A 72,089-nucleotide genomic window follows, 5' to 3' on the forward strand; every position below is an offset into this window, starting at 1 on the left:
ATTCCTGCCTCTCTATTACTTGGTGATCAATGATCCACAAGTAAGATAAATTACCCTCTCTCCGAAAAGAAAGCAAATAAAAAAAATAAAAAAAAAATCAACTTCTGTGCTGGATGTTACGCTGCCTATTGACATACACAGAAGTTTCCCCTGGGCTACAAGGGATTATTCTATTTTAATCAAAGAGCATACAAAGCATCCATCCCAGCTTTAAAACAGAACTGAGACACAGAATAATCAAATCATCTACCATCACAGGTAGATGAATTTGTGAACACAAGGAAAAAGCTGACTGAATTTCATTTCATGACAAAAGAAAACCTGAAAAAACCCTCAACTGCCAATAACATGTTAAAAAGTGATGATGTTTCTTACTATTAACCTGTCAAAAAATAAATGTAGTATATTTTCAAAACCTCTGTAAAACAAGCTTTATATTTTTATTTAGTCAAATACCTTAATAGGTCAACTCCCCTACTACCTATTAGCCTTTATCACTGCTGTTTTTACACGAAGTAAAACTTAAAAAGAAAATTGCCACCCTCTCAATATGCATCCACAGCAAGTATCATTGCTTCCCTTAATACAACTGCTGTCCAGAATGTCAAAGGAAGGTTTAGACTGCTGGTTTCACCCATCAGCTTTTTAACAGCAGAACGCAGAACGTTTGAACAAATATTCTAAATCATCAGCAAATGAATGAGAAAACAGCACCGACTGGTAGGTACATCCTAGCACATACACCTACTACGTGGCAATGGTTTGAACATCTCCTTGGGAGAACATGCAGTAGAATACGCTTTTTTTCTGTAGAAGGCTTATATGAGACAGATCAACCTCACTGTAGTAAGTTACCACTACATGAAAAGAACAATGTGGTTGAAAACCTTTTTAAAAGGTGACAGTTTTCTACCTAGATGGCCATGAAATTATTGATGGGTCTTCACAGCCACCAGTCGGAAAAATGCATTTGGAAGTCCACAGTGCATTGCAGCTGCTTTCTGCAGCAAAAACGCTTGTGCGTGCAGCAGGCAGCTCTGCACTGACACAGGCCTCTGCTTCACAGCAAAACTCCAGTTTGACAGAACAGCATTTCTCAGTCCAAATAACTGAGGAGCAAGACACCTAAGCTTTTCTGAAAAAAAAAAAATGCTAAAAAAATATTCATGGAGTAGGTTGTATTTATCATTTTGGAGCAGGAAGTCAATAACCAACATCTTCAGCATGAACACAGAACATTACAAATCAAAATATCAATGATAAGAAAACCCAACAGGTTTCAGTCATTTGGATTACGGATTATATCTCACAAATGCACAGACAAATCCTACTCATTAAAATACCAAATTCTTGGGAAAACAGGCTGGTTTGTTGAACACAAAACCTGAATGTAATACCTTTCTTTGTCTTATCACTTTTTACCGCCCCCCCTCCAGTCTGAAGCTCAGATATTTATGAACTTTGCTTGTAATTGTTACTGAAAAGTGTTTTGTCTCCAACGGCAATTGTGAAGAAATGAGCTTGAAATAGAAATGGCCTACGAAAACCTACTCAGTCACTATGGGATTTTATTTTTATATCCTTCACTTGCCTGCCTTGTTTTGTTGCAAAATTCTAAGATACTGCAAAGCCTACTCCGGCTCCTCTCCAGCTTCTAGGTCTGTCTTTTTACCCTTCTGCATTACAGCTAGTCTTTTAAATCCTGATCTTTACCATACCATTTTGTCTAGTTAATTAAAAACATCTGTTGCTGAGTCATCCTGCTATTAAAATGCCTAATCTTGAAGGAGTGCATTTGCCCAGGTATATTTTGAATTACACTGTATTACAACTAGCAAGAAAACTGGGAGTCATGAGGCCAACTACACTGTAAAAAGCAGCAGGACCACAATACACTCGATGTCTTCTATTTCTACATCAGCAGTATGATGTATTAACCATCAACAGTTCCATATGTAACTTAAGTATCTTGCAGGTTTAAGAAAATTATCTCGCTCCAAAGGTTGAAACAAAATAGTCATTCACACTCTTCCTACCAACCTGTAGCGTTGAGAGAGAAGCAGTGAAAATAACATCAAGAACTCAATGTGCAGGTTAAAACACTTGTATCACACCCACATTATTTCAGGGTAGCACCAAGGATCTCTGTGGCACCACTGATATTACTGTATTTTGCAACCACTTTGTCTTACAGTAGCTTTCAGAAAAAAAAAAAGGAGAAAGTAAATCTTATCATTCCAATCCTACAACTACTCAGTGTACACCTGATGCGAAGAAAAGCAGTAAGGAGATAAAGCATCTGATAAAAAAAAAGAGATAGGACATACTACTATAGTATTGAAAGCGGAGAACAAACCTGTAGTTTGTAGCAAGGAGATAGGATGGAAAAATTCTTTCATTTACTTAATTTCTCCTCAGTCTTTCCTCCTGTGATTTTAATTCCATCTTTCCTGTTATAGATGACAGCCTTAGACAACATATTTTCTAGTAACATCGAGAAGTAAGTTCTCTACTTACCTTCTAGGCACTTATTAAAGAGTAAGCTGCAATGGGGGTGAAGTACAGCTTTGGAAAGCTGTGCATTTGGGAAGGGCAGATAAAGATGAGAGAATGGGAGCACGTGTCACAGGTCAGCTCTGGCATGTGGAGAACAAATGCAGTTGACAGAACGTGATCTTTAGAAACCACTCAGGGAGATTTTGACATTAATTTATAGTACATTTCACTCTCTGTACACCTCTGTAAATCTCACCTCTGACAGTAAAAAAAACTTTCAATACCAACCTCTGAGCTTTGCAAATTGGGAACAAGGGAATTCCCTTTTCCCCAAAGCAACCATCTGCTAAGCAAGTGCCAATTTTTTTTTTTTCCTTAAACAGACAAGAGAGAATGGCCAATATATATTCAGCTGTTCCCAGTCAGAACATCGCATTAGAAGCACCTCCTTATTAAGTATACAAGTTACACAGCTTTATTGCTGTAGGCTGGGACTTTTTTCTTTCAAGTTATTGTTCAATATAGCTTTGTAAATATTTAAATTTATAGCTATCTTCAGAAATTTCATTAATTTATAAGCTTGAGTTTTGTTCTTGCATTTTAAATCTCTGACACTAGAAATTGGTGTGCTCCCCATCTGTTTAATCTCTCTCTTTAAACAAGCTCTTCTGTGCTTTTGGGGTTATTGACACTGACTGCAAAACACACACACACAAAAATCCCTTTAAGGTGTCAGGTCCTGAGAGATAATTGTTCAATCAGCTTACAGGCTAAGTGCACTTAAAAAAAAAAAGGAAGGAAAGAAACTAAGTTCTCCTATTGAGAAGTGAAATACAGAGAGGCTTGTGCATAGTCGCAAAAAAAAAAATCTGTTCCTATTTTATTGATCCCAGTTCTAATATCTCATCCAATGCCTCAAACACTTAACCATTTCCTTCCATATTCTATTTATGCCTACTGTTCAGGATTTGTCTACATGTAGATATTGTTATCAGGTGTAGGACTAGCTTTTCATAGCAATTTGTCAAAAGCATTGTTGGGAAGTATCCTTCAGCACAACTGTTCTTATGTAATAGATAAGAACACACAAACATTGGCTACATTTTTTTATTTCAAAATAAAAAGATACATTACTGTTGTAAAAGGGTAAAGCTACAGCTTTGCTTTACGCAAACGAGCAATGAAAGAAAACTCAAACGCATTCTTGTTTTAGGAAGCTTTCTAAAGCATATGCAAAACAAAAATAAATCCAAAATAAAATATATGCATGTAACAAGAATAAACTTTGGGAAAGACATTTGGAACCTAACATTAGAATTTATTTGGTCTTTCTAGAAGGCTAGCATGTTATGATGGCCATAGCTTACTCACTATAATGACAAATTACTGTTTTAAGTCTTTAACAATGGCAGCTATCTTCACTCTCTGCATGCTACCAGATACTGGAAAGTCTGCATTGCAGAAACCAAATTAGGTAAAGGCAGATCTCTGCATGGGGTTGTTATCTTAGTCTTAATTAAACTTCTACATCTGCCCTGTGCTACAGGGGACTGTAGCATGAAGCTCAATTAGGAGACACTACAAACGTCTAGGGCATCACGCAGCTCTCCCAGGGATATCACCACTCTAAACAGAAACCAAGTTGAATCATTACATAGGGATATGAAAAACTGATCTGGTTTGGTGTCTGGTTGGCCAAAAAACCCCAAGACATTTTATATCAACTTGGAACATCTCTGTTGGTTTTTCTACTGAAAATAAAAGAAGAAATGGGTGGTTGGATTTTTTTTCCCCCACAATATGCTGCCACTCTTTAAAGACTACATTACTTAATTAAAAGTGTATTCCAAAAAGAAAGAGAAAGTACATCTTCATTTCCATGAAAGGCTACAAGGCTACATACTTTTCAAGACTTCCCACCTCCTAACACTTTTGAGGCAAAATAGTTAAACATTGCTCCAAACTAGAAAATGGCTTCTTTCACTTTGAAGTAAAAGCTTTGGGGAACAAACTGAAGCGTCTTTTGAATGTACTGAGGAATTGCCTTCAGCTAGAGGCAAATGACACAAAACACATATGAAGGGATGTTTCAAAGTTAAATAATTTTATATATGAACCAAACTTAAGTTTATTGTAGGTCAAGGCATTATTTTTTGAGACAGTTTTGGATGCTTTAAATTTATGTTCAGCTTGAGACAACCGAATGAAACTTTCCTTTAATGAACTAAGTTTGATAGATGAATTGAGACATGCAGTCTGTTGTGGTTTTGGCACACTGTCCTGCCTCTCAACTTTAATGGCCACGAGATGAACCTCAGTGCATGAAAAGGAAAGCCTCCATTCTTAATTTAGAAACGTTGCAAAATGACATGGAAAACAGGAACTCATTGAAAAGTCCAAAAGAATCCTGTATTCTGTGGTAGCCCACAGTATCCTAAAACCAGAAACATTTAGGACATAGAAGACCAGCGATGCACACACAGGTGTCTTCCACATGCAATTTAAAGAGTGAAGAATCAAGAGATTGCAGGACTTCCATTCGAAGGAAGGCTCTCCAAATTAACATTAGATCACAATAGCAAGCAATGCAACTTTTCTAGTTTAAATTTATTAGAAACATTGTTTTGATTGCTAAGGCAGGGAGAGAGAAGTGCTGCTCCTAGAAAAAAAAACTCATTCACTTCCCAAGCAAGCCAACACAATCAAGACACTACATGAAACAGTGCTTTCCAAACAACTCATCTAGTAAGTTTACAGCATAACTTAGTTGAAAGCTGATCCAAGATGTCAGATTATGAGTAAAAGATATTCTGAGCAGAACTTTTGAAAATATAAATCTCTCAAAACTAAGAGAAACAATCAAGTGACACAATTTAAAAAGTTGCTTTCTTGGGCCAACTACCTTTTGGAAGAGAGCTGACAAATACATTTGTTCCAAAAGATCAGCCCCAGACAAATATTAGGAATATGTATAGGTAGATGTGGTTAGTCAGTCATTGAGGAATGTGAGTGGAAGAAATCTGCATTCTGAACCTTAGCCAGTATTTCCTCCTACAGAAAAGTTGTCCATTAAAAAACAAACAAAAAAAAACCCCAAACAACCAGTAAGATGAACACAGAAGCACACACATCAAATAGTGTGATGGCCAGTGGCAACTGAACTGCTTTGGTATTTATGATTAACACGTCCTTTTCTCCAACATTTGACTGAAAGGTTGTGCACACAGCATTAGATATCTGTTTGCAAAGTTTAGCACAGAAAAACAGACAAATTAAGTTTCTTTTGAAGTATTTTTCCATATTTATAGTTTTCCCACTTTGATACACCTTCCTGTACTTTTTATTTAAAAGTGTATATTTTAAAATAATATCAAACAATTCGAGCAATTGGATCTAAATCTCTACTGATAAGTAAAGTTATAAAAGGAAGTTCTGACAAAGTCAATGTAAAGATGCAACAAGAATAATGAATACACATTTCTATACAATTTATTTATACTTCAGCTGTGCTTTCTGTAAATAACTGTTTCAATTTCTCTGATGAAGTAAAGGAGAGAATAAATTGCTTTAGTCTTCACAGGTAATAGGAACATCCCCCTATCTAAAGCCTGTCTCTTAGAATTCAACATGAGTAAGAGAACTTCAGCATTATACATTAACATTTAAGCAGGAAATACAGACTACAAGACCATAGAATTAATCAAAACCTCTTTTAAATGGATGTACTTTAAAAAACAACTTCATATATTTAGTTCTCAAAGCAGCTGCCATTCCACATTTAAGTCTTATAAGTACCTGAACATTTTGATCACTGCACATGTGAGCTGGAGCTTAGATACCTTCCAGGCAAATAAAAAGTCATAGCCAGAAATCAGTAAAACACGGGAGCAAAAAGAGAAATAAAACTCTACATTCTCATATCGCACAATTCAAGTTTATTCCATTCATTCTTGCAACACAAACTTAAAAATACAGTATCACTTAGCATTCTGATGTCTATGAACCATGATAATGATGAACCTAACTGTGTCAAAACAGTTAACAATGGTGAAAAGAGGAAGTCAAATATCAAAATGCACAGAGCACTGATTTTCTTCTGTCACTGCGTAGAAAGATGATTGTTTATCCATTTACAAAATATAATTAAGACAGTTTCATTTTGAAATTTTGCATGCAACACTGCAAGTGCTTGACTTAGGACACTCCATTCTTACCAGCCTCTTCTACAAATAATTCAATGTTAAGTTCAAGGATAAAGTAACTATCATACTCCTTTTCCCAGTTGCTCCCCTTTAAGAAAAAGGAGCAGAGGGTATAAAAGCCAAAGTATACTTAAGGTTATAAATTATTCAGGCCAAATTTCAAAGGAAAAGGTTTAAGAACAGAATGGATTTCCAACTGTATGTGATTTCAGTCTGACAAAGTATTTAAATTCTGTTCATAGAATTTAAAATAATTTACAGTTTGGTATTTTTCATCTAGTTAGGACCTACTCAAAGATAGAGACAGCCACCCATTTTTTCCACAAAATAGCTAACAAGGGAACAAACGATCAAGCCCAGCTTCTAGACAATTACAAAAGCATAAGCTTTTATTATTACTTTTTTTTTTTTTTAAATCCTGGGTAAAATGATCTATCACCTCTCATGTAGTGCAAAAAGCAAAAAAAGTATTTCTTCTTTGAGCCAAACATTAAATGCTATCTTTTAACTATCTCAAAAGGCAGCTTGGGTATATATTACAGCCAAATTAACACTTGTCTCACTGAAGTTTATTTGCATTTTTTTTTCCTCAATTGAAGTAAGAAAAAATAAGGTGTCCACGTAATTGTAGAAAAAGGGAGGCAAAATTGCCTCAGTGAGTCACCAGAAGAGTTAGTACAAAGATGATGTTTCTTTACTATGATAATGCTCACTTAAATGAGAGTTGAAGGGAAGGGCAGGAAAGAATACAGAGGAAAAAAACCCACAAAAAAAACCCCAAAACCACTATGGCCAGACAGCTTGACACTAATCAACACAAAAAAACCTTGATCAAGTTTTCCACAAAAAAACAGACTGCAATTTCCTAGACTAGTTTAATAGCTAAATATTTAATAGCATAACACGGAGGCAAATTTATGTCAAAGATGGTTACTTTCATAGCTGAATAAAGAGTTAAACCTATAGTCTGTGTTCACACTATTACAATGACATGACAATCCAGCACTGATCAGAGATAAGATTAAAGAGTTCTCTTTAAATAGTCATTTAAAAGCGCTGTTCACCAGACATGCTTCTTCTTTTATCAGCACTCACCAACTGATTTATCATTGATTTCCAACCCTTCTGCTCTTCTTTGCAACCCATCTCGAAGAAGCAAAGAGTAATTGCACTGTACAGTTTATGGCCAGAGTTGATTGTTTTCTCCATCGCTTTTCTTATAGGATGTGTGCATGTAAATCGGTTTCTGCTCTGATTTTACAGTCTAAATGCAAGGCTTTTTATAGCTGAGACATTCAATCATAATATGCAACGCGATTCAAGTAAAACTAAGTCTCCATTAAATATGAGTGGTAGTCACCAGCCTACTTCTACATATCTTCTCAAATTCAACAGTGATATCAAAATAATACCGGCTACTTCTGTTTAAGAACTCAGCATGAGACATTATATACATTTGTTTTCTGTATTGTGTATGTTATCAAAGTTTGAAATCTGTATTCCAAGAAGAGGAAGATGTATAGTTTGTGGTATACACTTTTTTGTTATAAAACCTTTTATTCAATTTTGGGCGAATCAGCAGTCTAATGAAAATTTTCAAGATGAAAGCCAGAAGCTCAGACATTCCTGAGGACCATAAAATGTGACAGAAATCCCTACAACATTAAATAACTTCCATGAATCATCAAGGCTGTCATAGTACTGTCATACTTACTGGTATAGTAAGTCTCATCTAAAAGTTGATGGTTAATGTGGTATGGTTGCACTGGGAACTTTCAGATCAAGCCCCATGCCTTAATGAAATTCAAGAGGTTCATTCAGCCAACAATGAAACACCAGTTCAGAGATATGCACAATTAAAATTGTTTTTTGTCTTCTAGTAGTTAGAGCAAATTAAGACTTCTACTTGCACGTCTTCCTGTTCCTAACACCTGAACTTAGAAAGCTTACATGTATTTTAAAAGTTTACCAGAAAAGTTTAGCAACCACATTCACCTGATACGAATGTCTAAGTAGTTACTGCTCATTTTCCACATTTGACTTGATTATCCTTGGGTACCAAACAGCCTGTAGCTTTCACATGAGTCTATAAACTTTATGCTGACATGGTGAGTAAAGAAATACCATCTTACAATCCTTTTGGAAAAAACTACAGTGACATTTTGAACTCTCTCAAAAACAGTTGCTTAAAATGTCTGTCCTGGACTAGAACAAACATGTAAAAGAAAAACCTCAAATTCAAGCATCCAAAAGTACCTTAGCAGATATTCTGGAGCATAACACCACCATGCCTCAACCGATCTTTCCTGGTTTACTCGAGAGTCAGAAAAACATTAGTGTGACATCCAATTAGTCAATATAAAGAACAGCTCCAATAACTAGTATCAAAAGTCCTCAAAACTGCAACATAAGCTTTAGGCAGAAGAAGAAGAAAGCTATCCACTGAGAGAGAAGAGAAGAGAAAAAAGCAACCCAGCCACCTACGTTACTACACTTCAGATTATGGCAGACACTAATAGCATGGGACTATTGTCTCCTTCACAATTAGTTTCAGGTACATAGCACAGTACTTCCATCTAAAGGAATCTTTCAACAAAAATCTTAGTACTAACCTAGCAGGTTAACAAGCCAAAAATTCAAGATCATGGTCTGTCTCCCTTCTTCCATGTTCACTAGAAACGGGAAGAGATTGTGCACTGAAAAGAAGTCCTAGAGGGACACTGTTCATAGTAGTTTTCAACCCTCTCGAAACACACTATCTTCGATACAAGCCCCTAACTAGTCTGATTCATAAAGAATTTCCCTCCCCCCAAAGTATTTAGCCGAAGAAGCTGGAAGATGCAAAGAGTGACAGACAGGCAGCAGTGTGAGGCCACAGGAGAGACATTTAATATAATCAGTCCATCCGTCACTGAAGAAGAGTTTTGATTGCCTGGTTGTCAGTGGCTTCAAAGGCAGTTAGTCCATCTGGGCCTTTCACAGTCTTATCAGCACCCTGTAAAGACATTGAGAAGGATTGTCAATTCATAAAGCCGGGCTATATTAGTACGTCACAAGCGTTGCTTACCTTGGGTAAGTACATTGATTACATACAGCTTTTTAGTGCAGTGCATTGTTTTAATTTAGAAAGCAAACAGGCAAGACTTATGTACAAAACTATTATGCACACAGCTGATCTAAGTTTGAAACTTTACAAAAAAGTCACGTAGCGTTTGTCACGCAGCAAGCTGCAAAAATCAACAAATTATCAACTAATCTTCGACAGAAACAAAGATTTTTTGTTTGTTTGTTTCCAGCAACTACTCTTATGAATGTAAGAATTCAGTGTTACACACTTTATGAAATCTGTGGTTTAACAAGCTTCTTCACATGCTAAATTAGACAGGTAACATCCAGAAGAGCTTACTCACTAACAAATCATACTATTTTCTTCCTGTATCATAAAAGTCTACTTCCATCTAGGACTGGGCTTCTCTCCCCTTTTGAAAAAATCCCTATAGCTACCACAGAAAAAAAAACACCACAAAATCATTCCAAGTCCAAAACTGATAAAGCTTGTTTTGAATGAGCTATGCATACACCTAAAAGGCAACAAAACAGAATAGGGATGCAACAGCAAGATAGAGGATAACAGAAATGCACCAAGTAGACAAACTGCAGAATAGTAAGCACAAACACAGCATCAGCGCCAGAATTATGGAGCGATTAACTAGTCATGTTTGTTTTGAGCACTGCTTAGTCATATACATAAAAGGGAAAACCCAGACTAAATTGTAAATAGGGTAGTTAAACAAAGGGCTAAAAGTTACTAGACAGCACAGGACTGACTACAGATATAGAGAGAGATATTTCCTAAAAGTAAGATTAGATTCCAGAACAACTCTTCTTGAGAAGATACACAAGTCTCACTTTAAAATGTGTATTTGCTCAACCAAATGACAGCAAAACCCCTGTGGGCAAGACACACTTTGTCAACAGCATGTACTGCAGAGGTTTGTCTTTAGTTTATATCTAAACTCTCCGGAGAATAAGTACAAATCTCTTCCCAACTACATTACAAGGAAGGAAGCGCACGGATTAAACAGTTACTGTTAAGGACATCCAATAGTTTTCTAAGAACATATTGGGCCTAGAATTTCCAGAACTTCTTTACTGACAAAAGATTATACACATAAAACCCCACTAAACTTCCATACATAACAACATGTCTGTTCAAGACAACTCTCAGCCCACTAAACTTCCCATTAGATTGTTAGAAACAATTACAATGAACTGTATCTGATACTACTATGATTCACTGGCAGAATACTTTTCACAACATAGAATATTTCCCTCTTTGAAACCTCTACTCTCTACTTGTAAATATTCAGAGTGTGATTCTAAAAACATGGTTGTACAGTGGTTTCTAAGCCACCAGTGCCCATCTTGCAGTCCACTGGCCAAACTGATCCTGCTGGAGCTGTTCATCTTCCTTGCGGCCCCTAGAGACCCTCAGTGCAAGACATGAGCTGAACAGACTGTTTTGCTTGGTGGCAGTCAGCTGTGGGGCTTCTGCTATCAGTGAAATAGCCCAGGAAAACAAAATTGCCTTGAGAACTCCAGTAAAGAATTCAGAACGGGATACTTGCAATTGCAGTAACTCCTTCCGCGGCTCACTTTCTCTAGTACCTTTCAGGCAGCGGAATAAAGGCACGCATTTTGTGCATATGCAATGAATTCACTCCAGTGACAGCAATCATAACATTTACCTCTCTCCTGCCACTGTGTAACATCCTTGGCCCAAACAGTACACAGTACGCTGCAGTATCACTGTTCCATTGGGTATGAATGCAAGCTGAATCAGTCCGTTCCCAAGAAGTGACTAGTTGGTCATTGGGAACAGATATTTAGGCTGAAACCACTGAAACCCATTGTTTGGGAAACATTTGTTTTTCCCATAAAAAAACTCAAGAGATTTAACAGGTATTCGACAGTTATAAACATAGTTGTCCTGGGAGAAGAAAGGCAACCATGAAAGTAATAATGGTTGCTTTTGCAGATGTTGATTATTTTTACTGCTTAGATAGCACTCTTAGATTAGAACCCACGTGGAAATCAAAAGGGATTCTTTGATGTTAGCTCAGAAAACCTGAAGGAACTTAGACTTGAAGAAAAATGAAACTATGCAGTAACTGACCTGCCAGTTTTATCTTGAATTAGAATTTACAGAACTTATAAAACTCTCCATCAATGTATTGGCATTTAGGGTATAAAAGATATAACTTAACTGAAGTAACTTAAAGAGAACTTCTAGTTTACATATAGGACTGCTTTCCACCCTCAGGCACATTTGTACTTCTGAAAAGTTACAGACATACAAGACCTGAGTTTCTAAAACAGCTTTAGTGAATGTAGGGCAAGAGTTCATGACTACCTAAGGAGGACACAGTTTTAATAAATGAACAGAATGGCCCCTTAGCTCGGCAGAAAGATTCCTGCCTGCAATCAACAGAACGAGAAGGAAATAATAAAGTTCAGGTCAAGAGGACTTTAATTTTCAGAAGTATGACACTGCCTGGAAGCAAGTTTAATGAAAATTTCATAAAAGTACAATGATTCCACAGCATTCTCTACTTCCCCAATGTAAAAAGCTATTAACATTTCATGTTTGTGTTACTTTCTTTTCTTAAAATACACTCACACAAATATATATGAACTCTCTTTCTTTGGCAGGGTAATAACAAACAAGAATGTTTGCCCTCCTAAGCACCGGGCAAAGCACAAATGTTAAGCATGCTCTGAAGGCAGCACAGTGGCTACCGGGGTACAATTGCAGTTCAGAAAAAAAAAAAAACATGAAGGCAGAAGGTAAAGACAATGCAGAGCTGTCGCCGAACCCTGTGGAACCGGAACTGGGGGCACTTAATGAAGCTGGTAGAAGACTGGATTACACAGCAAGCAGCAAGCTTCCAGAACGAGTTGCCAGATGAAGTTACAGAGGCAGATGTCAGCTTGTTCAAAAATAATATGGATGAATTAATGGACAACAAATCTGTAAACACTCCTTAAAGGGAATAGATGTGTGTACCTCTAAAATCCCCTCATTCATAGTTGTTGTATTGGGGAACAATAAGTGAGCAGAAGTGAGATCAAATTGCATTAGATACTCTACAAAAGCTGAACAAATTATTGGGATTTGTCGCATCTTTCACAACTAACCTCATCCCCCATTAGAAGTGTTCAAAATTATTTAATTGTCTATTGTAACACGATACTGGTTTCTCCTACACTAAAACAAATCTTTTTACATTACAAAATCAAATATAAGAAAAGAAAAACATGGAAGAATTTGAATTTTGTATATCTTTCTGCTTTTCAAATAAGTATCCCTTAAACCCTCAGTCCTTGAAAAAATTAAAAGCAAACTGAAAGAAATACAGCAACTGATGTTGCTTCAGTCCAGCTCTTAGTATTCAACACTTTATCTGTTATTTTGTTTTGTTGAAGGCTAGTACATAACAGGAGCAAAATAAAACACTGGTATTTTGGAAGACAATTCAGTTCCATCTGCCAAAAGCCACTAAAAGTTCTTATCCTTCCTAATAGTAGAATATATTCCAGTATTATGTTATTTAACTTTATTAATAGTATTGAAAAGTCAGAAGCGAAAAAATGAACACAAGACATTTCTGCTTCATTTTGAGGTCACAACATGCTGCAAACTTTACTGTTTTAAATTAAAAAGGCTATTTTAATATGCCTCAAATTCCTAGAAAAATATTTTAAGATTATTAAAAAGGATTAAGTACTGTTGATGTAATAATAAGGCAACAGGCCCCACCTTTGAACTTTAAGCAGGAAGTGCTCTTTAAAGCTAATTACTTGCATGTATTATAGTAAGTCAGAGCAAAACAACATTTTCAACTGAAACTCAGATGCTGACAGAATAGTTTTAGGTATCACTCTGCAAACCTCCATAGGTCTACTCTTTAGGATGTCTACAGTATGATATTCCACACATTTCCATAAACTTGAAAGACATACTAAGAATTCGCAAAACTATTTCTAGGCTATATACTATATAAGCAAGGCTTGATACTTTAAAGAGGAAGGATTAGAAAAAAAGACCAGTTTTGTAGGAATAGGAAAAATGAATTCTTCAAAATATATGTTTTAAGGACACAGTATTTTGATATCTAGCCTGACCAAAAAAGTGTTTATTAGAAAAGCATGTCTCAACTCTGACCTAGAGAGTTTACACTATTTCTGGTAGCCATAACACTTTAAGATTTAACTCATTCTTCTTTAGTAAATTCACCCATCCCTTGTTGAGGGCAGTAAATCCATTACGCACTGTGTACTTCAGTACTTAAAGAATCTTTCTATTTCTGAGAATTAATATGACCCTGTCTTATTACTTACTGGTAATAAGAGGTTAATTAAGCTTTTTGGAGTATGATCTAGCACACACGTAGCACCTGTTTGTTAACCTAAACATTAAAATCTTGAGCCCAAATGGAAGGTAAAGTCTTTTCTAATGTACAGAAAAAATTCAAGTATAAAACCTCACAATTTTCTACCCCACTTTAGTATGTTTTACTGTTATAATGAATTGCTGATTTCAGACCAACACTGGAGCTTTACTCCCTATAGGTTTAGAAGGACTCATACTATTCGAACATTTTAAACATGCCAACAAAAACTTTGGTTTTGATCTTTAAGTTTAAATTACCACATTATCAATGGCTTGGTTTAGTTCATATTGGGCAGGCCTGATGCATCACAGATGACCACAACTGAGCTATGGTGAAATTAATTTAATGAATGCAATCTGTCAAAATCATGACAGTAATTGATTACAGCTAATCACTATGATTAAACTTTTGAAGTTTTCAGACTGCATCTAAATTTCTTATAGTGTAAAATAAATCAAACTGAGCATTGCTGATTCCAAAATTAAAACATCTGAACAAGGCATCAGGAAGTCCTCACTGAAACGCTAACTTCAGAAGAAAGTGTGTAACAAAGGACCTTTTGAGAAACCACCTTTGGAAGAGACAGTGTAACGTATCTACCCTTTAGTTATGTTAGGTGTTTATCAGTAATCCTATGTATGCACTGTCATTATGAAAGCAAAGTCATATAGGTATTTCACTTTGTTTTAAACAATGCAAGCTGTTTTGTTTATGCAAAATAACTGTATGTTGGTTATAAGTGTTTTTTTATATGTCTAAATTTGAATACCAACACAAGTTATGGTAATATGTAAAGCTACAGTTCAAACTACCTTAATCATAAAACCATAATTCAACAAGAAGTTTTCTGCTATGCTTCATGAATAGGAAAAAAAAAAATCTTGGGGATTAAATCTATGCAACGATCACAGTAGGTGAAAAACCCCAAAACCTAAAACATTGTCAACAACTTCAATGCTAAACAAAGGATTTGGCAAAGAGTAAAAGCACAGCATTATAGAGCTGTTTGCTTTATGAAGCTGCAAAATTACTGCTTAAACCTGCTGGAGTACTCATTTGCAACCACTAATGAATATTAAAATCACATTTCACACTCCCTGTAAAACCCACCAGGAAATGCCATCAAATGACTCTTCTTCACAGTACTTAATTCACCATTTTTGATGAATGTACTTTCCAAGGTCAAACCAAATGTTATGGGATTACCTGCCTTTCACAGAAGATCACACTTTAAATGCTTGCAGGGATTCTAAGAAGAAACTTAGAGCTAAATCACTTAGTTCAGGGAGCTCTTAATAGCCCTCCAGAGAGATGGATTTGAAAAGCTAGAATAAGTGTTGTAACACACACAGGATTAAGGAAGGAACTCTCCTACAGTTTTCGTATCACTCCTGTTTTAATATGTAGCCAAATGCTACAGGATCACCAGGTAGTTTCGAAAATGTTAGCTATGTCATAACTACTCGGAGCCATGGTTGACTCAAGACACAATTTAGTGTGTTCTTAGGGAGGTGGGAGGTAGTAGGAGGGAAGAGGCAGGAAATAAGATCGATGAAATCTAAACTTATCCAGAAGTAATCAGTTCCAGTTCCCTGAAACAGCACAAGAAAGGTAGCAGTGTGCTACACTATTTTGGCAGGCATAATATTCTAGACTTTCTTACTTCTACCAGTGAAACCCCTTCTCATTGAGCATGCAACTACAGCTCCTTTTTCAAGCATCTATTTCATTTCACTTCTCACCTACTTAAAAGTCTCATCCCACTTACAATTATAGCTGAATGTTACTTTCCATACAAAGGTCAAAACCACTGTTAACCCAATTTGTTATCTGGATTTTGCCCAGCCTATTTCTTCATAAATATATTTAGTATTTTTATTGTCATTGATAAAACGAAGCAATGAGAAGCTTTCTTTTCACAGGAAATGCATATATTTAATTACAAATACACTTCCCAGGCAATGAAACTGTGCATCCAAACGTCATCATTTCCTGTGAGCAGGTACTTCCAAACAGCAGCCTCCCAATATAAGCTTCTAGCCAAATTTAAATTTCCATAGATCTTGTACTGCACACCTAAGGAATATAGACTTGCATGGAAACAACAAAAGAAAAGTAATACAGCTGTGGCAAAAGTTATAGATAAAGGTTATCTAGCCCTTGCATAACTATTTTTTTTTCTTAGAAAAGAAATTGTAAGGATGCATTAATCCTTCAGATATGACAATATCCCAGGTACTTGTTGTCAAATGACAATAGCTGATGTTTCTTTAGCTTATCAATACTAAAAAAAAATAAAATCAGGCTTTCAAAATGATGATGACAAACAGGCTTGCAAAAATTTTCCTCATAGCTCGTAAAGAGTTAATATGAAGTACGTTAATGGGGAGAAGGACACCACTTGTGCCTTTGCAACTAACAGTGTAAGGCAAGTGTGGGTATAAGGGACACTACAGGGCTAAAGGGACTTCAGCTTCATCCCTTCCATCTGTTCTATGTCTCATTCTCAAACTTCAACTGAAATTCATCTATCCCCTACAAAAACAGTGGCACAACAGAGAAAGCCGAGCAAGCATTTAGTACACGGCAACAAGCAAACACCATCTGCCATTTACAAAGGAGTAACACAGAGACTGGGTGAGCAGTAAAACAGAGAAACTGAGTTCTATTGTACATCTACAAAAACTGCAATCAAACCCAGGAGACCATCGTCTGGAACACATAGGCCACACTGCAAAAGCACTGAAAAATTCCCAGGCAGCAACTGAAGTGAAAATGAAGATACCTCAGTTCTGTCTCTAGTGATTTGGCACCACCATTTCTCCAATTCCATAAAGTAACACAACAAACTAAATCCACAACAGAACTTTAATTTGAAGGCCTCAATTGACAGGAAACTGACTACAAAAATTAACTTGCGATAGGGATCAAATGAACAGGGTAAATTAAATGCCAGGCCTACTGCAAGGAAGCAGTAGGAATAGGCAGGTAACTGCAGGTAAGAGTATTGAAAGACTGAATAGAATCACCTGTTCTGCAGGCAACTAACCTTTCCATGAGGCTGCAGCCTAATGCTGATAGACAGTGTGCTCATCTCACACACTAGAGGGACAATATGGCCAGAAAGAATGCATACAAGCACTCCACTCCATGTGATTTAACTGCTGAAGACAACTCAAGTATCTGGCTGGACAGATTTAAATGTGACTGCACATTGGCTGTACGTTACAAAGCATCTAGTGGCAATGCCTGCTTAATTAGGTTGCCCCCCATCTCCACAGAACCTCAACAATCCTGACAAGGCTACTGATGAGGCTGGGGTGTTTTTTTTTTGGGTAAAGTCTTGCTAGATTCCTCACCCATTTCCAAATGCTGCCATACAAAATCCATTTTAGGAGACTGGTGATAGTGTAGTGACTCCTATACCATTGGAAGCTTTGTCTTGCCAAACTATAACCTCAAAAACTGCTTTAACACTAGAATATTTCAAATTGCCCAAGAAAAGGGCCATTTATACCATACTTCCATTCTGTTTCTTCAGAAAGAAGCATGTTAAATTATATCTCTCTACTACAGTTATGAACGGCCAAACCAGTTATTCAAGTCAAGAGTTAAGGTTGCTAGTAAGATCTTTCAGATTTTCAGAACAGAGCTTCTTCACATAATTTTTATATACATTCAAGCCCCTGAGAGCCACAAGATTTACATATAGAGTATGCAACCCAACACAACTCTCCCAGCAATGGTAATTTTATTCAGAAGCTGACAAAACCTAGCCACAGGTAATGCTTCGATAACAGTGGTGATACTACGACTTGAGAAACAATGTACAGTTCTATTCCAGAGACTAACATCAGCGTCATGAAAAGTTGAATATATTAAGAAACGGCAGGCACTTAAGTTGGCTGATGGAAGACCTTCAAGAACAAGTCAGTCATCTAGTACAACAGTGGTGTTCTTAGAAATTACTTCAAGACAACCTCTTGTGGTCCTTTCCAGACCTTCAAAACATTTAATCTGCATGTTAGATGTAGTCCAACCTGATTTATCTACACTTTTCCCCAACATATTCCTACAAATACACAGAATAAAGTAGAAAGTTCTACTTCTGAGACAGAGAGCTTGTCCAAGTTATCATCCCACTATGGTACAGTCAAACCAAACCAGTGCTCTGAAGAATTTAAGACATCTCTCTCCACTGCCTTCACGTAAAACTTCATATGTGGGCAGTTCCCCGAAAAAGCTTGCATCCTCAGAAGCTGTGAAACCATTTGATTCTGATGCACTGATAATCCCAGTGAACAAGAACTGGTTATCTGGTTGGGGCTATAGCAAGACTGGCTGGGAGCACTACTTGAAAGTTATAATTGGCTTTCTACTGTTTCTTAGAAGACATCAAAAGGACAAAGAGCTAGTAGTTTAGGACTAAGAGCAACATGTTTAGTTTTGTTCCTCCTGTAGTCACTCCAAGTGTAGTCTAACAGTTAAGTTTTCCATAAGGAAGGAAAATACAGTTAGTGTCACCTGCATGTCCAAAAATGCATATAATTAGCACAACAATTCTTGCTCTAATATAAGAAAAATCCAAATGGGTCCATCAGCTTTATAATTAATAACTGAGCTTCTGAGGGTGGAAAGGAGCACCATATGTCCAGACCTATGAAAGAACTACTTTTTAACTTCTTATTACAGTGTCCATTCTGAACTCTTCTGCTGAAAAGGGTGATAAGGAACAGAATTAGAATATTTCAAGTCATCCTAGCACCCTATGCTAACCTTGGAAATTTTCCCCCAACTTACCAGTAAAAGAGCAATGTATATGAAGGACACATCACACATCACATCCGGGGATCAGCCAAACTCCAATGGATTATTAAAAGCTTTGTAGCCCAGATGTCAAAACTACATGCCTAAAAAGCCCTAATCCTCAACTCTTTCTTTTTGTGACCTTAAATGTTCCAGCACATTTCAAATGCAGATCTGTGTAAAGCCATCACATGTGCTGGAACGTGTTCAAAGATCAATGAAGCTGGTGAAGGATCTAGAGAACAAGTCCCTGAGAGGAGCAGCTGAGCAAACTGGGACTGCTCAGCCTGGAGAAAAGGAGGCTGAGGGGAGACCTTATCGCTCTCTACAACTACCTGAAAGGACATTGTAGTGAAGTGGGTGTCAGTCTCTTCTCCCAAGTAAGAAGTGATAGGGCAATAGGAAACAGCCTCAAGTTGCACTAGGGGAGGTTTAGATTGGACATTAGGAAAAATTTCTTCACTTAAAGGGTTGTCAAGCACTGGAACAGGATGCCCAGGGAAGTGGTTGAGTCACCACCCTTGGAGGTATTTAAAAGTTGTGTAGATGTGGAGCTTAGGAATGCGGTTTAGTGGTAGACTTGGCGGTGTTAGGTTTACTGTTGGATTCTATGAACTTAAGAGTCTTTTCCAACCTAAATGATTCTATGATTCTGTCAGTTCAGCTGTATATGGGCTGTCAGTGATTTCCAGATAAACCACCAGCCTTCATTATTCCAAAAAGTAATTTTTATTTAGACAGTGTCATCACAGCATTCAATTTCCATGTGTGATAAGCATTAGCTAAGAACCCTGAAACAGTCCTTTCCGAGGAATAAAAAGAGTATCAACCTGTGCTTCCTCATAAGAAAGCCTTGTTGAAAGTTAGTTGAAATTCCATAAAACAAATTTCTGCTTTTTAAAGGGACAACAGCTGGTGTAATGGCTTCAACTATTAATACCATCTAAAAAATTCTATTAGTCATGTGACATGTACATTAAAAACTTTTGCAGAGACTGAACTGATAAGAGCCAGCGTAGGTCCCCCAGTACTTTTCAAGTTAAGCTCTTATGAGTGTAAACTGTTTCTAATAGGAGCTTAGAAGAAGCTTGGCTGTGTTTCACCATGCAACTGCATGATCACCAGTATCAACAAGAGAGCACAGGTTTGCAGCAGCCCAGGCTACTTTAGCTTAAGATCAAATGGCCACTTGAATCATTCAGTCAGTTTAAGACCTCAGAATCTTGACTCAGCATCTCTACCATTTATATGTATTCACTCTCCTCAAAGTGAATTATACCCAAATACTTTTAATGCTTTTACTGCTTTCAGTGGAAAATTGTTTAAAGAACGCTCTGCGGTCACACTACATGAAAGAGTAACTAGCTTCTATCAGATAAATGGATCTTCGTTAACTTTCTGTTACTGTAGAAAGTCCTAGAGGTCACCTTGACTAGACTAACCTTTTTCATATTTGGTACTTTAAGGTACATTTTTTGCATTTTATGTCCAATTAATGTCCGAAACATTTCTTGGAACACTCCTCTTCCTCTCAATAATTCAAGAGTCTCACATGAAAGGTTTATGAACATCCTCACAATTCACATACTTTAGAAGGCAGTACAGAATGTTCACTTAAAACAATTCGATTTCCAAATCAACTGCATCCAACAGAATTATTTATATTAAATCTAACCTTAGCAGGTGAAGAGGAACAAATTCTTATTCCTTACATAATTTTAACATGATCAAACTGCTAACTTTTTTTAAATTTGTGGTACGCAAACAGACTAAGGAGATATGCATCACTGTTCATTGGCTCTCAAAACTTGTGAAAGTAAAAATTCATTATTTTTGTTTTCCTGTTTAAAAATGTTAAGGTTATTGCCTTCTAGTCCAACAGCTTAACAGACATTCTATGACAAAGGCCATGTATGCAAGAGATCAACTAACAGAGTAAATGAAGCTAAAAGTAGGTATGCGTAAAATAATTAAGCTTCTTACCAGTAAGAAGCAGCGTAGCATTTACAAAAGCAACAAAGAACAGTTTGAAGCAAAATCTTCGATATATTGTTCCCTGGTTTGCATTTGCAGTTCCACTATTTACATACACAAGCATCAGACATTCAATATTTGTCCTGCATTTGGAATAATAAAGTACATCCCACTCCAAAAGTAACTAGGAAGAACGTTAAACAGTCAAAGTTACATAGTCAGTAATTATTAGAAATTTCAGTAACGGTTGAACTATCTGATCTCCCAGGTATCTGCTATCAAAGAACATATGAAATCAGACTATGTTACAAATGAGGTGTGACAACCCTCTAACAAGGTTCAAACAAGGGTCATAAGATAACTCTACTAAAAGAAAGATCTGCCTCAAACAGAGCGAGCTGATGAGCAAAGTCCCAGTTCATAAATATTTCACCCACTAGTCCATATGAATGGAAGCAAGCAGATGTAGTACAACATTCAGCTCTGCATGAAGAAATCTAAAAATAATACAAGCCTTCCCAAACTATCCAGTTGCAGAAACAGTTTTCTAGCATCATCTCCCAGTCCAAGTTCACTTTCTTACAACATTCTACACATCTTTATAAGATTGCCTCATGTTTACGACTGTTGAACTTAACCAATGCCGTTCAAATTGTACTGAGTATGGAGATCAATACATTCTCACAAGCTGTGTGAGAAACAGCTGGTTCAGGAAGGACCTTAATGCCCTCGCTGACAGAGGCTACAATGAATGCACAACCCTTACTAGTTGCCAGACAATTCATGTGCGAACTCAAGTTTTGAGGTATATTATTTATTATTTGAGCAACTTACTTGGAATGCAAAACACTTCAAAACAGAAATGGAAAGAAATACAACATGGGATAAAGGATACCTCTTTTTGTAATGTGCATATAATGATTCTAAATGAAAGCTCAGTCCTCACAACAAATTTAAGCAAGTTGGATGCACCATTTGAATGCTAAATTAACAGTCACAGCATTTCTTCACAGAAAGGCATAACTAACATTAGATAGGATCAGAGAAGTGAAGAAAAGTGAAACTCATGCAGCATTAAGGCAGTTCAGCAAAACTTTACCTTGGAAGTGGCATATTAAAACATTACACAGCATGAAACCCTTTGGCCAAAAGATTTAAGTGGGTTCATATACTGAAAATGCACTGTTAACCTCCCCTTTTCAAAGTAAGAGGTGCAACAAAAATGAACAGATATGAATGGAGAAAAGAAAAAAAACCAACATTGCTTGAATTAACTACTGGTTTGTAAAATGGATCACCTTTGTAATAGGAATCAAAGGGAGAACAGAAACAGATTAAGCTTATTCTCCCCAGGACAAAATTTACAAGCTTTACAACACAGAAAGCTTGTCTTCCTACTTTTACTTCCCCTCACTCTGCCAACCCAGATGGGTTTTCAGTCATCTGGCAAAAGCAGAGGGAAACCACACCTCTGAGCAACCTCACAGTGGAGATTCCATCACATGAAACACTCAAGCAGCTGCCAAAGCTAAATCCCACGTCTCCCTGTCTGCTGAAGGAATGCATTTTTTTTCCTTGCTTGATTTCCTGTTAATTGCTCTCTAGCTGGAGCTCACAGAACTCTTAGTAGTCACTATCACTTTTGCTACTCTGCAAAAGTCCTGGAACTTTCTCCTTCAACTATCTTCTCCATAAACCCTCGCTGGTTTAGCAACAAGAACAGCATTTGTTTGATGTTCTAAACTTATCTGCAGCACCATAATATTATTGAAAAAAAAAATCATAGTAGTATACTTTGCTAATAGATAACTTGTTCTAAACATTTGTATCTCACCTTTGACAGAAGCAATTTCACACAGGAAACATGGCCCTCATAGACTGCTGATAGGAGTGGTGTGATATTATGTTTGTCTGGAGCCTGTAAATTGAGACACAATTATTTGAAGCATAATTTCAAACAGCATTAAAAGGTTTCACTTTTTAATTTTGTTTTGTCAACAGTAGAGTGAAGGTAAGTATTAAAGAATATTATTGAGAAATGCATTCCTTCAGAATTTTTTTTACTCTCCTTTTTAAAAAGAAAAGTCATTGTTTAAAAAAAACAGTCAGGTAACAGCAAGCTATTTCTTGCATAAGACTCCTAGGTATCCCAAAGCTTGTCTATTTTTTTTTTTAAATTTTAGGCCAATGACAGAAATTGCAATGTTTCAGCTGACAGTTTTTGCCCAATTTAAAAACACTACTCCTAGATCTCCCATTTCTCAGCCAGTCTGTCTTCAGAAACCAGTTTTGGATGAAACACTGTTTAGGCTGTCTTCTCTAAACTATAGTCCTGGAAAGAATAAGAAATGGAGCAACTGAAATGCTGTTCTTTTTTCCTCCTCTCCAGTTAGGAGAACTCCTGAGGAAGAGACAATCTTTCCAGATACCAAGGAAAAAGTCCAAGGCATTTTGTTAAAGACTAAGGCCAAGACGCCTTATACATTAACTTCCAGACAAGTATGCTAAAGCACAGTGTTTGGGGTATATGGTTAAAGTATTTAGAAACTTCACTTCCTGGAGAACACTGCTATTTTGATGTGAAAAGGCTTGGCTGGGCTGTACTGGTACATCAAAATAGCCATGCATGTCAAGGTACAGCAAAATGACTAAGTTTGTACAAGAAAGAATGTCTCCAAAGAAAGAGACAAGTACACCAATTTAAACAAAGTTGATCCTCCACTGGCCAAGGATGCATTGCACTGTCTTCTGAAGCTCCTTCCAACAGATGTTAATATGTATTTCATGCAAACTTCATTTAGATGTGATTACTGGATTTATTTTTCTAATCATTGTAAAATTAAATTTAAACTTTATATAGCTGAAACCAATTTTTTCTAGTGTGTCCAAAAAGAATGAAAACATTTATTAAACATAATTTTAAGCTTCTAACCTCTAGGAGACCACCTCTCAAATATTTTCAAATGCATCAAATTGTTTAGTTTGATCTGAGTCTTTCAGTAACCATTTAAGCACTTACACCAACCCATTATGTGTGTATCAGCTAACAGAATAGAATGGTTTGTGTTGGAAGGGACATTAAAGATCATCTCGTTCCAACCCCCCTGCCATGGGCAAGGACACCTTCCCCTAGGCCACAACCTGGCCTCGAACACTTCCAGCAAGGGGGCAGCCACAGCTTCTCTGGGCAACCTGTTCCAGTGTCTCACCACCCTCATAGTAAAGAGCTTCTTCCTAAATCTCCCCTCTTTCAGTTTGAAACCATTACCCCTCGTCCCATCACTACACTCCCTGATCAAGAGTCCCTGCCCACCTTTCCTGTAGGCCCTCAGAAGGCCCAGATCAAACTAAGCAATTACGTATGTGTATGTGGGAGGAAGACCCTAACACCTGTTTGCAAATCGATGTACATACATTAATATCAGCTCCTTTCAATAGCAGAAATTCCAGAATCTCAAGCTGTCCGCAGTCTGCTGCATAGTGAAGAGGCTTCCTCCCACCTTCAAGTGTCCGGTTGACATCTTCACCCTTCAATGTAAACATAATCTAATAAGCAAAATTTTAGAGCTAAGACACCAAGAGCTTGAAGAAATCCAACACCTTCAAATACGCTGAAGAATGTTCCATCCAAAAACTTAAGTCATTGCCCAAGAAAAATGGAAATTAAGTTGCTCAACTTCCTTTCCCTCATCCATGCATTTCAGACTGCAAGACAACCTTGGTCCCTCCTTCCACACTGCACCTCAAGTGCACCAGGTAACTCATGATTAAATAAATAAAAAAACAACACCAAAACAAAACAGTAGAGCTTGTAAAAAAAATTTCTCACATTGGCCTATTTTGCTTCTCCTTCCCCCCAACCAGGAACCCAGTTATCCAAGTTACTTTACCTGCTCCTACACATAATGAAGTTTTTGCACACTGAGAAACCAGATACACAGAAGTCAGTCAGCATCATAGCAAGTGAGTACAGACCATCTGTAGTTTAAAACCCAATGATGAAACTGTCCACTCTGTTTTATAAATAGCACCTGCAAATTCTATATGACACAAAAGAGTCTGGAGACAGTCAACCAAATCGGGACACAGGAAGTTGTATTCTAATGCCACTCATACTAGTGGATTGAGACATCTCTTAAGGCGTAAACAAAATTTAATTTAGTGAGTGCCTAATCAGCTTTGTTTCTTCACCTTGGGTTGTGCAACTAAGGATAAACTGATTTGCTGCACTTCAGTAATGACGAGAAGTTACTGGAAACCAAATACTGACATGCTATGTCGTAAGTGACTTCTTATTCGTACGTGCAAACAATGTTAGTATTTGAGGGAGTGGCTAAATTTAGCATTATACCTCAAGCCCTGCATCTCCACAGAAAAACAACCAAAAGAATTTCAGCTGCAGCACCAATTCATACTTCTCTACAGAGCCCCTGCAGTTCCCTCACTTCTGCCCCAAATATCTAGAAAGTTCACAGAATAAAGGGCTCGACATGTATCTTCCAGACATCACCTCCCTTCTAAGAACAGAGAAAAAGATTGTCAGAAGAAATTCTTATTTGATGTTCTGTATTATCAGGGTTTTATACTACTGGCCAAATAACAAGATAACCTCAAAATTCTCCTCTCCTATCCACATAATGTTCAATTCTTCTCATAATATACCATGCCGAAAGTCAAAGCAACGCAACAGTGTTTGACTAAAGTACTGTACATTCTCTGGTCTCAAAGGTCAGGACCTCACACTATTGAAGGTCCTGGATTCAAAGCTACATGAAGTAGCAGCAAGTAGCACAATGAAAAAAAAAACTACCCTGTGCAACTGCTTTTACTAACTCTGAAAAACAGCTATGGCTTCTGAAGCATGTTAGACATCAGGAAAAAGATAGTTTTACTTTTACCTATGATTTTCAGAACAGCAACAAATTGTACTTCTAAACAAAGTCCACAGCTTTAGCTATGTGGACTATCAACACTGTACAATAGCTTATAACATAAAATTCTAATGTGACTAACTAAAGGTCTAACCCCTTGTTTACAGTAAAGTTATTGCAGATAGCCTTGTGATGTAACTTCTCTTCTGCTGAATTTCAGTACAAAACGTTGGTGGGAAAATGTTAACAACTGTTCCAATTTAAAAAAAAAATCCAGATCACAGTACACTAACAGCACACAAATTGCCACACTGATCTGAAAAAGCATATAAGGAAGCAGCACATACTTTGCTTATCCAGAAGTTAAGCTCTACCCGTATTCTTATTTGCACCTTGCCACTTCCCACCGATTTTAAAACAGCTGGCATTTATATAACACATTATGTTTGCAGATACACTAAGGATTGAGATGCATAATTTAGGAAGCCAACCATGTAAAAAGACAGGCAATTACTACCCTAAAACAGGCTCTAAAAACTCCTGTAATGTCTGATGCATGCCAAGACATGGTAAATAAGGGGGTAAGGGAGAAGGACAAGCAAGTTAACTCCTGGGACAGCACACAGTAAAGCTACAAAGTCCACATTCAAGAAGAAATTTAGCATCATGATGTCCTAAGATTAGGACAGTCCAGTGAAGCTCCCCCTTCCTTCAGCTCACAAATATTATTTGGTTCATTGGCTTACATTATAGGACTTTTTCATTTTATTTTTAAAGAACATACCACAGATACCTCTGTTCTCTCCTAAACTAGTCCCAAACATGGATTACATGGATTTGAATACTAGCACCAAGAAAATGTATCAGCAGCATTCAAAGTCAAACATTAGAATGTTTTAGTTCTAGTTAACAGAACCAAGATAACCTGTAAGTTACAAAAATTTAAAAAAAAAGTACTGCTAGATTTTGCAATAAACAAAGTCAAATATCCAGTTGTTTCATAGGTGTGAAAAGCCACTGTAATACAGACCACTGAATGTTATAAAACTTCTTTTGCCCTTTCCTACTCCCAGTCCAAGACATAGAAAAGTAGGAAGAGAAGACAAATCCATCCATTTCATACACAGGGATCAAACTCTGGCACAAACATTTGCTTTAAATGCAGTCTCTAACACATGTACATCAGAAAACTTGCAGGACTATTCATAGACAACTCCTCTCTAGCCTTCAGATTTATTTATATTGCCTGGAGCATCTCCCCATAGGAAGAGCAGTGGTCTCCAAAGTGGGGTGCAAAAGCACAGAGAATCTATTGAGATGTGACAAGAAAATACTTTTTGCATTTTTTGTGTGTAAAACCAGTGTTTATTTCACCTTTATCTCATCTTTAATTTCCATTTTTGGCTATGTTTTATAATGTACATACTACATAGTACAGTAGCACATGCATATAATTTATAAATAAATATAGATATATTGGTGGTGCATGCTCAGGTATTTTTTTTTTACTGATGGGGTGCACGATCAAAAAGGTTTGGAGACCACTGGTCTAGAGCTCTGTTGGTATCCGTGGAAACAATACATGAATTATTTTTCCAGAGGGAGTTCTGTACTGCGAGACTAAACAGTTTTGGTGGAAGTTTTATAAGTCAACTAAAAAACCCTTATGCCTTACCCCTACCCACATCCAAAGAAATATATTGCAGCTATAGCAACAAGCTCCAAATGCTGATTGACATCTTCATATGATAACAGAAAATCTAAGCATGAGGTCAAGATTTGAGCCCCCTCTCATAAATACAGCAGCTCTGGTGAAGGTTTGGCTAATTTTGTTAACAGAATGAGACAAAGTGGTTTCTCAAGCACTTAAGAGGCTGAGGCAGGAAACAGCATAGGAAGTAAAAATTCAAGTAAAAGAGTTCTCTCTATGTAAAGTTTTCTGAAATTATGATGGCTTTGAATCACACTGACCAAAGACATCACACTGACCAAAGACATCACACTGACCAAAGACATCACACTGACCAAAGACATCACACTGACCATTAACTTGGTTATCAGCAATCTTATCAGGTGATGATTTTCAACACTGACCTCTAAGACAGCAAAGTAATGAATATTTTGGTAGGTTGAAAGTAAGACTGTACTAAATAGGTGTTGAAGGTTTTCTTTAAAAAAAAAACCCACACAACACCATACTCTCCACAGGCATATGGGTAGAACCCACATGAACTGCCAAAGAGCATGATTTTTCCTTTACGCCTGCAGGAACAACATATGTATATTAGACAAAAAGTGACAGACCAATTCTCCCAGGAAGTTTTATGGGACTTTTGCCATCTTTTAGAGTCTAACAGAGCAGCAACAAGGTTAATAGTTATGAGGGTACTTTGAAGGAGACATAATTAAGCCAGAGTCAAACAATCACACCAACTTCAAAATAAAATATACCTTCAGTAAAAGGCCACACCCCTCCTGAAAGATTATTTTCACTTTCTAGAGAGGATCTACAAATTCACTAACAACTGTGTAAATGTTTGTACAAAGCCTCAGAAAACAATTTGCCCTTGCAAAAGGAAAGACACAATCATCTCTTTAATACACTGAGTTTATTTAGACATTTAAAGCTAAGTTTGGCATAAAGCACATCAGTAATGTTTCTTTGCAGATCAAAGACCTAGTGCACCAGCTACACAATAACATTAAAAACCAGTTCAACACATGAAACATCATAATCAGCAGTTAGGAGGTATCTGCTTTAAGCCCCTCTATTAAAATCTGATTACAGATAAAGAGAAGCCTCTCTCTGAATCTCCAGTTACTAAACAAGACAGCAGGAAAGAGTTTTTTTGTAACACATTGATCTTATGTCCTACTTAGAGTCACATACATGGATAACAGCAGAATATTCAATTAGAAGGTCTTTGAAGTATCAGCTTCAGTTGAAAGCTGGCTATCAACTTTTCACTGAAGGTCAGTAAAATAAAAACTTGAAGCTCAGTTCTAAACACTTTCAAGAATTTTCTCTGCTTTTTAAATATCTAATAGTAGGTTTCATTATAGCATCCCCTGAATGCAGTTATCACCCACTTTCTGTAATGGAGCAATTCAACCCATAAAAAGATCTGTTTAATTTCATAAGCAAGAACTATCAAAATTACTCTTGAACTTAATTCTTCCACTATCCTCTCACACATTTTCTTTGCTCTACCTTTTCTTGCCAATACACCTACACAAAACCCCTGGTTGTATCTCATGTCCTTTTCCAGTTTAACTCCAGTCAAGCTTTGGCTTTTCTAGTTCCATCCATGCACACCCTGGGAAAGTGCCTACATTTTTCTTGTGTACCCACCCCCAATTCCACACTTCATGCTCCCCCTCCTTGTATCTGAGCTCAGAGAGGAGGTCCCCAACAGTTGAGCTACCCTCCTGTCACACCTGCTGGCTGTCACAGAGCAATCTGGAAGGACCTGCACCTTAACTTCTGCCTTCAATAAGTTCTGCCAAATTTAATTCCTTATTCTTTTGCAGCCCTAGTTAAAAGACTGAATCAGATTTGACCGACTTTGTACCTAATGCACATTATGACATCAGCTCATTGAAAATGTTGAATTAACAAGTTTAGTCATAAAACACAATTTCCAAAGCTCATTATTTTCCAGGCAGGTTATTTAACCACACCAAACTGACACTGTCCTTGAACAGCCCTTGCCTCTACTGTAGGCTTTATTACACAGACGGTATTCCATGCCTTGGACTAGTTTTACCTACTAACTCCCTCCTTTTCCAGTTCCTGCCAGTTTCAAAAGCATCAACACTTAAAGCCAAATGAGCTAAACTAAACTCATCTAATGCCACTGTGGCATCCCTACAGCATATTCCATGCGCTTCAATCGCAGCCTTACTTTGCAGTGGCACACCAACTGAAAACAAACCTGAGTCAGCTATTTATTTGGGCACTGTGGTTTGCCAGTAGTGTTGCTCTAGAACATTACTGCCATGCTACTGATGTCACAGCTCGCCCATCAGTTTAGCGTTGATTTTCTCCTGTGTAGCAGTCACAGTGTCACTAGCCATGGTCTGATCCTTCCCACCCCTGCATCAGAATTAGTGGCTGATCGATGAATCCAATGAGGGAACTAATCAGTCTGAGAATTAACTTGATCATTTTCTTCTTTCCAGTTGAATCTGTTCCTTCATCTGATTCACCATTTGGCACCTAAATGCACTAAAAATAAATAGCTGGGATTCACACTGCAGTTTTACCACAGGCATAGAAACTGAAAATTGTGACCTCATTAAATCCTATTGCATAGGTTAACTGTATTAGTAGAGCAGTATCTGCAATATTGGTGGCATTAAAATGCTCTTTCGGTTTTAGAAACCACTCCATATCCCCATCTGTACTTACCCTGTCGTGCATAAATAACTTCATCTCCCCATTTCATGCACTCCTTTCACTTCAGTTTTAATGAAGGAAACCAGATTCCATACAGTCAGATGTCCTTAGAGTGCAGGCCAGCATCCTACAAGAGCTACGCTACTGGGTAATTCCTGTCTCCATTATTCTGGAAAAAGATGAACTACTGTGCAGTTTGTTGCATTACTTTCACTTCCTTGCATACAAAGGATGGCAAAAGTATTAGTAACTCTGACATTTTAAGTACAGTGATAACTTAATTGATGCTGTCTGAGTGGGAAAGAGGAAGAATGAAAAATCCTCTCTATAAAGAGAAGTCCTATGGATGAGATATTTGGAATATCTTATTGCACATTGATAATACTACTGCTGAACACTTCACATCTTACTATCTTCCCTGCATGCCTTTGTTCACATTGGTTATATATGGTTTTAGAAAATTAACAAAGAGATAAAGTGAGATAATTAATCAGAAGTATTTCCAACCAATCTCATTGTACAGATCTATAGCAAAAGATGTTAAGAACTCAACTTGTGGAAAGCTGGAGCATCTCAGGTTTTGAGCATTTATACTCCTCTGGTGTAGGAAAAGTCAAATATGCGCAGATGAAAGAGAAAGTAAAATTTAGCTATTGTATATTTTTGTTTCTTTGTCACATCACAGTGTACGACCTTTATTCTCCAGTGTAACTTTTTCCAGATTCATCCACCTCTGGAAAGAATATTAAAAAAACCCAAACAATGTATAAGTACTCTGAAGATAAAAACACATTTAGCTATCTTAGTCATTCTATTTGTATTCTCAAAATGGTTGTATTTTAAGTATTTAAGCTAAAGTTCACTTCTTAGCCTGTGTTTGTTTCAGTTGGATGTTCATAGACTTTTCAACTGTTTACTGCTGTCACGTGTCAGCTCTGGGGCCCATCTAATCCAAAAGTTACCTCTCAAGCGCTGCAGATCTAAACACCTTGATTGAGAATCCTTAAGAACAAAAACAATGCAGCAGAAACAATGGGAAACCCCCTGTTTTCTACATATTCTTCAAGGTCAATCATTTTTCAATTTCTAAAATAATTGTGAGCTTAAGAATATTGTAAGTCAAAAAAAAAAATCTTTTGCCCTTATTCTTGCTGTAACAGTAAAAACATAAGATGTTTTTACATAACTAGTCGTGGGCCATAAACACTGGTGGTAATGAGGGAAAACTCAAATACCACACTTCCTGAGACCTGACTAATAATCTAAAAATAAGGATAGTTTAATTCTACAAGCTTGTAAGTTTACTGACTCATTGAATCACAGACTATTTAAGGCTGAAAGGGAACTCTGGAGGTTATCTAGTCCAACATCTGCTCGAAGCAGGTCCAATCAGATGAGGCTGCTCAGGATATTGCCCAGCTGGGTTCCATACACCCCTGAGGGCAGAGGATTCCACAAGCTCTCTAGGTATAAACCCTTCCCACAGCTTCATCACTCTCACAGTGAAATACTCTTTTCTTATACCTAACTGGAATTTTGCACATTCCAACTGGCACTGCTGCCTCTTACACTTTCACTGTGCACCTCTAAGCGAACTTCTCTATATCCTGCCCTTGGTACAGAAAGATAATGTTAAAAATCTTCCCTTTATCTTCTCTTCTTCAGACAAGAAAAAATAAAGCCACCCAAAAACCAAACCACCACAGTTCTAACAGCATCTCCTTACATATCCTCAGCAATCCTGATGACCCCCAAACTCTTGACTCTGAACATGTTCCAGTATGTCAACGCCTTTCTTGTATTAGGAAGTCCAGAACTGGACACAGTACTCCTATGCAGTCTCAGAAGTGGTAAAAAGGGAAAAATTTCTTTCAATATGCTGGCTGTTTTCTTGCTAGTACAACTGAGTATGCTGCTGGCCTTCAATAACACCAAGTGCACACGGCAGACTCATTTGCACCTTGATGTCCACCAGGATCCTGAAGTCTTTTCAAAAAAGCTTCTACCTAACCAATTAGTCCACAGCCTGTACAACTGCATAGGTTTACTTCTTTCTGTCCTATTGTCCTGACTGGTAAAGACATCCCATTATTTGTGTCACCAATAAAAATATTAAGCAATGCTACCAATACTAACCCCTGATAGATGCCACTGGTAACCAGGCACCACTTTGAAGCGAAGTTGCTGATCACAACTTTTGAGTCCAACAGCCCTGCCAATTTTCCACCAACCTTACAGTCCACTTACGCAGTCCATATATGACAAACTTTCACTTGTTCTCTCACTGCATCCTTACAGTGTCAAATAGGTTCAAGGAGGAGGATTTGCTCCATAGCCTTCCCAGAGACTGAGGCTAAGCTGACCTACCTACACTTCCCCAGATCTTCCTTCCCACTGTTCTTGAATAAGAGTGTGATGTTTACTTTCTCAGATTCATCAGGAACATTCCTCTTTCTTCCTTTGCCTTCCTTTCATTATCAATGCACTAGCCCCTTCCACTGCCTTTGAGATTCCTTGTTAGTTTCAACTCCAACTGAACTTCAGCTGTCATACTTCCACCCCTGCACATTTGTGCAATGTTTCTACATTCCTTCCAGTAGACCATTTCGTTCTCGCCTTCTGTGTAACTCTGTCATGGTTACAGATTCCTCAAAATATGTGATGAGGGATGTAATTTGTATGTGCAAGTAATGGCCTTGAAAAGCATTCTCTCAACATTTCTCATGCTGTCATGAGTGAGTCCCAGAATGCAAAGAAAGGGCCCCTTGAAGCACCTTAACCTTCTTTAGACAGGCTGCAGTATCATCTCATCTATATTCAAATAACACCAAAAAAAGGCAATCTGATCTTCCATCACAGAAACAGAATTTTATAGCTCATCTCTCCTGAATTCTTCCTCCACCAATCAGTTGCTTAAGCACAGAACTGGAGCCTCAAATACCCTGGTTTTCAATTAACTTTCTTTAAAGACTCAAGAAGAACTGAAATTGAACACTATGAGCTCAAACACAAAAAAGCTCTCATTTTTTTTTTTTCACTCTTGCCAGCACAAAAAAACTAAGCTGAGGTTTACCACTGAAAAGTCAAATGCTACTACCTCAGTTTTCTTATGATTGAAATTTTCTCACTATTAAAACATTCCTTGGGCTTATGTGCAGAGAGCCCAGATTCCTCTCATGACCTGATGGATAATGCTTTCATCCTCCTCAGCCTGACTCTGGAGCAGTTCCATATGTATTCCACTCTAACCCTAGTTCTTATGACTGCTAAAGAGTCAGTTCACATACTGCTAACCTTAACATTGGATTTGTAGGTGTCTTTTGTTCCAATATATGTATTTCTGTAAAATATGTTGAAGAAATCTGACAGCATTATAGAACATCAGTTCTTAACAACAGAACTCACTATATAAAAGCGATGACCTAGTTTGTACTTTAGGCTTTCAACAACCCCACAACGTTCCAGATTTTTTGAAGTGGTGTTGTAGTTCAACTGAGTTTCCCTCGCCACCTATAGAATAGTGTCAGGGTCCAAAAAACACTTTGAAGAAGCAGTTTTCATTCCTGCCAAGGTATAAACTGATTTAGCCAGCCAAAATCCACACTAGCACTTTCACAAGTCCTTGGAGATTACCGATAGAAACACCCTTACAATGAATTCCATAATTCAAGCCTAATGGCTTTTCCTAAAAAAAAAACCAAAAAAAAACCAAAAAACCACCAAAAAACCCCACAAAAACCCCCCACAAACTTATTTCTAGTTTTCAAGTGTTAAAATTAACAATACTCAAAATACCTTCAAGTAGTGTGGTAGTTTGACCCTGTCTGGACACCAGGTGCCCACCAAAGCCTCTCTATCACTCCCCCCCCCTCAACTGGACAGGAGAGAGAAAAATAGAACAGGCTTGTGCGTCAAGGTAAGGACAGGGAGATCACTCAGCATTTACCTTCACAGGCAAAAAAGACTCAACTTGGTAAAAATGTAATTTATTACCAATCGACTCAGAGGGGAGTAATGAGAAGTCAAACCAAATCTTAAAACACCTTCCCCCCACCCATCCCTTCTTTCCTGGGCTTGACTTTATTCCCGATTTCTCTCCCTCCTCCCACCACCGAGCAGCGCAGAGGGGGGAATAGGGAACAGGGGTTATGGTCAGTTCATCGCTCTGTGGTTCCTGCTGCTCCTTCCTCCTCAGGGGGAGGACTCCTCACATGCTTCTCCTGCTTCAATGTCGGATTCCCTCTCACAGGAGAAAGTCCTCCATGACTTCGCCAGCGTGAGTCCTTCCCATGGGCTACAGTTCTTCATGAACTGCTCCAACGTGGGTCTCCTTCACAGGGTGCAGTCCTTTAGGAACTGACTGCTCCAGTATGGTTGCCCCTCCATGGGGTCACTAGCAGCAAACCTGCTCCAGCGTGGGCTTCTCTCTGTCCATGGGGCCACAGATCCTGCCAGGAGCCTGCTCCGGTGCAGGCTTCCCACGGGGTCACAGCTTCCTTCAGGCATCCACCTATGCTGGCACGGAATCCTCCACAGGGTGTAGGTAAATATCTGCTCCACCGCCCACAGGCTGCAGGGGGACAGCCTGCTTCACCATGGTCTTCACCACAGGCCGCAGGGGAATTGCTGCTCTGGTGCCGGGAGCACCTCATCTCCTCATTCTTCACTGACCTTGGTGTCTGCAGAAAGCGTTCCTCTCGCATGTTCTCACTCCTCTCTCACTGCAATTGCTGCTGCGCAATAACTTTTTTTCCTTTCTTAAACACGTTATCCCAGAGGCGCTACCACCGTCGCTGATTGGCTCAGCCTTGGCCAGCAGCAGGTCCGTCTTAAAGCCAGCTGTCATCAGCTGTATGGGACATAGGGGAAATGTCCAGCAGCTTCTCACAGAAGCCATCCCTGTAGCCCCCACCCCCTCTCCGCTACCGAAACCTTGACACACAAACCCACTACAAGTAGCGGGGACAATAAATTAATCTCTTCTTCCAAGCTGGTTATACAATTTTCTCTAGAAATTTTGTCATGGTAACTGAAGTGGAGCACTAGCCTGAAGCAGTTTCTGCTAGGTAGAGCAGAGGGGTTGAATATCTGCATCCATTACTGAAACTGACTGTTTTAAATTGCTGTGGTAGAAATACCCTCGCATCAGCTGTCTTAATACAAACCTGAAGATAACTGAACCACTAGTCTAGTACTTTACACAAGGAAGCCACTTTTGTAAGCTTCTGGATATTTAATCATAGCCCTAGATTAACTCATTCCTGTCTATTTTTATTAATTAGAAACAACTCAAATGACCATATCGTAACACAAGTCAGTACAGCTTATTATTTAAACTTTTGTACATATTTTTTTTCCAATAAGAGGAAAAACACTCTTGACATATGACACTTCAGGGACTGCAGAACTAAGAACTGAGCAGAGCAGATGAAAAAGATGAATTCTACATTCCCACTCAACATTTCCACTCAACCTGATGCGTTGAAAAACACAGGAGGCCTACAGAGATGTAACAGTTTCTATATATTCTGCTCAGCAAGATCATTGAGCCTCAAGTTTCCTTGTCTCTGTCTTCTGACTCACAAGAAAAATGACCCTGTTGTACCTGGTCAATATTCAGCCTAAGAGCAAGAGTGGAACATGGTGAAGCAACTAAACTCAAAAGGCTGGGTTAAGCCAAAAGAGCAGAAAGGGAAGGAAAAAGATTAACTGTTGTAACTTGTGAATTGTTTATGATTGTGAAGCAGATTTCTTCAGATAAAATCTAGCAGTAAGTTCCTGACAAAGCTGAGAAATCAACTCATTGTAACTGCAAATACACAGTTTCCCATGGCAACTGCAAAAATTTTGTGCAGGATCCAAGTTCTCATTTAAATCCTCTGTATCTTCAAAAATTACTTACTTTCACTCCAATAAATAAATTAATGTAACCCTGTCTCAATTCAGCCTGCCACAGAGAGGCTACTGCTGCTGTTGCTCAGTGGTTCAGCAAATTCTGACCATTCCAGTAGTTTTCCAGCTGCAGCCTGAGTGGACCACAGCTGTCTGTGGGCAACTAAACAGAAGCAAATGACCTAGATTTATTGTATGGGGTAACTACTTTCCACTTAGAGAATTTCAGAAGATCTAGAAGTTCTTTGCTTTTTAACAGCTGAGAGCAACTGCATCAGCTAAGCCTTTCTACTGATTATCTTTGTGTTCACGGTAAGAGGTATTTAATAATGCCTTTTTGACACTGTTGCATTTATTTGTGTCCTCTAAATTTTACAACCTGGAGCAAAAAGGAATTTTCTCCCAGCTGTCTTTTCTACCCTGTATGCTTTGGGGAATATTTGGACAAGCTGTCTTTACACCCTCCTCTAATCACATCTTACTGAAACAAACCAAAATAGCAAAAACGTCCACAAGAAATCCTGTAGATGATCAAAACCCCAAATCAAGTTAACAGATGTTGAGAAGGGAAATTCTTGAATACAGAAAGTTAAATCTCTGTGGAAGAGGCTGCAGACACCAGTAGCAAGTTTTCATTGCTGTTCTGAATCCACATCTAGTCTTTGCTATGTTTTGCTTGCCACATCCATCTGAGCTTCAATATTTAAAAAGCTGAAAAAATGCTACTCAAAGAATTTCAGCATAAGATTCATAGAATCACATATCGTCCTTGATAAAGGGGTCCCTCCCTACCTTTCCTGTAGGCCCCCTTTAAGTACTGAAAGGCCGCTATAAGGTCTCCCCTGAGCCTTTCCTTCTCCAGGTTGAATAACCCCAACTCTCTCAGCCTGTCCTCATAGGGGATGTGCTCCAGCCACCCGATCGTCTTCGTGGCCCTCCCCTGGACCTGCTCAAGCTCATGGTTTATCAAAAAGAGGTATCTGTTCCGATGATAGCATGAGTCTTGCCAGTTGGTATTCTGCAGCAAGTTCTACAAACAGAGCAGACAGTTGTAGATGTCACTGTATGTTTAAAATGGTAGCTACTTTGCAACTCTCTGCTTTGATAGAAGCCTCAACTGCTAATGGTAACACCAATACTTGGTCTACACAAGTTAAGAAAATGAATTACAAACCTGATCCTGGATTTTGCCTGTCTTGATACAGCATTTAAAGTACTCTGAAAAGCTTTTATAAGCACCCCTACACTTATTTTGGCTTAAGCGAACAAAAAGGTACTTAACAAGGATACTTTTGAGGTTTTATTCGTTAGTGGTAAACAAATACTTAGCTTATCCACCATAATCAAATGCAATCTAAAGTCCTTTGTCTCAGTCAAAAGAATACGATTCCAGAAACAACTGCTAAATAAACTAAACTACTGAGCCATCTGTGCTTCAGTTGTTGTATCAGCATTTTTAGAGACAAACAAACCCAATACATGAGTTGTTCTGTAGAACAGTAATGAACCTACTGTTTCCTAGCTACAGCTTCTAGAAACTTGTGCTACAATCGCAGCTTCAGAGATGCACTCACTTCTTAGTTAGGGAACAGTTCAAAGTAATGGCAGCAACTAGTTCTGACAGAATAAACTGTTGCACATAAAGGTATTACTACTTCTAAGAACACACTTTGTCCAGAGTACTAATGCAATTGATGAATGTAAATTCTATTTATTAACTGAAACTGTCAATGATCAGACACACTTTCTAAGTTACCTCTGCTTAGAAGAATTGTTAGAATTTGGAATTAAAGTTAAAATGCTTCAGTTATAGCACCAGGGTTTGTCTATCAGATACAATACAGGGGGCATAACCAAAAATAAAACTATTTAACCACTAATTCTAAAGGAATCACAGCCAGATCTAATGACTATGCCTCAAATTGACATAAACCTAACATCCACTTTAACGAGATGTGTTAAGTACTGTATCCATTGAACACAGCGCCGTGTCCATTTTCACAGACACCACTGAGCTGGCCCAAAACTGGTTTTCCTCCAGAAGTGATTGGCCAGACTCCATGCTTTAACGCTGCTGCATTTTGATCTGATTTGGATGATACCCCTTCTAAGAGTACACTAAGCAGAAAAATAGTCCAGCCCACATGGGTGCCAGATGATTGCTAAACAGCAGTCATTAACCGTACTTAATTCAGAAACCAGATGAAGTCTCAGTAATTCAGTACTATACCATCAGCAGACTGGCAACAGATGACTATCAAAACAAAAATCTACAAAACATCTGTTCATGTAGTTTCACACAAACTCAAGCTTAACATGTCAGATAATTTAGTCATGGAATTCTGAAAGCAAGTTTGGACAGATAAAAGTACATTGTACCATGCTTCACTTCCTTGGTGCTACTAAGTTCGGATTAGGGTAAAATATTAAGTTCAAGGATAAAGCAATCCAAAGGTTTAGTAGGATTCAGGCTATTTCCATCATTAGGTTATTGCTCCACAACCTGAGCAAAGAACCAAAGCCATTACCATCCAATCTGCACTTAGTTGCTAGCTCTGAATTAAAGCACTTCCAGTAACTCCAAGAGCCCCAACATCAACATCTGTATTAAAATCCTCAGTAGAAGCTGTCCAAAGAATGTACAGGAAGTGACTGTTTTCCTTCTAGGAGAACAGTAGGCACCAGGTAATGGGTTTCAGTTTCAACAGATGCCAGCTTGATATTTTGACTCCTATGCATGATCTAAAAATGAACAATAATAAAAAAACCCCACATAATAATAAATATGAGTTCTCAAAGTTAAGCTCGTACTCCATCATGAAGATATGAGAGGATAAACAGGATGATAAACAGGATGAGTGTATCAAAAATTACTGCTACAGTTTAAAAAAATAATTTCAATGTTATAGATGGGGCTTAGCATTATAAGCATGACTTAATTTTCTAGAATCTCAACAAAGGATATGTCCAAAGTAAGATCAAGAGTTCTGTCAAATCCAAAGCAATGAAGCTTAGCTTCTAAATAAGTTTTCATATAAGATTAACAGGCATTGTTTTCCCATACACGTTGAGTTTACATTTTCTTCATACATATAAAAAGATACAAAATACAACACACAAAAAAGATATGAAATATCAAAAGCAGTATTAATGAGTTCTAGAAGTTTTGTGCCTTGACGCAGATTTTTGTTGCCATGATGAAGCAGTTGATAATAGGAATCATGCAAAAATGAAACATGCACGGAAAACATTTGATCAGAAAAGCTATTTTTAAATCCATAAAATAAATGCTGCTTTCTAAGCAGTATATACTTAAACCATACGCATGAACATCCACAGAATGGCTCTGTAATCTAATTATATTCACTTGGAGTATTCAGCTTCACTGCAATACTTCCATTAAAACTTACCAATATTGATAGGCACTTTTATAGTTTAAATAATCCATCTACAAAACTCAAGCTATTTTCTCCAGATTTCACCAGGAGTTACAGTTCAAAATGCTTTAGTAAATACAGTCTACTAACTTATCACAAGAACAGAATGAAGGACTATATTTCATGTTACACTCTAACTAAAGGAACATACTTTGAAATTAAATGTATTTATTGTTGAGTTACTATCTCCAAGATAAATTTAAGTAACAGATAATTAATGCATTATGACAGGCTAAATTCAACTTTTTTAAACCGTGCTAAATATCCATCCCTTTAGCCAAGTTCATAATATTATTGGAGTTATTGAGAAGTCAGCAATCCAAGAAATAAAGATTCTCCCAAACACCTCACTTGAATACAAAGGATCCTGCAATTTTTTTTTTATACAGAGCATACATAGAAATGCAATCTCACCTCACAGGAACTCTCCTGACCATCTTTTTTATATAAAGACTTGAAACTTCCTCCTCCCAATTGCATTATCTGAATTAAGTACTGGAAGTGCATTTGAACAAACACAAAAATCCTTTTTAAACGTTTACTGCCTACGGTATTCGCGTTCATAGCATCATTAACAAACCAGTTTAGAAGAGACATGCTGATGGTAACTGTTCTATGGACAGCTCTATATCTTTTGTCTCAAATGGCCTTCCAGCTCACCTTTCCTCCTTCAAGCTAATCACTAATTTATAGGCCGCAAGTGTGTTAAAAAGCAAGTTCATAAATTACTGGAGTTTGGGGAATGTATCAGTCATTCAACAACAATTATCAAGACTTGATCATAGCTCACAAGAAACTTTGAGCACACAATTCTGTTTTTATAAACTGACTCCATAATTAGATACACTTTAGAATTTTCTTTGAACTTTGGCTGGAAGTGTGAGAGGCAAATCTCCAGAATACCTTTCTAATGATGTTTTGGTCTGTTCAGCTTATTAGCCACTGCATGCAATTACTCCATTTGATTTTCAAAGTATAGCTGAAGGCTAAGTAAAATGATTTCACTGTTTCCCTTTTAGCCTGTAACTGGTGACGAAGGCAGCAGTGTATATAAGCAAAGACAAAAGTCTAGACCATCCCTTAATTCTTGTTGCAGCAAGAGAGTTACAAAAATTCTTTCTTTGGAGAAATGCAGTAACCCTTGGCATATTATGTATCTGTACTGAGCTACAGAATTACACTGCACACAAAAGACTAATAAAGACCATAAAATCAGGAAAAGTGCTAAAAAGCGCCAAAACCCAAGTGCCCCAAGCTACTTCAAAGCCATATTCATGTGCATATGCATTATGAGTTTACCAGACCACATTTCTCTTCCCCTTCTGACTCACCCTCATCAGGATTTCAACCGCTTTCAAGATAACATCAAGTTATTTGCAGTCCTTTATTAAAAAAAAAAAACACCCTACCAAAACCCCTGAAACACACACAAGTACATTCGAGTCAAACTGAGAATTAAGACAAGAACTGTTGCGTGTTTGATAGGACTTATTAATACCGATTGCTTTCCAAGTCAGAAAGCTACAGATCTTCACTGTGAGAGTGCTGCACAGGTACTAGTCCCTTAAACATTTAAGGGGATCTGTTGTTTCTGTCCCCATCTCTGGCTTGTGATTGCAGAATTTGCCCTTGATGGTCTCAATCAACGTAGGCTTTAGCATCAATTTGCAGTAAAAAGAGCCAATAGCATATCCAGAATCCAATAAAGATTTCAATCTCTTTTTAATATAAGCTGTGCTAATTTGTACCTGCCCCTCCTCATAATGAGCTAAAGCAGAAAAACATTTAATTGTTTAAAACTGCTGAAACTGCAACTCGTAAGAAAAACAACTGTTGTATAACTGACTGGTCAGTTATTGGCACTTATTAATGTCAGTTAATGCTTCCGTCCTAGCAATAGGAGATCTGCCTACACAAATGACAACCGCCTCTTTCCACAGAATTGTATTGGCTGGGAAATACAACATTCAAGGTGAAGCTTTTGCTGAGGGGGGGAGGCAAGAACAACTAGGAATAACTTAATACAAACTTTCAACTGCGGAAGCGTGCAAATTCAGAACAAAGAAGTAGCTGTTCACACTTTTGTCTGGATGCATATTCAGAAGTTCAAACAAGCATAAGCTTAAAGCCACAAAAACCCTGCCAAGATCACTCAGCTGGGTACACATAAAAAATTAATATGCAACTCAAGCAATACATTTATACATCCCCTGGCCTTCTGTATCTTTCCTAAATTTTCTCTTCTGACCTTTCATCTACACCCCTAAAGTGCCTTTCAGTGTCATAAAAATTCTTAGACTTGAGAATCCTGCATTTCTGAGTCCACTATGTTCTGCTTAAACTTGTTTAGAATATTTGACCTTCAAGTCCTGATCCCTTAACAGCTAAGCATACGCTCCTTCAGAATAAGCATCCAGAAGTCGTTTGGCCCATTGTGAACTGTCCAGGGAATTCCTTACTTCTGCATTTTGACAGTGCTGCAAAATCCATCCATTCAGTATTTTTTTGTATGCGACCTGCGTGGCTCACCAATTCCACACACCCAAGTCAATATTCAATGCATAACCTTCATCAACTGAGACAACTTTCAACGTATTATTCCAAATGGAGACAGAATACAAGCCACTGCAGAACTGTTCTCTTGGACTTTTAGAAAGCTTAGCTCATCTTCCATATCCCCTCCTGTTGAAATCATAATTAACTAACTGAATTGGGAAACAAGAGCTAGGCTTGAAAACCAAGGATTTAACAAAGACAAAACTTATACAAGAGGGAAAACTGAGGTTAGAACAAGGGAGGCTGGGGGGGGGGGGGAAGAGTAGTACTAGAAGCAAATCTTTTCCTCACACCACTGAATTCTCTGCTTGTTATTCATAACCTATTCCTAACTGTACCATCACACTTAGTAATGCATATACTAAAGACCACAAACTCAGACAAAACAGAATATATTCACAGCAGAGATAAAATTAGCTTTCAACTTAGGGAATGGAATACATTAGTAAAACTTCCAGCAACAAAAATTTTTAATTCAATGTCTTACTAAAATCTGATTTTGATCACTCTCTTTGCAACAAACGTCAATTAGACACAGGACAAGTCAGTATAATAAGAACAGCCCAAATAGAAACAAATAAGGAAGCACTTATTTTTTTATTTAAGCATAAAAAAAAAGTCAAACATGAATCACACGCTTAGGCAATCTCTTAAAGCCACTAAGAGTTTCAGAGCACAGACTCCAACTGTATGAACAAAATGATCATAGGCCTGACATAAACATCTCAGACAGATACTACCACATTCAGCACTTTCAGATTTGTGATTTGCCTTATGAACTCCATTTACATTTCAGGTGAAAAAAGGCTTCAGATTTGGAATTCTGGGATGTTCATTCAGTCAGTAAGTCATACATTACACCGCCAGGTTTACAGGCGAGTTTGTTACTGCATGCTGTTCCTATAAACTACTTCAAGAATCAATTCACCAACTATTAATATTTCTGAGCAATTCTTTGCCACATGTCCTTAGACTCTTTCAGATGAGATTGGGCAAATTAGCCAGCCAGAAAAGTTTTTTTTTTCAACCACCTCATACTTCTTTTTGCAGCCAATACTAAAAAGTAGCTGCCCTGCTGTGTTCGTAAAGTTTTTCTAGTACATTCGTGACATTTTAGTTAAGAGTCACTCTACCATGAACATAGAACCTACTAACAGCAGGTTACAGTAGCAAGCAACTGTCTTGTTTCATGAAAAAAAAAAAAAGGTTTAGGTCATCGTGTTCAAATTTCCAAAGCGTAAATTGAACACCAAGTTTAAATAGAACTAAGCAGTAAAACAAAACCATATCTTTAGCCATCACACTCCAGCACACTCAACAGTAAGAGTAAAACAACAAAAGGCCTAAAATACTCCAGACAAAGAAAAACCCACATAGTACAAGTACTAGCATAACACTGAGGAGTTACAATACGGAGTTATCCAAGAAGCTCCACAGGGGATAAACTCAGCGCAGCAGCTCCCAGGTCAGTGCTAGCCCTGATATGCTCCTGGACAAACTACTGAAGAATATTTACACTGCGCTGTAATTCAGCCACACCTTGAGGTCCCTGTCACTTAAGAGCAAGAAAACTGTTTCCCAACCAGAGGCAATATGGATATCAATGTAGCCATAATAATGAAGTGCACTTCAACATTCAACACAGAGACAATGTGAATATCCACTAGTGTATCCATGGAACGGTTAATCTGTAACTCAAGTAATCCACTCACATATAATGACAATTTAAGGTGTTTGTTTTCATTTAGTTTGTTCCTGAAGGAGTAGAAGTCACTTCAATGGACACTCAAAAGTATAGAGGTGACCCTTCAAGAGTTAAAAGCTATTTGCTTCTCCATTCTAATCATTCTTCTTGCAAAGACATTTAAGCTTCTCTTTTTCACTTAGACCTTAACTATACCCATGACTGCTACCTCTATTTCAAAAAGGTATTTCTAAAGTGTTTTTGTTTTAGTCTCTCCAGGTATTTTGCAGTAGTCAAGTGTTCTGCATTTCTCAAGACATGTATTCAAACATCACATCCCAAAGAACTGCAAGAATGTTTGTAGTATCACAATTTTGTGAAGGATGCATAGGTAGTTGCGGTTTTCTAGCTGAGTTATTGAAGGTCCTCTAGGGATTTGGTTCTGTTTGTTTTGGTATTTAAAAAACAAGACTCCACACCAGAAATGCCTACTAGGCAACCATAGTGTATACATTCTTTCTAAAAACATTCATTTCACAGCCTACCATCACTTCAACTTCCCAGTCCTCTCAGCAGCAAAAATCTGGTGCTTCCAGTTCAGTTGACTGTCCTATCTTCTTATAGTATTAGGTTAGTTGATTTACCAAACATAACTGTAAGCAGTGGTATGTTTAGGAAGCAATGATGTAGGGGATTATAGCAGCTCACTAAGTGAGGAATTCTCAGTTAAGCTATGGCAGATGAAATTACTTTAGAACAAACATTTATTGTAATCTCTTCCTTAAATATCCAAACTTTTCTTGTGAAAAACTTTGTGCCTAGTGACCAAACAAGAATTATAGTTAGCCTGAGAAATCTACTGCTGATTGGAAACATCACATGTACAGGTTGATAGAGAAGTCTTTTTAAGCAATTGTACAGCTTATCTCATTCCACTGGGGAAGAAGGATAAAGAAGAGGAAAAACAGCAAACACCATTCAAGTTAAGCATTTTTGCAGGCTTAACATACCCTGCTCTTCTTCTAACTAGTACTTTTAGAGCCCTGTTCCCTCCCTTGAAGGAAGCAAATTTCTCTAATCCGCGTGGGTCCTCTTCACCCATTTAACTGCACATTTGATTCATCTGTTCCCAAGAAAGCTTCTGCTTTCTTGGGGAATTTTAAACATTTGAGTGGATTGTACGTGGGAAGAGTGCAGAATTCCTCCAATTCCTGCAAAGACACCTCTGAAGCCAACATATGCTGGCTATATTCAACAGGAAGACATCAAAGAAAGCAAACAGTAAAAACTACTTTTTAATCTAGTCATCATAAAAATAGATGACACCATACTTAACTGCTAGCATAACACACTAACTACAGTACTTCAGTAGAAAGTAACACCTACCATAAAGAAAAAGGTTGACACGATTACAAGTCAAGAAATGTAGAGACTAATAAAGTGTTTCTTACAAAAAAGGTAGATGTCTTTCAGGACTATTCAAACTATACAAACACCTTTCACATTTTTTATCAAGTAGAAGCCAACAATGTCTTCCAAATGCACAGACTGGCAGCAGTACGATCTCTTTGGCTAATCACTTGGCATTGGTCTGTTTCATTGCCACCCCTCACAACTACTGTTTCTGTGAAAGATTCTTTCTGAAGAAACTAACTTCATGAGAATGCAAGGTATTCCTTTAAATAGAAATACCCAAAATGCAAATGGAGGCTCTTCCTTCTGCCCCCATATCCTTTCTTTGTCCAAGAACTGTTGAAGTGGCAGAAACCTTCTCTACTTAAAGAGGATAAACCACGTCACTGAGAAGACAGGTTTTCACATTACATTTTAAGTTTTACCTGCTGTTTGAATCAAAGCCTGAGAGCCATTAAGTTGCCTTCCTCTTGGTACCTCCTAACCAAACCTGAGAAAGACAGACAAAGGACTCCAAAGACAACCTCCACAGCTTATTACACACAAGTGAAGAAAAGCTATGACTGATTATCAGAGTTCAACTCTTACAGCCTCACTGATCACATCCATTTATACTATTATTTTTAAAGTGCCCAGGATCACCTAGTTAGCATTTCAAGCCCTGACATTCAGATATGAAACAAAATCAAAGGTCCAATCCTTTATGTTGTAATTGGCAGCAAAACTGCAAGATTATAGCTAAAAACTGTTATTGTTTCCAAACAACTAATGAGGAAACAACAAGACTAGGACAAGAAACAAAGCAAATGAGAAGCTGTAAACCAAAAGTTTCAGGAAGACAGACGAGAAACAGTCTGCATCTTCGTAAAATTCTAAGATACATAAGACTGCCTCCCACATTACAGGGAGAGGAAATTTCTACTACTGCAAAGTTTATGTAAGTAAAATTCCTGAACATTAAATCATACTTCGAACAGCAAAGCAGCAGGGAGCAGAAGCCATATAACTTATAAGGAAGACAGTCAAAAGAGAACATGCAGCACAGAAAAAGATACTTTTCTGAGAACTGTAACTATCAAAGCATAATTTGCCCACACATATTCCATTAATTTAGGAACCAAGAATGTAAAGTTCCAACTAAGGCTTCTCCTACAGTCAGAGGATTTATAGAGTTCTCTTGCCCCTCCTCAATGCACATTTCCTGTTGTGAGTAAAACATAAGCTCATTCTTGTACTCTTTTCCTCCCTGAAGGTACCTCCCTCTACTTCATTTAGTTTCACAAAACCCACCTGTACCCCTGTAAAACTTAGCAAAAATTAGCCAAAGAATTAATAAAACATTAGGAAGTAAGAGGGTCAGGCAAAATTTGCTTATATAAGCTTTGTTTCTCCAGGAAACCAGGCTAAGAGTTTACTAGCCCACAATCTGTCAAGAAAACATAATGAACTGAAAAGAAAACATTAGACTTTTTGTGTTACTGGCAAGCAGGATGCTTAACAGCTGATGACAGAAAGCATATTTGCAAGTGGGGGAAAAGAATGAACAAGATTAGGTCACAAATAAGCAGAAAATTCCCATGGTTTATTCACCTTCTACGTTAGAAGGAGTTCTAAAATGTAAGATTGTCTGTAGTCAGATGATTACAGTAAAAGAAGCCTACGATCCTTGAACAGTGTCTTTCTTTTAAGGATTTCTACCTCATTAGTTCAGTTAGATGATGTCCTTCAGCCTCTTTACTATAGCATCATCCAGGCTGGCTCAAGCCTCTTTCAGTAGCAGATGGAACTAAGTATTCGACTTTGCGCTGAAGCGGATGAAGAGTGATCACATAAATCCATTTGCCACATGAGTTGCAGTGCCACTCAGGAAAAGTGGGAATATAAAAAAAGCTTCGTAATTAGTACTGCAGTAATCTTGAGTCAGTTTATACCTACAGGATGGTTATTGCCAAAGTTTTTGCCTCAGCAATAGACACACAAGGATCCGTTAATCCACTAGTGTGCAGTGAGTTCTCTAACTATATATGGAATTCTTGTAAAAGCTGTAGCAACAATCCAGATCTGCTACTGAAACACTCTGGAGGCCTCCAAAGCTGAGAAGATATAAGACACATCAATGTAGCATCCAACTTTATTACACAGACATAGGTACACGACCTTTAACAAACAGCTGAAGTGCGGTAATTATACTATTCCCAGTTATTACCTCTAGCACTTTACAGACGAAGCAGAGCATGTGAGTGCACAGCCACTTTGATGCAAAGTCCAGTAGCTTAGCTGAAACTATCAGAGAAGACTACTGAAGCTAAGCTGTTGGACTTTGGACTAAAGCAGCTGGAACTACTTGCCCGCATTTCTTTCTGCCAAGAGCCCTACAAGTTTGGGTGTCTTTCAACAGGAGTAGGACAACTGGAGTAGGAAGAACTTCAGTCACCACAGCAAGATATGTCAGCATATGTCAAGCACCCAAAGATGATCATTAACTTGTTCAGAGATCTCAGTAATTATAGCTAAATTACATGTAAGCCTCTGCTCTGATGTAACAGTTTCTAGATGATATTCCTGGACACTAAGGAGTCGTTGAAGCAGAATCTTGCCCTTATGTACATGCACTTCTCCCATAAACCTCACCAACAACTGAAGGCAAATGAGGACAGAATCCAGCCTCCAAATACTACAACATACCTGAAGATTTTTCACCCATTACACAGGTGTCTGCTGTTCCTGGAGCACTCACCCTAACTAGATATCAAAATACTTCACAGAAGGTTAATGAATTAAGCCTCAACACACCCAGTAGCTTAGCATCACCCTATTAAGGATGAGCCTCGAGGCACGGAGAGGAAGGATAACCAAACCGAGGCCACACATGTGCATATACACACAAGACCAGCGAGGCAGGACTACGATATTGGCTGTCAATCCAGAAAGTTTCATGTACTGACACAGAATAACTTCGCCAGCACGCACGACTGTCCACTGAGGGGGCGGGGGGGGGGAGCCGGGCAGGGGCTGAGGAAAGGAGGAAGCCCAGGCAGGGAGAGGGCCGCGAAGAGGGGAAGGGGAAGGGTGCCCTACCGCCCGGCCCCGGCCCCTCACCACCGCAGGAAGTTCACAAAGAGCCTGTTCCCAGACAGGTCGCCGTTCCTGCCCCCGCCCCTAGCCGCACCCGGCCGACCCCCGAGCGGAGGGCCCTGAGGAGGGCTCCGCGCACATCCCTCCCTCCCTCCCTCCTCCTCAGCCCGCAGCGCCGCCTCGCCCACCCCAGGCCGCCGCCTCCTTACCTTGGCCACGTAGTCCTTCACCTCATCCAGGTCTCCGTTCTTGAGGGCCCACATGAATTCCTTGTCAGACATCGCGGCCGCCTAGCAGGGACGCGGGCGGGCGAGGCGGCGTAGAAGGGGCCGGCAGCACCTCCGGGGAGCGAGGGCGGCGGCGCGGAGGGCGGGAGCCCCTCCCCCGGCTGGCGGCCGCTCGCGGCCTGCCGGCGGTTGGGCGGGGCGGCGGCAGCGAGCGCCGTTGGGGCTCGGCGCGGCGGAGCGAGGCCGGGCGCGCGGGGAGCGGGAAGCGCACGGGAGAAGCCGCCTGACCGACCGAAGGGAAAAGCGGTTTAGTTGCGCGCGGCGCTTCCGCTTCCGGTTTCCATTCAGCACCCTTCCCCCCCCCCCGCGGTCCCCTGCCCACCCCACCGAGACACCCACGCGGGAGAGGGGAGGGCGCGGGGCGCATGCGCCGCCCGCAGGCTGCCGCCGAATCCGCTTTGCGCATGCGTCCAGTCTAAGCGTCTCTGCGCTCCCGGAGATACCGCGGGGGGGGGGGGGGGGGGGGGAAGGGGAGGGAGGAGACACAGAGATGACAGCGCATGCGCCCTAAATTCCCGCGGCTTCGCCCCGCCCCCGGAGGTTGCCATGGTGACGCGGCCTGCGCCGGGCCTGGCGGAGCGTCTCGCCGGGTTGCTGGCAGGGCCGCTGAGCCTGCAGTGGGACGGGAGGGGAACCCTATGAAGCTCGGCCTTACGCTTAGCTCACCCGGCGCCCGGGACCCTGCGGAAGACGTGCGCGGGGCGTTGCGCCTCTGCCCGGGAAGCTGCGGCACGCCGGGGGCGCGGCAGGCCGCGCTGGGCTGTGGGGGGCGGCGGGCCGCTGGCTCCTGCCTCCAAACTGGCCGAGGAACTGCGTGGTTTAAGTATCCGCTCCCACTGAGGGACCCAAGTGTCTGAATAGCTGTTCTACAGAACCCCAGGCACTGAACATGCTGTGCGTAATTATCGTAATGCTTCCAAAACATGAACGAGGAAACATAAAAGGAAATGTGCGATAATTAATATGTTGGCACTCGATGGTTGCATCTGTTTTTCGAAACCACATGTTTTGCATATGGAACCTGCAGCCTGTTGTGTGAATCATGTTTGACTGCTAACAGGCAGCCGGTTCTCCTAACCCCCTCTGGCAAGCATCATCCTGAACACCCTTGGAGCTGGAGCTGCTCTGCTCTTAGTGCACCCAGTCTGGCAACAATATGAAAATGTACAGACACTGTTTAAGGGCAGCAGTGCTCTCATTAAGGAGAAGGAGGGGCACTCCACCGTACAGCCAAAGAAAATTTATAAGGGGCGGTGGTGATGCCTTACAGCTTGTGATTTTTCTGTGTTTTCCTTGTATTTCTGAACCACAGAAATGGCTTATGCAGATTTTTGCAAGGCCATTAAATGATATTTATTTAAATGTTATTTAATTGAAGTAGCTAGAACGTTACTTGCATGGAAATAAAAATCTATAACCTTTCAAATTGGATTAATTACTGATTTCACTTATAAACAGAGACACTTCAGAACACATGATTTTGTCCTTATTGCTTTTCTTAATGCTGTTAAAGAAAAAGAAAACAAAAACTGTGAAAGACAAACTGTAAACTGCCCTTGAGTTGTTTTGTAAATGCTTCTAGGACATGCATAAATATGAATTTTTCAGTGCTTAATTTTCCATCTGCAGAAATGATAAGCAAGTTTGGATTTTTTTTAATAAGCTAAATCAATTATCTTCCTTTTTTAAGGAGACTAAAGAATCCTGAGTTAATCAGTCTGGTGAAAACATATTTAAAATTCTGGATACTTAGATATTTGAATATGCATCAAGGAGCCAAGTTGTGATGATATTTTTTAAACGTTGCTGGCCACTTCTGTTGCCATGTTTGTACTCACTACCCTGTAAATTCAATCTTTCAATTTTGCCAACAATTTCCCTGTCTTATCCTTACTCCTGTCTCATTACTGAAGGAGAAAAACTTTCACACTCTCTCTTTCTCTACAAGTTCTGTTACCTAAAGTACATGGTTTAGTCAGACATTTCTCCCTTTTTACCTGGTACATGGCTTTTCCAGAGGTGCAGTCATCGGTTAGCTGCAGGCCCAAGTTCTAAATGGCTTTTGTGTGCATAGTGACTAATACTGGATCTCTCAGGCATGCATCCAGAAATAAAAACCCGTACCTGATACTATTTTCTAACTGTGGGGTGCTGTCATATATGCCTTAAAAGCTGCAAGTGCTGCCTTAGCCCTCTTTCTTTTGCTTTTTTTCAAGCTTGGTTCCAACTCATAGAAGTCTGTTTGCAAGTAAGAACTTTGATTCTTAGGCATATTAAACAGGGGAAAAAAAAAAAAAAAAAGAAAGAAAGAAATGTAGTGAATAAACATTTAGCAAAGGAATTTCTTAAACATATTTTTTTCCCTTGAAAGCACTACAGAGTTACAGATATTTGAAAAGAAATGCAGTGCTAAACATACAAAGTCTGTGAGACCTGGATTTGATTATAATCCTTAAACTAGGAACTGCTTTTACACATCTCTCTGCTTACCTCGTCTGTCTTATAAGCAGTGGTAGAATCACTTTCCATTTGTGGAAAGGATCTCCTCTTTGTACTGACTTTAACCATACTAGCCAAAGCTCTAGGCTGGCTGCAGTTGCACTGTTTGAAGAACTAATGCATCACTGAGAGGGAATCCTAATTGTTAACCATAGAGTTTACGCTGGCTTCTCGGATATAAGCCTTCACCTGGTGACATTCCCCACGGCAAAGCAGTATTCTAGTCTCATCAGCAGAAGTTTCAACACAACATGCAAGTCACACTCCAGAAGAGTTATAGTCTGAAGGAGATCCCTAAACAGAGTGCCATTTGTATTTTGATAGAGATATAAGCCAAATGTATACAAGCAAGAATGAACATCATCCGAGTCAGCATAGCATATCTTTGTTCTCTATGAATCTGTGGTTCATTTTCTGATTAAAACCTGGTTATTTCTATTCTACATCCTCCAGAAAAACTGAGAAATAAATTTGAGAAGAAGCACAAGGTGAATTGCCCCACCATTCGAATTGCTGGAGGAGACAGGGATTAATAATGAGTTAAGGTGTAGGAAGGCTGCTAGATCAATGAGCTGTGCCATCTCTAGCCTGGTTATTCCCCCTGAGATGAAATTCACCTATCTGCTTATTGGTTAAGTCCTGTTTTGGAGGCCTATATAACTTCCAAAGTGTCCCATAAACTCATCCTGCCCTGCTGACCGGAGGTTCGCTTATGGAATATAAACATTATTTTTATATGTATCTTCATATATTTGCCCATATACTTTTGCATATAAATGTAGTTTTGCATTTATCCGTTTCAACAAATAAATGATAATTCATTGTTGTATTCAGTTATACAGCATTACTATTATATAATGCTTACGCTTCTGTAAATCATAAATGCAGTACACAAGTAGTCCAAAATACAAGACAATCCAATGAATTCAGCTATTCAAATTTACAAAAAAAAGAGCAATGTAAAAATCCAAGAAAGACATGTGGATACATATTAGTACCCTTGCAGTTTTTATTTAAAAATACGCCTGTGATCTCATATTTACTGTGTTCCCTTTGTGTAATGCCAAACAATCCATACACAACAGCTGTTAGTTCAGCAACGATAGCCAAGCAGTAATATAAAATATCATCATACAAACGGCATTCTCTTGAGGAGAAAATAATAAAGTTAGCAGATAGCAGACTAGATTAAGTTATGGAAGAGACACAAGAGATACAGGTGAAAATGGGACAACTGATTTGCTTTCTCTGGCGGTCACCTCATCTGATCCCTGCTCAAAGCAGGATAGCCTAGATGAGGTTGCTCAGGGCCTTTTCCAGTCAAGTTCTGAATGTCTCAAAGCGTGATGATTAGTTGGTCATATTTATACTGTTTGATGCAGTTTGTCTGCCGTGGAGGTTACTGGAGAAGAAACACTAATATCTTACCCTTACTTTTTGAATCCAGCAACAGCTTTACTTCTTTTTAGCAAAAAAAGTTTTGGGGTTTGGTCTATGCGTCTCAAACTTTATTGAATGGGATATGAAAGACAAGTATCTCTGTCTCCCTGAGTTCTTTATTTAGCTGTGTGAATCTTTGGTGATATAGTTTAGTATTTGCTGACATTACCGCAAATAAATTTCTTCCTAACCTTTAGAAAATCTCTGTAAGTATTTGAAAAACAAATATATATATGGGGCCAGGTTTTGCTTTGCCCATCTGTGATATGAAGTGTCTGAAGGAAGAGGGAGTGGAAAGGAAAAGAGTTGTTTTTTCTCTCCCAAGGTCAAGCAAGGCTTGCAGACAGGGAAACCCAACAATTGTTGAATGTATTTGTTATGGTACTTGCAGGGGAAGCAGGGGAAGCAGACAAAGTCAGACATATAGCTCCAGTTCTTTGGTACTTGTTCATGGAACCCAGTGAGGCTGGACCTTGGAAAGTAATGCGGTAACTTGGGTGCCAACCTTTGGTAGTGAGGAAAGGCATCATTCTGTGGAAATGCATCTTCCCACGGAGTGGAACTCCCTTTTCCTTGGACGCTATTTAGTAAACACAATCTAGCAGTCAGTTTAGCAATTGATAAACACGGAGCTGGCTCTGAAAACTGAAGCAAGGAGTGTATCAATGTTGACAAATACTCTCAGCAAGATCAGAAGGGGAATAATGGTTTGGAGATTTGACCCATAAGTAACCAGGATGGGCTTGTTTATTAACACAGAGTACAAATGTTTTGGCTGTAGGCCTTCTCTCTTTCAGTATCATTTGTAGATGCCAGTAGGTTTTTATAGTTTTCTTTGTTTATTTCACATTTAAGTACTGTACCTTCTTTTATCTGCAAGACTGTGGATATAAGTCATTATTACTGTCTTGGTGACTAAAATGAACTAAAATCTTTGTGTCTTCATGCAAAAGGAAATACCTTTTTTCTATAACCTTATTTCTCTTTTCAGGAGCAGTTCATAGGAAATGGAAGTTCAAGAAATTATCTCTTAATAGTCTCAGTTATTTCGCTAAAATAAAATAATAAAATTATAGAAACACAGGCTAATTTAATTTGTAAGGAATCTCTGTCGGTCACCTGATCTGATCCCTGCTCAAAGCAGGGCTAACTTGGATGAGGTTGCTCAGGGCCTTTTCCAGTCAAGTTCTGAGTATCAAAAAGTGTGACGAAACCACAGCTTTTCCTGACAGCTTGTTCTGATGTTTGACTGCTTTCACAAAACCAACCTACAAAAAATCCTTATATCTAATAAAAACTTCCCTGTTGTAACTTTGTTACCTCTTATCCTGTACCTACTTCTTCAAGAAGTGTTTGTCTTTGTCTTCTCTCTATATTCTCATGAGGTAGTTGAAGACAGCAGCAAGATCCCCCTCCCCCCACCTTAACCTTGTCATCTCAGGGCTGAACAAGCCAATTTATTTCAGCTTTTTGCCCTGTGTCATGTGTTTAAGTCAGCTTATCATCTTGGTCATCGTCTGATGGACTCACTCCAGTATATCATTGTCTTTTTTTTTTTATCCTAGGCAGCCCAAAACCGGAAGCAGTACCCCATCTGCAGTCTCACGAGTGATGACTAGGAAGGATCAATCACTCATTATCTATTATTTCTTTGAAGGCTGAAATTGCCTTCCGGCACACACTTGTGATGAAGGGTTAAACAACCGGAGAGCTCATGCTGGCCTGAGTGACAACACAGCCTCTGTTCCAAAGCAAGGGACTGTCCAGTAGAGCAGAGCATCGCAATCGGGAGAACTTAGCCCAAAGCTTTGCTGATGGTGCAAGAGTCTGAATAGGTTGCAGTTTGCTTTTTCACAACAGTATGGGCTTTGCAGTGCTGACAAAGGTGAAATCTTTTGCTACTAAGCAAATGAGGGTTGGGCGCATTAGGGACTGATACTAACAAAGATGAAACAAGCAACATCATTTTTCTCACAGTACTCGGTGTTAAATCAATAAACAAGTGACTACTGAAAGTGATACCAATGTGATTTTCTAGTTAAATGAAAATAAATTATTATTGAGCTTGCTCAGCTGCATAGAGGTAATTCTAAATTATAATACTGTAGGTGAAATTCTAGGATTTTAGAAAAAGTTAGAAAACTGAAATTGCCTGACTCTATAGAGAACAATTGCAGACAGCAAAATTCTACCTTTTGTAGAAATGACAGCCGTTGAGAAAAAAATGACATCTATTCATGCATTTTTACTGTAATTCAGAGAGTGTGTCTGTGAAAGTTGCAGTTTGGAAAGTGAATGTAAATTGGTGTAACTTGTGTGTTGGGTGAGTGAATGACTGGAGAGGTTGGGTAATACCAGAAGCAGAACAAACATACAAAAAATGTTTAAAAGTTTCAAGGTAAGCCAGAATAAAGCATTTTATACTTAAACTCTTCTTTGCTGCCATTTGCATTTCTATCCAGATCAGTGCATAGAAATAGCAGACAGTTGTGTGCAATCTTCCATTCTTTTATTTAGCCATAGGTCTACTTTTAGTAGGAAACAGCTCCATCTGAAAAACCTGCAAAGATGCTGCTGAACCCTTTGAGTTTCTGCACAGCAGAGAAAGCTGCCTGTGGAGCTTTTGCTTGTTAGATCTGCAGTTTTGCATTCATGCACTGTGCACCTCAGCATTTGTTAAGGTTTCCTTACCCTCACTAAGCTGAGAATTTCCTGGGCCCCCTTTTTTCATGGTGGCAAGATTTTGCAACCAGGAGACTGCTCGCTTCCAAATCTTATTCATTTTGAAACAGCTTTATAATTTTTTTAGTGCTTTAAGCACTGTCTGAGACCCTCCATTTTCAACCCAAATCACAAAATGAATGGCTTAGTTCAGCATCCCAAGTTACAAAAGGAAACTTAAACATGAGCGTTTATATCACCCATATAAAAAAGCTGAACTACGCTGTATTTCTGCTCTTTGAATGTTTTATGGAACAGTATTTATGCATCTAGCTGTAAGCAGTAGAAGCAAATGAAACTGCCTGAGTATTGTACGCAGATTTTACAGTGTTTAATACCCTGTGTTTTTACTGTAAGCTGTCATTGTTCTAGGAAGTACATAGGTTGCTATTACAAAGTACGGAATAAATCTTCTTTAAACAAAACCACAGTTTTCAAGTTTAGAATGTCCAAATTAATCATACAGATTCTCTATAGGAAACTTAGTGTTTGAACGTTTGAAAACACTGATGAAACATGTGTGTTAATATTCCATTCAGTACCCTAGTAAAATCGGGACCACTGGTTCCACCTGGAGATGTACGATTTCAGTATGGTCCTGGCTTTATGTAGGTTGTTCGCAGGTTCACTGGTTGTCCTGTGAGCATCTGAGGATAAACAAAAGACCTTTAATATAATATAGCAAAACTCATTCAGTTATGTATGTTTGTGCTAATTTAAATACTGTAATACTTTGGGGAATATTTTGTATATACTAATGCATTTGATAAACCAAGTCTTTGCTTACGAATATAAGGACAAGGACAATAACTTCCTTATATTCTTTGGTTTTGCATTGCTCACCAGTGATGTTTAACAAACAACAAGCAATAACAGTAACAGTCACGGTGCCACAGGGAGACACTGTTGTCCAAACCATCATTTCTTATGCCTTCATTTTCCCATCCATAATCCAATACTTTTCTACAATTGTGAAGAGCCTTGAGAATCTTGGATGAAGGATGCTCTATCAGTGAAAAAGTATTATAAACATATGGTTGATGGGGTTGTTCCTGACAATCATATGCCGAAATGCAGGATAGGTAAGTGTAAGGAATCAATTATGATTGTTACTACTTGTCTTTGGAGAAGAATTAAAAAAAAAAAAAAAAAAGAGTTAAGACACTATTGAAATGTAGATTTCTTCACAAAAAGTGGAATGTATCCTGCTTTTGCAGACTGTTTGTGTCAAAAAATAAATATGTTTGGAAACAGATATAAGAAAGGCCTTAGCTGCACTGCAGATAGTTGTTTCTAGTACAACACTGAAAAAGTTTGGTTTTCTACACTAACAAAAATGTCCTTCTTTCATAATAATTATCCATATTATTACATAATTTATATTGCAATCATGTCTCCAGTTGTGTCTTTCTTGTAAAAATGCAGACAGAATAAATCAAATAAAATTGCTGTGCTTGAGAACTCTTTTCAGTGTTTTTCAGATACCCATGTCACTTGGTGTTCAGTTTTAATCAGCAACCTTTTCCTTAGTTTGAAGCAACAACTGGCTTTTTATTAGCTTTGTCCTTTTCCTTTTTGATTGATTGATTTATTTATTTCCATATTTTTCTCTTGTCCATTTGCTATTTAATACATGGACTCCCTCTTCATATTAACAGAAGCAGAACTGTGGTAATGCTCTTACCATAATCTATTTATGTAACAGTTTGGGCTAGGTTCTTCTTCTTTTGCAAAGGCTAATAGCTTCTGTGAGTGGGTGTATATCTCTTCTTGTTACATGGATCGTATGGATTATGAAACATTTTGCTCTCAATTTAGTGAGGATCTCCAGTGCAGTACAGTCTGGAGCAGTGTTGTGTTGCAATGCTGCCACTTTCACCCTCTCAAGGTATGTTTTTGCTGTATTCTCCATGGTCTTAGTGGGCGGTGGGAGGAATAATTGACATCCTTACTTTAAACTGCTTAAAATCGTATCTTTCACCTTAATAGTCCAGTTACTGAAGGCCCTGGCAAACCTGTGACACGCATTATTCCAACATTGTGTGTGGGGATACTGCAGGAGCCTTACAGTAGTCTCAACACGATAACCAAGTAATGCTCAGTGTATTCTGTCAGGTTGCTTGTGTCCTGTATATGTCACACTTGTTTGTGATGTTAGGTACAGTGACATAGTATACAGCCGTCATTACTGTTAACAGACCATAACTCTTCAATTACCCAATACCCTTTACACACAAACATCTGCATTGCTCTTTCTTATCCTAGGAGATGCTTTGCTGGAGCAGTGGAACCAGCTCAGGTGCCTCTGCACTGTGCTGTCCAGTGCCTCCCAAAGTGTCTGCATTACCCTCGATAATGGAAAAGACTGTGTTTTGTAGCCCCTCCTGATTCTACCACTTACAGTTTATTTGTACTTTTAATTAACTGTGCTTGTGCTGATGAACACCTTTGTTTAATTTCTTAGCAGATTAATGAGATTATAAAGTCTCAAATAACACAGAAAAGGAGAGGGAGAGTCCTATGCCCAGAATATTTCTGCAGTTATAGCTATTTATAAAGCTTTGTGCTCATCCACCATGAGTTTGCACAGCCACTTGTTATCCACGCTTTGCTCCGTTCAGTCAATACACGCAAGAGCTCTGTCACTACTCTGCTGCATACTCTGTTTCTGCCAAAGGGAATGGTGCATAGAAGCAGCATGTCAATACAGCCACTCTGGATAAATCGACACGTACTGACCATGTCCTCTGTGTGCCTCATTCCATACATGTCCTCTGTTTCTGGTATGGTCTTTGTTAACCTGCAGAATCACTGAAAGCACCTTGTCGGGTATTTAGAGTGTTTTCTCACAATTCCCATTTGAAAGGCAATTGCAGATTCCATTGTGTACATGCTAGTAATAATGCTTTTACTGTCCTATGCACAAAGCTGTGACATTTATTTCTCTCTCCATCCACCAGGTGTTACTCTCCAATTTCTAACTGCTATGTGATGTGAAATTCAGGTCTTTGCAGCTGAGGTGGAAATAAAAACAAGAAACAGTGACTTTTCCTGTGTCTTTGTGTATCCTTGTTCCTCTCCATGGAAACTGATGAGCGCTTGGCCCTCTCTGTTTTTATGGGTTTTTTTGAGGAATCTAAGGAAACTGAAAGATACAGAGGTATTTGTCTATGCATATGATATAGACCTACTGAAATAGCAATGGCACATATATAAAATGTATAGGGACACAGGAACCAGAACGGACTTTCGTACCACCTTGCAGTTTACTTCTGTAGTCCCTATTCATAGCGATAAGAGGTAGATCACTCCAACTATAAATAAGAAAATCGGTATGAGCCACAGTTGCAGAAACAATTTTGCACCATTACAGGTGCAAAGACATTAATTTGTGTTTATCAGTTCAGATACAAATCCAGAACAGAAGGGTTCCCAGTTTTTCCCGCTTTGTGTGAGGCCAGTTCTGACATCGAAGCAGCTGCATAGAAGATGTAGAACTTAGTTTTAATACCTGTTTAAAGATTACATCAGCTGTTGTAGGAGGAAAAGGTTTGTCAGAAATCAACAAGTATTAAAAGATCAGCAGATTCTCTTTTAACTTTTAACACATATTACACGTCTTTCCTTTTACATTTCCTGTCATATTGTGGCAAGTAGGCCTAAATTTTTTGTATCTCTTTTTGCCTAATACATCTCTTTTTGCCTAATACCACTAGACTTACATGCTTAACACAACTGTCTCACAGGCCAGTAGATGACGAGTGCCTGTACAGATTTTGGCTAACCTGAATAAAGTGATATTTCTGGTGGATGTGCTGGTTTTAACAGGGCTATCAGAGACAGGTATCTCTGAGTATAGATTTACAGATCTATACTGAATTAGGAATGTAGGAGGTACACTTAGATGTGAAGCTTAGTAAATGTTACCGAATTTTCGATCATTTCTTCCGATTACTCTGAGTGTGGTATCTGATAAAACATAGCTATTTGCAATAGAGTAAGCAAACCAAAGCCACTGTAGCCTTTTTTTTTTGATAACTGATTCTACCTTAATGTCAGTGTTGGTAGAATTATTTTAAATGCTTCCAAGAAAATGAGCTTCCAAGAAATATAGAAGTGCTGTCAGAGCACTCAGCTGCAAATCAGGCAGGATGATGAGTGCACCAGGTAGTGAAGAGGTATATGGGAAAAAGAAACATGATTGTTTGAGGAAGTTCTCTAAAATATACTCTGTGAAGTACAAATTGCTAGCTAACCTTTAAGCTTATAGCCCTATATAGGCTGCAAGGGAATATAAGCATGTGTATTGGAGGGGAGAGGCATTTCAATCAGAAGTAGTGCTTTCATGGGCAGGAAAAGCCTGTGAGGCAAAGGCGGCCCTGGTAGGTGCAGATCAGCTCTCCCACTGAGCAGTGCTACTGGTTTTGTGACAAGAAGTGGTCATCTGTGTGTGCACACACTGAGCTTAACTCATCTGTTTCTTTCCACTGAAGGAACAGATATCCTTGAGGAACTCACCAAAACAGTGACAACTGAGTGGGTGATTCAGGGAAGTAGCTGCTGAACTATTTTAAATATTTCAGTATGATATTCTGTATGTATTCCAAGGCTGGGACTGCATTTCTCATTCAGCTAAGAAAAATAAAGTATTATAGTGTTTTTCTACTTCATAGTCTCCTCCCCACACTCACCTTCGTATAATGAAAGCAATTTGGAAAAGCTCCTTCAGGTGGCAACTGAAGATCCAGTAAACAAGTAAACTTTGGGTAGGTTTGAACACTTCCTGAGTGAGATGTTTGCTGTGACCAACTGCTATTTATATGAAATGTCCGTATTTAGCTGCACACCCGTTTTCTATCCAATAGAACTATTTCCCTCACGATTACCATCATACCAGTGCGTGTGATTCACCGTGAATATAGCCGTTTTCCAGAGCACAGTTTTGCTTTCTGACGTGAAAAGTAGCGAATATTTAAATCTTCTTATGTAAGTGTCACTCTGCTCACTCATTCCTCTTGCTAAGGGCACTGTTAGAAAACTCTCCCGTCTCTCTGTGACCATGAGTGATGCCCTGCCTGACCTCTAGCGGTTATCTTCCCGAACTGAGCCTCGTGCTGCCTGCGGAGTGACTAAGTTCGCTTCTTAACGTTTGGCAGTCAGGAAAGGGGTGAGCACAGATTTAAGACTATCTCAGGTTTAAGAGGGTGTGACACGAAGAGAGACTAAATGGGATTTCAGGAGCAGATCTCAATTAGGGTTGTTGCATGAAGGATGGCAGGATTGGTTGAAGACTTTAAGCTCACTGCATGGGTCTAGGCATATCTTCTACACATCTGTGAGTTGAAATAGTACTAGCCATCTTTATAAAGTGCTTTGAGATCTATGTGTAAGTTTTTCATTAATTTAGGTAGACTTGATCTACCAATGGTAAAGAGGTAGGGCACGAAAGAGATGCTATCCTAACCTGATGTTATAAAGCAGCAATGACATCTTTGCATGGGTGACAATGGATCTGCGAAAGGGTGTGTGTACTCTCAGTGCATTGTTCTGTACATATTCATCACATACAAGTGCCTATATACTCAAAGTTTGTCTCTATTGCTTGTAACATCAAATGAAGACATCGTTGTAGTTACGTGTCTTCCCTCTTTGCAGGTAATTATGAAGCATGCCTATATGTATGCATGTACTTGTAGATTATGCAGTTATGTGTGTGTATGTGTTTCTGCATGATGAATCTGCATGCTGATTTCTGTATGCTGTAATCCTGTTTCAGTGGGTGCAAAATGAATCTGATGTCCCAAAATCTGTTTTTCCTTTGAACATAATTCATGTTCTTGTTCTGTGCGCTTAAACATTTCATAACTGTGTTAACTTACCTAACAATTGCTATAACAAACTATGGATGAAGCATAAATAATTCATAATCACCAGAACAGACATGAAAATAACTGTTACCTGAGAAATGAATGGGCATGTATTCACACTGCAGTTCCAGTGACTTGTATCTCAGCAGATCAGCTCTACCAAATCCCCAGATGCTGTTGCAATTTTCCACCCAGAATCTTTTTGACTGTGTTTGCCATGCTAATACAAAAACAATCTCACTGTTAAATGTGCATCTACTTCTAAAAGATGATACACTATATATGACTTTTCTCCTAGAAGAATGGATGTTACTTTAGAATGTTTAATGTCAGTGCACACACCAATTTCTCTTTGATTTTAACGTAAATGGTTCTGCTTCAAAATGTTGATGTTACAGATTTTTTTTTTAGCTTGATATTAATGTTTCCTGTCTGTATTACAGATGCTAAAATTGGTGGGAGAAGCCTTCCTGTACTTGAGAAGGGGTTTCTGGTTAAAAAACCTACCAGACTGGGTAATGATATAAAATCTCAGTGCACCAATGTCTGAACACCTGAGAGGGAAATAAGGTTTTCAGTGCAAGTGGGAAGAGAAAATAGAAGGAAGTCTAGGAATGTACTCTGAGTAAAAGTAAACAGTTTTTTTTTTTTTTTTTCTTCTTTTTTCTGGAGTCTGTCACTGTTGTACCTAACTGCTGCTTTAATATATTCAATTTTAAGTTAAATTTGCTGGTGTTGCACCTTCTGTGGTCGATGAATCAGCCTTGGTATTTGAAGCACTAACTTAGTAAACTGCAGTTTTTGAGCTGAACTGCAAGTCCTGTGTAATATTCTACACTACCATCAGCAAATAACTGTGCTATTTGCTTATGGTTGGGAGAATTTTAATCTGCGATCATCTGACATAAAAAGATTAGCAACTAGTATTTTGAGTCAGTGTTAGAGAATATCAAGATAGATGTAGAATAGAATCTGAATTAAAACTCTTATTTAAGAAACAGTATTAGTGGATTAATCATGAGATTGGAGGCAAGAAACTTCTGTAATCCATTGGCAGTGTTGATATTATCTAGTTTTATAGCCTTGGGCTAGTAATTTAAAACATATTCTGTCAAGGTTTTCTGACTCAGGGAATTATGTAATTTAAGTATACAGTATCTGTGCAGAGTTTTGACCGTGAAAAGTAGGCTTTACCTTCTCAAGATCATTATTAATGAAAGAAGATTAATATGGCAAGGTCAAGCACTTTTAAGTTAGGATGTACCGGAGTGGTTATTGTCAACTTTACCATTATTAACCAGTGACTAAATTTTAGAAAAATTAAGAGGAATTGAAATGATGGGCAGGCAGCCTTAATTAAAATCACCATTCACGGCTCCCCTGAGGAAAAGAATTAGGTATAGGAAAAGGGTAAACTCAGGTTTAGCCTTGCTAGCAGAGGTAGGTATCCAAACAATTGGGTTTGATGGTACTGCAGATTCACTTTCTAAGAATTTAAGAGCTGTATTTAATCTCCGCTGGTGTTTTGAAATGACTGCTTATTTTACTAGTGAACTTCAAATAAAACATGTTATTCCCTGCCCATAACTCATTATGTATATAAAAAGATACATATATTTTTCACTGCTGTCGTTAATGGAGTGATTCTCATTGAAGGAAACAGAGTTAATTTAGAGATGTCAGCACAGCACCTGTGATGGAATGCAGATGTAAGGTTTGTGCTGGTGGCCTTCCAGTAAACTGCTCATACCTTCTTCAAATAGGTAGAGTTAGTATTGCCTTCCTGTCAGAGTAGATGAACGCAACGGTTAGCTCATACTCATATCCTTCATGCAGCTTTAGAGTGTTGATTTTGGAGGAGCCATCACTGAGAGGAATGCTTGGAGAGATTTTTGGGGAATGGCATAGTAATTTTGTACCTTTTTAACGAGATGATGTTAGAATGAGTTCAGCTGGAAGCTGTTCTCGGCGTGGGGAGGTGAGGGAAGAGAGGGATGATGCAGGGTCCTGTCTGAACATAAGAAAGACCCAACAACAAACAGCTTAATAAGAGAACTGCTTGAATAAAACAGAATAATAAGGAGAATATGGATAGCAAGTAAATCGTATGTGCCTTCAGATGCTGGGCACACTACATTCGCGGCGCACTGCATGGAGCCTGGATAGATTTTCCCTCAGTGCACTGCACAAAGCAGAGCAGATCCTGTCCATGGAGAGAAGCTTTCTCTTTTGGTCGTTCGACCTAATGTGTAATTTCCTTACAAGAAAACAACTCTGTTCCTACAGGATGTTTTCATGAGAACTTCTTGCTGCACTTTTAGATAAAATCAAGGCCAGGCAGGTGATGCCAGAGCCGGTACCAAGTGGGATCTGCCTGCAAACTTCTTGGTTGCAGTGACCTGGCCGATGTTATCCTGTGGCCAAGGTCATTGTGCAGCACAACACAGGCCTGGGCACCACACGGGACATGAAACACAGCATAGCACAGGCTTGAGCCTACACAGGTTAGCTGTCAAGTGGATCACTGACTCCTAAATATGCAGTGGTTTCTTGGTCAGAATCGATACAGAAGAGGGGAAAAAAGCAGGTTGAATCTCTTGGTGCCATACCTTCTTTCCTAACTTGCATCCCTCTGCAGGGACCACAAAAACATTAACGTGACTTTATGCAGAGTTTTACTAGCACAAGGACCAAGTAACTAGCCCCAAAGGACTGTAATTTCTTTCCCCGTTTTTCCTCTGGCATTCCAGTAAGCAAATTTTAATTTCCTTCACATATAAATGCACATTTTCTCCTGTTGCCTGGCTTCACTTATTAGTATTTTCTATGTAAACTGTGTCTAAAACATGTTTTCCTGACTCAGCCTTTCAGGTGCAGGAGACAGTGCCAGGATATGTAGAAATAGGGCATTTGCATTAAGCCCTTTAGATCTGACAAGCTATAGTGTTTTTATGCAGTTTTGTATACGGTTTTTATATTTGATTCCAAATCAGAAGCTAGGATTTCACTCCATGCATTACAAATAAACCCTAACAAAACTTCAGGCATAAGCTTTTGAATGGACAGAACATTTAAAATTTTCTCTGTAATATGCTCATGTCCAAGGAGTTTATTATCCTGAAAAATTAAGTGAAAAAGTGACATCTGACATTTTAAGAAGTCTATTAAAATAATGCATTTATTTATCAAATAAACTGTGTGCAAATTTTACAGGCTAACATCTCCAAGCTGTTAGGGGAAGCAACATCCCTCCTTCCATTGCCACAATTTCAAGGTAACATTTCAGTTCTTACTATAAGAACGGGAGATCAAATAGCCAGCAGTGACAAGGTACATTATGAAATCCACAATAATGGGCAGATTTTTGTTAAAAGGCAGGCTTTTGCTCTCTAGAAAAACACATATTTGCTGTCAGGTTCAAAAAGAGTACTGTTGTGCATGAAGGGACCAGATTTACTAAAACTAGCTGAGGAAGATGAAAATAACACCTTGTATTGTCACTGTCATGTGCAAAGGATTGACATGCAGGGTGGGTATGAAGGGTTGTCAGCACTACCCTTTATTTTGTCCCAAGAGCAGGAGTGATAAGTACATCTACACATCTGTTAAGTCTCAGCCACTCAGCATGAGCTTCACTCATCTGGCTCCTCCTTCATTCCTCCTCGCAGCAAGGGCTTCTGTCTCCCATATTGACAAGGTTTGTCTTTGGCATATTAATCAGATAACCCCTACCAAGGGCAACTGTGAAGATGAGGCCTATGAGGTCATGGATTGAGGTCATTAAATGGAGAAGAAATGGAGACATCATGTTGCTGCCGAGCAGCTGGTTACCGGTTGGACCTGGCATGTAATTTTGTCCTGCTGAGTGACATGATCTGCAGCCACAGCCCAGAGCTGTGGCTTTTCCTAGCCACACAACCTGAAGCACCAGAAATGCCTCTCACCTGATGGGAAGAGGCAGCGCTGTCTCTCTTGCCTCAGAAAAAGAAATCTGAGAGGTCTGCGTGTGCTCAGCAGCAGAATGGCTGAAGGCATTTACTGGACCTGGTTTCTAGGGTGAATTTGCTTAGCAAAAGCATTTTTTTGAGCTTCCAAACTAGGATCTCATTTAAGATGTTCTCAGAACCTGAAAGGATTCACATCTCGCTTCTGGCCTGTGGTTGGAACCATCTCTAGTCTTCACAGATTTTTAGTCTATGGGGATTTTTTCACCAAGTGTTATAGCTATGCGACATGATAGCTGTTAAAGTTCCACAAAGAAAACAAAGCTCAGTTTATAAATATGAAGAGCTGTGAAGAGGCTATAAAATATAAAATGCTATTTTGTGAATAAATTTTTCATTTAATACAACTTTTTATATACTGACTAGGTTCCTTTGATCTATATTTATTATCTGCCATTTGCCTTGAAATGAGAAATGTAACTACTTTGATAAATGGAATTGAAAGGTTATCTAGTTTCATGGTAGCTCCTCTAAGTTACCGTTACATGCTTTGCTGAAATGTTATTTGGTAACTTTCTGAAGTAATATGTCTGTGCTCTGGGGTAGAAATAGCTCTCTCGTTGTGAGAAGCAGGAACTGTTTCACTTTCCTGTGTGCAGATAATCATTAAAATAGTCCAGTACTCTCTTCGCTGGCATGCGGAGGTCAGTCATTTAAACGCCTTCTTCAGACCTTTGAAAACCACTCCACTTCATTTTTTTTTCTTAAATTTGAAGTGATCCATGACATTTAGTTTTATCTTGAGCTGAATTTCTCAAACGAAAGATAAACTTACATGCTTCCTGATTTGCTTATTACATGATATATTCAGGTTTTTTAAAAATAGTAATCCTTTTTACTTAGATAAGAAATATTCTTTTATACTGAATCATTAGCTCAGCAGCAGAATTTGTTGCATCTGATACTATAGAGTGATTCAGTAAAGCTTTTTCAGTCTCTGTATTTATATTTGTTAGACAACCAGCTACTACAGAGGGCTGACACCAAAGGTCTTTCAGAGCCAGCGCTGAGCTAAGGAAGGGGGCAAGCCAGCTAAAGGACAGTCTCTCCATGGGATTCTTCCTCACTGTACATAGTGAGGACTTTCCCATTGATTCCAGAAGCTGCAAACTCATTCTGTTTGACCAGAACCAAAGGCCCATATATCAATGGTAGTCTTTCAGGCAACTTGGAATGAAACAGCCTGAGAAGTTTCAATATACAGGATATGACCCTGGTCTTGATGTATCCAGAGACTTGCACCTGTCTATTTGTAAGAGAGTACTCTTGCTCCGTAAGTGCTATTAGTCCTTCAGCCTACTCCCTGCTGGGAGATAGAAGGCTGGGAAAAGTAAGATGCTTTTCTAGGGTAACAGTCCAAAAAAGCAATCCTTTCAGGCACTTTCTGTACTTTTGTTTCAGCCAAAGACACACTGTGCTCTTGCTATCTGGTAAGAAAGGACTGTCCTGTTTTTCATTATTGCAAATGGCATTCTCTAATGTTGACCCACCATTTATCTTACACAGTTAATTAACATTTATATATATATATTGCAACTTTTGTCAGCGTGATTTGTTCTTCACTGTGGTTTCTTGTACCTCTTTTTCTTCCTCTCTTTTCACCAACAGCTCTTGTACAATCACTGGCTAAAACACCTCTCTATTAATCACAGTTAGATTTGCAGATTTATAGTGCATCAGTGGTACACTGTTTTGTGGTACCTGCTTTATGTTTGAATCATCCATCTCAAAACAAAGGACTGAAGCAGGACAAAATAAAAATACAAGTACCATTCTAAGCACTCTGCAACTTAAATAATCCCTTTTCAAAAATGCTGAAGGAGATTGGCAAAGATACGGAATGAAATATCAGTTCATTATTAGTCATAATAGAGTGCGCTGGGAGGGGAAAAAAACTGCCTTGTGTGGGTGTATTCATGTATAACAGGCAGGAGAGGAAGCCAGACTTCTTAAACTGAAAACAATAAGCCATATGTTTCTGGATGGGTCGAGTGGAGAAGAAGGTTCAAATTTTGGACCTAAGTTTTTCGAGTGAATATATTGTGAGAATTTAATGTATATAGATATATTTTTTTAAAAAAAAGCTCCTCTACATTTTTTTTTCCAGTAGTAAGGCTATTTTCTCTTTTGCTTGCCTACAATGTTTCTTTGAAGGCTACTTACTCGACCTTTTCTTTACACAATGCCAAATATTTACATGCGAGGAGAAAGGACTGCGCTCTAGTGGGATGAAAAGTTACTGCAGCTTGAAGGGCGGCAATAACGGGGCCTTTGTCAGATGTTGGCTGTGCTTAGATTAACTGACAAAAATATTTGCCTTCAGAATGTAAAATTCAGACCAGCATGTCAATGTGCCAGTTCAGCAGGGGAAATAAGCGTGTCCTTCACCATATATTCTTTCTTCTCTTATTTTTAGATCTTTCTTCAGCCTTGCTTAACTACAGCCAAAGAAGTTGAAATCTTGTGCTGGATCAGGGTCTGTATGTGAAAGGTAAAGTTATAATATGAATACGGAGAAAGGTAATTTAAAACCAGGAGGAAAAGGTAACAAAATCCTTTTGTTACTGTTATATTGCTAACTGTCATACAAAACCCTTTTATGTTAAGAATAGTGAATGCGATGCAGCTCGGGAAGAGCAAATCTGATGACAAAGATTCACAGGTTTCCATTGTGTCTGCCTGAAAGAGCAGTAATTTAGACCCAAGTGAATAATTCACAACAAACAATTTATCTGATGAGTTTGGCATTTTTCTTACATCATGAAATACCCATGAGCAAATTGTAGCTTCCTTACATGTACCCATTTTTTCGATTTGATGAGTGCATTTCTGAATTTTTCTCTTTCAAGCTTGTGATTGACAGAAGTGCTTTAAATACAAATGGTGTTGTAATTGTTCATATAAATCAGACATTTTTGTGTTTTGTGACTCTTTGGGATGCTCTTTTGCCTCCATTGTCTCATTCTAAATACAATGGGGACACTCAGCAGGCCTAGAGCTTTGGGCTTTCTCCCCCACAATTTGTCCACCATCCTCCGCCTTTTTAAATGAAATAGACTAACTATGACTATTGGTGTATGAAGAAATATGAAGAAAACATGAAAAAATCATGAAGAGAAAGGAAGTGGATAGAAAAATTACCAGATGGATGAGTGCGACAATTGTTGAGAGAAGGCTGATTTGAGTTTCTGTGTATCTTATCCACCTGTCTGATACATTGTATTTAATTGTCCTGCTTTGAAGATATCTTTTCTGCCTGACAGTCTCTCTCTTTTTCCCCCCTCACCCACCCTATCACCAATGCCAGTAAACTGGCTGGCTAAAGTCCTTTTGTAACACAAAAACAAGAAGAGGCACAAACATTACTAAGGCAAATTTCATTAAAACTATGAATGAACATCAGTGGATATTTTTCTTTCACTCACTTGTTCATTCCTTGTGGTAACATAAAAGACCTGCATATATGTGACAGCTGAGGAAGGCAGGGAAAGGTGCTAGCTTATTAAAAGCTTTTCCTGTAAAAAGATATTCCATCATAGCACTAGCAAGATCCTGTTATAGTTTTCTGTGTCAGTTAATCCTTGGAGATAGAATGATGAAGCTTTTATACAAAAGGAAGAAATCACCAGCTAGGGAAACAAGAAAAGGAGCAGAAGGAAAGGAAAGCAAGAAGATTATTATGCCAGATGCTCAGTTACAGCTGATTGATTATATAGAGTCATTCTAACGTAATGTATCAACTTGTCCAGCTGGGTATGTCCCTGCCTAATGTGACAGTATTACTGTTAACAGGAAAGAGGTCCTGGGCTTGAGGGTTCAAATAAGGATTCAGAAATCTAGGGCTTAGTCCATAGCTCCAGCTGAGAACCTGTGCTATTTTAGACAAGTCTTTTGTCATCCCATGTTTGTCTTCCCATGTTTAAAAAGGGTGTCTATCCCTTTTTCTTACCCACTGTCATACCTATATTTCTACAGTCCTCATGCATAGAAACTATGTCTAGCAAAAACTTGTCCTTTCAACAGTCAGAGCTGTGAGTACAGTTAATTACTTAGTAGCACACATCAGGCCTCTGAATACAAAGCCTGGCTGTCAGCAGTGCCAGCTGAAAAGCACCCTTAGTCGCCTTCAATTCAGGAAGGGCACAACCTTCCCCACCCTACTGCCTCTGGCTTCTCACCGTCACCTGCTTCTGCATAGGATCATGTTCGTCTCCTACCCTCAAATCAGATCTAGCCTTCAGTCCCCAGGACACCTTATGAGTTTCTCGACAAGCAGAGATCCTGGCACTTATTGTCCATCTGAGGCAATAACAATAAATCGTACTCTCTCTTCCAAAAGCCCTATAATATTTACTTAGAATAAAATGTTTTCAAGAAAAGTGTATCACAAAACCCGTAAACCTAAAATGTATCATTACTTGCTCTTTTTCCTAACAACGTTTCCTGGATCCAAGAAGGCTGAATATCCTTAGGCTCCCTCCAAAGACTCTGCCTATCAGCCTGGCGGCAATTCTGGTAATTGACCTTCCTTACCTTCTTCAGAAGTGCTTTAAAACACGTTACTGTTCTTTTGATCTGCAGCCTGCCGACTTTGTGAGGAGAGTGATTGCTATCTGCTGGAGCTGGGATGCTTGAAGCTAACAGCTTGCCTGCCACGTTCTCACTGGAGAGTGTGCTGTGTATCTCCCGTCTCCTCCAGATATGTTGCGTAGCTTTTCTGCATGCATTCCCAAAACCCCAAATCAATTTTAATCAGTAAGTTCCTCTAAGGCACAGTGATACTTCACTATAAGTATACAGTGACTAACTACCTGGGCAATATTCCTACTGTAACCTACAATATTTACACTGTGACTGCAGATAAGTAGGATGTGAGAAATATCCTCCTGCTAACTCAACTGATGGTCTGTCAAGCCTGTGTTGTGTTTCAGACAGTGGCACTAGGAGGTGTTGTTTGGAGAGTGTGTCAGTTTTGATGATTTCTTCAGTACGTTACCCTTATACTCTACGCATCCAGGATCATGGTACTAGGGTTGTTAGAGGTATCTACTTAGAGACCTATTGTCCATGATTTTGTCTAACAATTTTTTTACTGGCTGATACACTATCTACATCTACAACTTCCTTTGATGATAAACTCCAGAGGTTTGTTACCGTCTGTGTTAAGAATTGTGTTCTTTTATCCATTTTAAATTGATTTCTGAGTACTTTTGATGGGTACTCTCTAGCTCCTGTATTGTGTTATGGTGAATAATGGTTCTTCATTCACTTTACCCACTGCTTTAGTTATTTTGTAAATCTTTATCTCACCTTCCATCATTCTTTTCATCTCTGAGTTGAAGACTTCCAGCGTTTTCAGTGTCTTCTCATAAAGTAGCTGCTCCATCACCATAATTATCTTAGCTTCCCTCTTCTGTACGTTTTCTAACTCTACTACATCCTCTTTGAGTTGCAGGGACCAGAACCTCACACAGGACTCAAGATGTGGGCAAAAAAAGGTTTTAAACAGCAGTAAAATAATGCCTTTTGTCTAGTTCTCAGTACCTTTCCAAATGATGTCAAACATTTTTTTTGATTTGTGGACAGCAGTTGCATACTGAACTGACGGTCTCAGCTGTTTCTGGGATCTTTTTAATGAACTATGTCTGGCATTTCTGAGTTTGGTATCCTGTAACCATGGTTCAGATTATTCTTTTCATAGGTTCATTGCCTTACATTTATTGCAAAACATGTGTCTACACTCCTGCAAAACATTTTCTACACTGCCACTCTATTTTGTGGAGTTCCTTAGGAGTTCTGCACTATTGACCGCTTGAGAATCTCTGAAAACCACATGCAGCACTCCATCAGAAAGAAGCGTGTTCACAGGTTGCATACAAAATCCACATTTTCTGACTGGCCATAGAAACACAAGAGCAGATGGGAAGGCACATATGCCGTGTCTTTCAAGGCCATGCTTTTGTGCAGGGCTTCAAAAACATGTCCTCAGCAGTTCAATTTAACATAACTGCTAGAAAATTAATCACAAAAGCAACCACACTTATCCTCACTTCTTTCCATGGAGCCAGAGGAAATCAAACCATATCTATGTAATGTCACACTAATTCTTCTGACATATAATATCCTGAAAACTAAGAACAACACCTTTGAGTTAAGAGCCGTGTTCCAGACTGTATTCTCAGCTCTGTTAGTCTCTAGAGCTTAATTTTTGCCTTCAATATTACTGTGTATAGAACTTCAACTTTTGCAGCTGCTTTCCTTTTTAAAACAAGTGAAGTACAGGTTTGTAAGTGTCAAGATGAGCAGGATCCCAGCTGCCATTTCAGCTTCATTTGAAGGTTTCCATGACTACATGGATTCTAATTCTTACAATAGGTGGGCCTAATTCATCATGCTGTCTTGTAATTCTCCCATCAGATTATGCAGATAGAAGACATTTTGATGTAATATGCTAACCCTCACAAATGGCTTTACCATGGTTAGCATAAGTCACCGCTGCTTTATAGGGATAAAGAGGTAAGGTAAGCAAAAGAGATAAGGTAAACAAGCCTGTGGTCATGGGGAAAATCTTTGCTGTGTCCTACAATGCAATAGGCTGTTGTAGAAACTCTAAAATGCCCAGATGTCTCACATAGCAGCTGTAAATTATGCCCCTTTATTCCTTTATGCACATGAAGGGTCTTGTCTAGTGTTTTTTTCTATGGTTGTAGGGGGTGTATTTCTTATTTTTTTTAACAATCAGCAGAAACCACAGCTTTTACACCACAACAGAACTGGATGTGTGCACTAACTTAATGAATACATTTCCAGTGACACTTTTCTTTGATGAGCCTGCAGCAGATTAGTAGTCCAAGATGTCTTTTGTTCAGAATGACATATTCTAATTTATTAAACATGCTACCATCCTGTGCTTTAAAATTAGCAGGTGGAGCTTTTCAAAGTCTTAGATGTCATTTACATGCCTAATTTCTGCAGAAAGTAAATGAGAGTGAGTTATACAGTTGTCATTCAT

The 72,089-nt window shown here is 38.7% G+C and overlaps 1 protein-coding gene across 1 annotated transcript; it reads right to left on the reverse strand.

The window, feature by feature from the left end:
* Nucleotides 1-8,221: 8,221 nt before the first annotated feature.
* MTPN (myotrophin) lies at nucleotides 8,222-48,589 on the reverse strand. Its single transcript, XM_086467759.1, has 4 exons — nucleotides 48,469-48,589; nucleotides 24,347-24,460; nucleotides 22,767-22,850; nucleotides 8,222-9,693 (listed from the first exon to the last, which is right to left on the reverse strand). Exons 1-4 carry the CDS (start codon nucleotides 48,538-48,540, stop codon nucleotides 9,607-9,609), a joined length of 357 nt encoding a protein of 118 aa, XP_086323885.1. The 5' UTR covers nucleotides 48,541-48,589; the 3' UTR covers nucleotides 8,222-9,606.
* Between the last annotated feature and the right edge of the window lie 23,500 nt (nucleotides 48,590-72,089).

Source organism: Leptosomus discolor, chromosome 1, assembly GCF_034619465.1.
Source record: "Leptosomus discolor isolate bLepDis1 chromosome 1, bLepDis1.hap2, whole genome shotgun sequence".
In the NCBI taxonomy this organism is placed as follows: domain Eukaryota; kingdom Metazoa; phylum Chordata; class Aves; order Leptosomiformes; family Leptosomidae; genus Leptosomus; species Leptosomus discolor.

Coding starts and splice junctions, on each gene's coding strand:
- MTPN (XM_086467759.1), bottom strand. CDS start 48,540: ATGTCTGACAAGGAATTCATGTGGGCCCTCAAGAACGGAGACCTGGAT. Junction 24,461..48,468: donor TGAAGGACTACGTGGCCAAG/GTAAGGAGGCGG, acceptor TTTACATTGAAG/GGTGAAGATGTCAACCGGAC. Junction 9,694..22,766: donor TGAAATTGCTTCTGTCAAAG/GTGAGATACAAA, acceptor ATGTCTTTACAG/GGTGCTGATAAGACTGTGAA.